General features: G+C 42.0%; 1 protein-coding gene across 3 annotated transcripts; it reads left to right on the top strand.

The window, feature by feature from the left end:
- Positions 1-9,176: 9,176 nt before the first annotated feature.
- On the top strand, positions 9,177-55,638 carry pde4a (phosphodiesterase 4A, cAMP-specific). 3 transcript variants are annotated; one of them, XM_023279636.3, is made up of 15 exons: positions 9,177-10,394; positions 35,725-35,910; positions 36,289-36,325; positions 36,509-36,579; positions 37,339-37,388; positions 40,135-40,247; positions 45,447-45,540; positions 45,652-45,815; positions 46,270-46,368; positions 46,465-46,629; positions 46,741-46,840; positions 47,637-47,791; positions 47,943-48,065; positions 51,141-51,323; positions 51,543-55,638. In XM_023279636.3, the coding sequence occupies exons 1-15, from the start codon at positions 10,099-10,101 to the stop codon at positions 52,044-52,046; spliced, it is 2,340 nt and encodes a 779-aa protein (XP_023135404.1). In that variant the 5' UTR covers positions 9,177-10,098; the 3' UTR covers positions 52,047-55,638. The 3 variants fall into 3 exon arrangements, with proteins under 3 accessions (XP_023135404.1, XP_023135405.1, XP_023135406.1); XM_023279637.3 differs by lacking the exon at positions 9,177-10,394 and adding an exon at positions 33,273-34,204; XM_023279638.3 differs by lacking the exons at positions 9,177-10,394; positions 35,725-35,910; positions 36,289-36,325; ... (1 more) ...; positions 37,339-37,388; positions 40,135-40,247 and adding an exon at positions 41,073-43,117.
- The last annotated feature ends 326 nt before the right edge of the window (positions 55,639-55,964 follow it).

The following is a 55,964-nucleotide window of genomic DNA, read 5'->3' as shown; positions in this document are numbered from 1 at the left end:
TACTTTATGCTTGGGTCTGTCACGGCGTATCACTTAAGACATAAATCAGTAGGAGAAACACTCCTGTTTTTTATCATCAGCCTGTAAAGGACAGTGGAAATGAGAACATTATGAAGAACTGATGGGGTTGTTTTTCACACCTGCTGGCATTATATTAATGCGTTCTCCCTGCCTCTGGGTTTATTTCTGTAATATTTATCTGTAATGTTTCTTGCACCCCAGAACTGTGTTTCTCATACCTGCAGCCAGTCTACCCAGAGTTCTCAGAGGGATCCGCTGAGGCTTGGTGGACGCTGTGTCAGACACATTTAGATTTCTGCCTTTCATATTTCCACCCACACAGTTACCCTGCACAGTTGCTGGTGAATGCTGCTGAAACCTGCGATTTTCCCAAATACATAGAGGAAGGAGGCACAAGCTCTGAAGGCAGATCACTGCAGCAACGTTCATCACAAATTACAAGCAGAAAAATAAAGGCAAAATTATTGTTTTTTTTGTGCCGTTATGTGTCCTGTGGGATTGAGAATGTAGCCGCGCTCTCACTTTATTGCCTGGTGTGCGTTGAATGGAAATTAGTGTGTTGAAATATTCACCGTATATACGCCGTATTCTACATGAAAAACACACTAAATTCACACGTGCTGTGATTTATTACGGCTTTATTTCGGTGTACGAGCTACAAAGTGTAACCAAATAGGGTCTGTCACAAGAGCTGTTTATAGCAGGATTAGTCATAGAAAACAGCCCACTCCCCCCTGTGACAAACAGTCTATAAAACAGCAGAAGATCTCAGCAGACCAGGGGAAAGCTACTAGTCTGCATTTCGTTTTAATTCACAAGAGGGGGGAAAGCTGTTTGGTCTGAAAGGTGCTCCTGCTCTTACATCCAAACAAGATTAGAATATAGTAAGGATTTGAATTCCAAGCCCGAACACGTAGCCTTATCCCCCCCTCGAAATAAGCTTGGGTGTTGTTACACTCTTCATTTTCATCTTTTCCACTCGATCCTCTGTGTGACTGTATATCACGGTGCCACTACAAAATTAGATAACCACTTCTGGTTATGGGAAATAAAAGCGATGTTCCCAGTGCAGTGTTATTGTCTAGAAGCACTGGAACGACACACTTGATTTTTTTTTTTTAAATGAACAGAAAAACAAAATGTTTTGCTCTTTTTCTCAGAAGCATTGCACATATAGTTTCATATTGTTTCTTGAGTATTTATTAAACATCTCCAGGAATAATTCAGACATTGCTCGCAGCAAATTAGATTCTACAGTCTTTCTGCCACACAAAAACTCATTTCTTCAAGAATTATCCCTCATCTTGCTTTCTTGTTGAATCATGAACCCTGTCTGACATTCTCATCATTAATGGCCCACACTTTCATCTGAAAAAGAAGCTTTCATTACCCTTATTTCTTCTGCTGCATTAGTCTCTTCCACTGCCACTACTGAATTACAAGATATTGTGTGGACACTGTATCTCTGACCGCTGCTGCCTCTATTTTTGATCAAAGAATTGAAGTGTACTTTTCCACTGAACTCCCTGTATGCTGCTTAAAAGCCTATGATGTAAAACTGGCGAACAAATATACAGATTCATTCAAAAACAGCATAATCAGAAATCTAAAACAAAGGACCATAACCTGCCAAATTAATTTCTTTTAATGCAGTGACTCACACCAGTGGAATGCATGCTGTTAATGTTTTCTAGTGCTATTAAAGGTTAATATGGGCCACTTATCAAATAAATATTTCAATATATCCATAATTTAATTAAGGAAAAAAATCTTAATTTGCAGTTTTCCTGGTAAATCATCAGTCATTTATTTCTCACAAGTGCATTTATGAAACACGCACAGGGCCATTCTGACACTTGATTCCCATCTCAATTTGCCATTACAGCTCAATAACGTCATTATCAGAAGTTCTTAGTAGCTATGAAATCTAGTTATCATGTCATTTGAAGTCTCGCTGATCGCCAGCTTGTCCCTGAAGTGAAACACTGCCTCACTTCCCCCGACGCAACACTGAATCTGTTGCTGCTCTGCTTTCAGCTAGATGGACATCTCAGGAATTGATTTGGAGAAAAACAAGACAATACTTAGATGAAGATGAGGTGAAAAGTGATGGCTCGTGCCACAGCTCGTCCCAGACTTGCTTATGAATGATTGTGATTTTGAAAGTTACTCAGTGTGTGGAGGATTTTTGCAGCTCTACTCCAGCGTTAGCTTTGAATCAGCGTGAGTCTTTACACACATGCACTCAGCGTGGACAGGAGGACAGTCCGCCTCCACCGCTGCACCTCCACAGAAAAAGAAAAAGACAATCTCAAGTTATTTCAGGAATCCTTTCAACACTTAATATAAACAACCTGATAGCCTGCTGGGATGCTGTTATATATGGCTGTCCCAACACCCTTATATTTCATCTCCTCTTCCTCTCTCTCTCGCACACGTCCGAGCAATTTATTTTTCATCATCCTACATATGTCTAAACACAAACCTGGAAGCCTCACATGCAGACACACACGTACACATTAGCTGCCAGACTATTGCTCACTGTCAGGAAAGAGGTGTGGATTAATATTTCATGGCCCTCCACTGGAAGAAAGTGGATCTATTTCCCAGCATTCCCTGATGTCCAATGTGTAGACTCCATGTGGGCCAGAGGCCAGACAGGCTGATGATGCTCTTTCTGCTGGACATGCAGAGTTCACTTCCTCGTGTAATTAACCGTAAATGAAACTTTGTCCTCAAGTTCAGTTCCTACATAGATATAGAGATATACATATGCATATTTCATCCTGTGCACTCTACTGCCCAACCAACCTTAAAATCAAAACAGAATGCACTTGTTTTCCTCAGCCTGCAAATCCACATCTTCCACATGTCCTGAATAAGTAGACTGCTTGGCATTTCAATTATTCCTCGCAATATGACTGTATAACATGGAGAGCAGTTTGGCGAGGTTGGTCATAATAAATCAGACGCTTACTAAATGAAGTGTGCAGCTGACCAAAGCAAACAGGTTTTTTTTCCACACCACAATGCAGCGCTCCAGTCTGCACTGTGGTCACTTCATCATCCACTTCATGCCACTTTCATTACTTTTTCAAAAAACATGCATAATTATATGGCACGGTTCCATTTAAATGCCATCAAGGGGAACTTTATTCCATTTAAATGCTGTTTTACATTCAAATATTAGAAGTTAGTGGGTGTTTCTGAAGCATCTGAAATTTCTTGCACAAGCAACGGGATCAAAATGTGTTTGCATCCAACAGAAAAATATCCCGCTGCTCACATTTCCAAGGTCTGCATGCTTTTTTATTTTTTACTATTTATTGGTTAGGGTTTTGTGCAGATGAAGGTCATGTGGCCAAAAGCCTGGGAAGTTAATAAAAGTCAAACGGCACTGCGTATGAACATTTTCCCTTTGTATTTGGTCAAGGTTTTCGAGATGAAATGAAAGCATTTTTTTTCGTCAGTATGCAGGCGTTTCAAAAAGGACTCCTGGAGTCTTTGTGCACTCATTTGCATTCTGATGAGGCCACTGAATCATATGTTTAATTGTTCTGAAATTGTTCTACAGAGAGAAATTCCTTACCGGGGAGTTCAATTCAACTGAAAATTAGTATTTTACATTTAAAGGCCGAGGTGTTTCCCAGAGGAACAATCTTCCAATCTGTGATTCTGATAATCAGCCCAGAGTTGCCTTTTTAGTGTCTTTCTGAACTTCTCTAGCGCCCTAAACAGCATTTCAATTATTGTTTTTTCAGCTTCAAATAGGAAAAGACTACGTTCACATTTTCTCTCTGCCAGCTTTTTTCTTTTTTTTTCTCCTTCCATTCATTGTAAGGACATGCTCTACAGATGACAATTTTCTCTCAAGGAAAAGGCATTGAATACACTTTAGAGCATCTGCCCTGACAGAGTTTAATCCTTTAAAGTTGAAATTCAATTGAAGATTTATTCTGTGTTGCAGCAGGGATGTAGAGCAGGAAACAAATACCATTAGCAGTAACAGCTAAAGTATAAGATGGACCTGCAGCATGTGTACTGCACCTGATGTGGAGCTAAACATAAATCATTTTGTCAGAATTGTTGCTTGTTTCAAGGGCAAAAGATTTTTCATTTTTAAGCTCAGTAGGTTGTAAATTATGAGGAAATGTGATGGTTGATATGTAAATCCTGAACAGACACCGGCTGAGTGATTCCGTGTTACACTCCTGATATTTCTATTAAAAAAACCCCACATTTTCTGACTGTATTCCACAAGCATGCCGTTGAGTCCGTAGATGTTCCTCAAAGCGATCAAGACATTACGAGGTCGTGTGTATTTGACCCACACATCATCCGACATACACATCAGTATGAAGCTTCTCCAAATAAATCTGCATAAAGCAGCGACAGACCTTCAACAAGCTGACATTATCAGCCTTCAATTTTTAACTCATTTTAAAAATGCAACAAGCAAAAAAAAAAAACCAAAAAAGGTTGAATTGTGCTTGTTTTATTCAGCTAAGAGAGCACTTCTAAAATTAGCCCTGTCCTGGCTTTTAAAGATACAGACAAAATGATTAATGCTTTTCTGTTTCAGTCTGAACTCCAGTGATTCTGTAGCCTCCGTCGCCAAGCTTCTGCAGCTTCGGTTTTAATGCAGCTACCACAATTTTTCCAAATTAGTTGGAGTTGCTTTGAGTTTTGTGGAAAGTATTACATGATTGAGCACAAGAATTGTTCCCAGGGCCAGGCTAAAGCAGATGGCCTCTGTGGTGCTTAACCTTTTATCCAGACTCAGTTCTGAATAAATCCAGGGACGATGATACATTTAAGAATCACTACAACTGACACACAATAGCTAAATGTGCTACTTTTCATACAATATCACCTAAACATCTGTGGGCTTTGCAGTGGCGTCCCTCAGCTCATCTTAAACAGCCTGATGTGCTAAATTATTGCAAATGACTCTGCTGTCTGCGTACTATATGTCCTTATTCTGTCTGTTTACCTGCAGCGTATTGGTTTGAAGTTTAATATCACAGCTCAGAGCAATATTTCTTCCCATCAAAGACATAAAAACTGAAAATGCAGCATGTTTTTTGTGCCTTCCTGCATGCACCAAAATATGAGTAAAATACTGATTTGATCTCGACTAAGGCAGGAAAGAAATGTGGACAAGAAGAAAACAACTCAGTGTCAGAGTGTCAGTCTATTTCTAAAGCCAGTAATTACAGTATAGATAGAAACCAGTCTAAAACCCAGCTAGCGGTGAGGCTGCGTGACGCATGAGAGAAAACAAAATTTGTTGATTTAGTGGTTTGGAACAAGTGTCTTTCTGTGTTTGTTCACTTGTTTCAGGAGAAAGTATGTGATTTATGATGGGTGGCGTTACAAAGGAGCAGATTTATTGTTAGAATATAGAGGATATTTTGATTTTTTTTTAGTAAAGAGTGATATTTTCTTTTAAGTATTATTAGGAATCTTTTGATATTCCTTCAATTTCTCTCTGCTCCTTTCTGTTTCAGTCTATTAGAGAGCTACCATCGCCTTTTGGGAGACATGAGGGGATGCTTTCAGGGGACACCAAGGACAAAGTGGACTTTTATGTAACTCTTAGTGGCGCCACTCCCCAAAACAGCTCTCCTCCTGCATGCCACACGTGGAGGCTGTCAGCAGAATAATAGCAAACCTCCACCGAGACTCTTCACAGCTCCTCACTGCTGCTTTGTCAAAGTTATTACAGTCCTCACAGATTTCTTTTCCTGTAATCATAGTTTGACACTTTTCTGATTTGGTATCACACTTTTTTTGATGCATTCCAATTACAGTAAATCAAATACTGTGCATTCCCAGAAATGTTTTTATTTTTAGCATCATTTTGGTGCCAACATGTTCTAGTTAATAGCCATCAGTGCCACCATTTATGTTATTCAGAGCATTCACACTGCTCTGGCAGGAGAAGAAGAGCAGCCGCAACTTTCAGAAGAAGTGTATTGTACATCCAAACATCCTTCCATCTATTTTTTAGCTTCTTATCTGTGTCAGCAACACCAGAGGCAGCAAGCGGAGCAGCCCAGATGTCCTGTTTCCCAGCAGCCTCCTCCAGCTGTTCTTCGGGAAGGCAATTCCAGGTCAGCTGAGGCTCTGTAATGAATCCAGACATCAGACTACTTCCTGGTGGCCTGCATCACAAATAGGAATTATCGGAGGGACGCTGCGATGTCTCGAGTATGAAGAACCACCTGAACATTTTCTTTAGTCAGGTGCTTCATCCTGTTAGAGAGGCATTACTTTTGATCTAAAAATGGGATGATGATTCAGGATAGAAATATGGTCTCAATTTAGCTTCAAAGCTCAAAGTTGTAATGAGGATAAAAGGTTGACACACGTGCAGACAGCAAACATGCTCCTTATTGTCACTGAGCTGTGTGAACCGCAGCTGGAGACTGATTGCAATTTGATTCAGGTGCTGGAGATCTATAATGTAGAACAGACTCGGAGCCTTTGAATGCAGTTCAGCGGTGGCTAAAAGCTGTCAAACTAACTTTCCAAGAGACAAGAAACAATATAGCAGACTGTGATTTTGGAATGTATGTACAGTATAACCTGCATGACTCAGTTAGAAGTTCACATTGGTTCATATTTCTTGCCTAACTCTGTTTGTGCTTATTTTCACGTGGTGTAAGATTCAATTTAGCAATCCTGAGACTTCAAAGGAAATCAATTACAGACTCAGATGAACCAAACGATTCACAGTCAACATCATGTCAAAGGTTAAATTGCTGCTGTGTGTATTTCAAGTTGCTACACTGCAAATAATGAGTGAAAGACTTACCTTAAGTCAAAAAGCATTCATCTAAACATGACACATTTTGTCAACCCATGTCTTAATTTGGCTGACTTTATTTTGTAAAATGATTGAACTATTGACATCGTTGTTAGAAAAATTTATAAACATTTGTTCAATTTATTAGACGTATACACCACTGTTCAAAAGTTTGGGGTCACTTAGAAATGTCCTTATTTTTGAAAGAAAAGCAGTTTTTAGTTAATGTGGTAAATGACTATTCTAGGTGGAAACGGCTGATTTTTAATAAAAAATCTACATAGCGGTACAAAAGCTCAATTCCAGCAACCATCACTCCTGTGTTCTAATGCTGCATTGTGTTAGCTAATGGTGTTGAAAGGCTATGTGACAATCGGTGTACGTTTGTCTGTGTTCAATATTACTCAAAAACGGACAAACAGATTTGGATGAAATGTTCAGGGAAGGTCAGAGGGGACACAAGGACCAAGTGATTAGATTTTGGCAGTGATGCGGCTTATAGTCTGGATCCATGGAGTTGTTAAAGATTTCTGTATCACTGTTAGATAGCGTCATGGCGTCACTGTAACCATGACAACAAATGAGCACTATGTCAGCTGCCTGCTGACAATCACATGATTGTGATCCTACTACAAATCCACCACTGTGGACTTATCGGAAATGATACGAGGAACATTTGATTAAATTGTGGGAGTGTTTCCGAGTCCCATCTATTCCTGCCATCTGCTACATATTTAGGTCACGCGATTCATATCCATACATAACGTACACATGCATAAAACACACCTGTGCTCAGCGCAAGGTTATTTTGTTTGTGGGTACCTCTATATTAAATGGCCACATTCTATGGTGCTGTGATTTCTGATCATCAATAACTAATAATAAAAAAAAAAAAAGCTGCATTTCTGACAATGCCATATGGGGGAATGAACAGCCTTGGTGGAGTACTGCGCTCTCTAAGTGCTTTTATTGTTGATGATTAGAAAACGCTTGTGCAGTTATGTTGTCATGAAATTGTATGGGTGACTAACATAACTAATGTGACTCACTGTATATGTTTTTGCCTTAATTTATTTTTTGAACTACAACGCAAATGAGCATCATTTAACATAAAGACGCAGCTGGTCCTGTTGGTCCCACATGTTAACCTGCTCCCTGATGCTTTGTTAAAAGTAAAATTGTTCAAGTTTCACAAACAACCTTCCTCATGGTTAACTCTGTTAACAAAGCAAACATGACTTATTTGACTGGAAAGACACAAAATAGCTCCCAAACAACACAAAGTCTGCCGGTAACAGAACAACTTGTATTTAAAAGTGCTGAAATTTATGAGTTGTTTTAATGCTACTTTAAAATTACAATTTGGAGTGAATTTTTTACATTACATTACATAAATACGAAACAATGGCTGCAGTGAAAGATGAGATGGCTGTTGGCAATGTAATTTACATAAATTACAGTAAATGTGCTATAAAATGGAAGAAGATGAATGTGTTTGTTTTATTTCTCATGCAATCATCTGCAACACTGAAAAAGCCAACTTATCAAGAACCATATCTCATTTTGCTTCATTAAAAATGCACTGCTTATGTGCACAACTGAGGGTAGCATTGATCCCACGCTGATGAAGGTCAGTAGATTGGCATGAATGTCACTAGTCACATGCTTTCATGCAAAGTGTTTTACAATACCATTAGCTGTGGTGGCCCTGATGGGAATAAGACCTTTTACCCAACAGTGTGAGTGGCCTCCATGTCTCCCAGAGCAACTGGATTTTCATTGTTTCCTTTTTACTTTTGTTGCTTGTCTAAAAATACTACATTTTGTGCAGGAGTGCTGTGAGGGGGACTGGAGGGTTTCAGTGTTGGGCTGAATGTGAGCATGTACATCTGAAGCTCGGATATGAAGTCAAAATGACAACTTTCAGCTATACATATACGTCAAATAAGGGCATTTTACATGTCTTGCCTGATGCTATAAGCCTCTTGTTTGCCCCAGCTGGCATCATTTGACCAATTTGTTGTGTTTGTTTTCTGTCAAAGAAATGTGCATTGAACAGGCATGGGGTAAAAACACAATGGATGAACGCGCACAAGAGGTTCAAATCCCCCCTACTGCTGACAAATCACTGAAGAAAACAACCACCCATCCACCATACAGAGAGAGAGACTGGACTGAGAGAGAGAGAGAGAGAGAGAGAGAGAGAGAGAGAGAGAGAGAGAGAGAGAGAGAGAGAGAGAGAGAGAGAGAGAGAGAGAGAGAGAGAGAGAGAGAGAGAGAGAGAGAGAGAGAGAGAGAGAGAGAGAGAGAGAGAGAGGGTTGTGGTGAAGCCAATGTTTGTCGTCGAACTCCAGCAAATATGAGGATGGGAAGATAATGGCCCACACTAACAGGATGACTGAACCACTGCAACTATCAGTTTATGTCCTTTTATGATGCATTCTGGATGAAAAAAAAACATAAAAACTGAAGCTGAGAGAACCTGGACAGCAAAGAACAAAGGATCTTTTCTCCTTTTTTTTGGACATCCTCTCTTCGCATCATCCTGATTTACTAAAGATGGGTTCCTGAGTCCAGTTTCACAAAAATGACTAGATCCAACATCTCCATGGAGGAATTACTGGAGACTCCTGAGCTGTGTGCGCGCACAGAGATGCCGTAGCTCCCTACATGAAGCGTGACAGATTGAGTACTTTTATGGAAATTGCTTGGAAATTTGAGCTCAGCTGAAAGACGCACGGACAGCAATAATACTCTATAGACACACAGAAGGAGAAAGGAGCCAGCGCCGGCGATCTGTGTGTCTCTGCAATAAGTGGCTGATAAAAAGCAATAAATTCTCTAAAATAAATACAGTCATCCGGCGGTGCGCCATGGGCGATGAGGCGTCAAACTTCAGGAGAAGCAGGAGGACCGGTGTCTCACCGCCAAGAGCCAGGACTGCTGAGGATCACGGCAGAACGCAGATTCTGGGATAAACTCCAGCTGATCCCGCCGACAACAATGAGATTAATGATTTTTGGATGACTTGTCAGGTTCCCACTGTGACAGTTTTTGATGTTATTCAGAAAACAAGATTCAGATCTGGGCTGTGCTGGACTTGGTCACTTTGATTTGTTTGCTCAGAGATCAAGTGGCAGAAAGAGGGACATGACACGTTTCTGTTTTGTGCTTGAAATAAACGAATACAGCCATATTATTTAATCAATAAGTTGAGAGAAAGAAAAAGGGATCTTTAATTATTTTTATTTTTATTTTTTTGCACTATGATGGAACCACCACCATGTTCGAAGAAGAGCCTGTCCCTGTCGCTCCCGGTTCCCCGGGAAGGACAGGCGACTCTGAAGCCTCCGCAGCATCTTTGGAGACAACCCCGGACCCCGATTAAAATCAAACATCGGGGCTACTCCGACACCGACCGGCATCACCACCGGCACATGGAGCGCTCCGACGCCGTGGATACGAGCGACCGACCGGGACTGAAAAAGTCTCGGATGTCCTGGCCATCCTCCTTCCACGGGACCACAAACACATCCATCGGAAATTGTGTCGGGAATAAACGGTAGGCGAAGGAGAAGGGTGTTCATTCCAAACGTCCCAATAATAGCCCCTGACAGCCCACAAGGCATATGCGTAAACGGGGGAGGGGTGGGGGCATTTTAATGAGTGCGTAATAACGCAGTGCGCCTGAAGGGTTAACTGATATGAAGCGCTTTCTTTCGGGAGGCGGGACGCGTGGGTTTTCGGTGCCGATGCGTTATGCGTCTTTGGATAGACTGTGTCAGATGGGCATGAGGCGCAAAAACCAGCCCGCCCACTCGAAACGCAGGAGCAGCATCTGTAAATAGCGGGAACATATTTAAGAGCGTCCACATGTTACATGTGGCGGCTGACGAGTAACGCGGCGGCTTTAATGGCACCAGAGGTCTGGTGGGTGCGTTCGTGCGTGCAAGACTGAGATACTGCCACTGTGCGCACTCCAGGCCTTTATCAGCCGCTTCTCAGAGGCTGGTGTGGGGCTCAGTGGGCGTAGGGACTGAAAGTACACTGCTCAAGTACCCCTGCTCTCCAAATCTAATGGTAGATTCTCCAGGCATCTGAGCCCCTGTTGTGGTGAATAGGTTCTTTTCTAGTTGTTTTTTTTTTTTTCAAGCCAAATAAGATGTGACAAAGTTATGCAGTGTCACCTAGAACTTGTGTCACACAGATGGTTTCAGACAGCACTTCATTAGCCCATATGGCTGCTCTCTGATCAGATATGACAGTAAAAAACGCACTGCATTAAAGGAGGGGACACTGACTGACACTGCAGGGGAACACAGCAGAACTGTATGCTACTCTAACTCCACAAGCTAACAACTCTACCAGCTCTTAAATCAAATTACATGATGCATCTTAATCAGGCAGATTAGATTTAAGGCATTTCATTAAGCCAGTCATGGAATGATACCATTTTGATACGATTACTTTGTCCTTACTCAACAAATGCTGCCATTTATCCTCTCAAGTAGACACAGTGAATGCAGCAAGGTACTACAACATCCAAGAACTGCGATCCTGTTCAACACTGTGGTTGGATGGTTGTGTGCGATTTATTTTTCTTTTCTCTGAGATACTGACTGTGAGAGAAAGTCGAGGCCTTCGGTGTTGGTTTTCAGTTTGCTCCCTCTTCCCTGCTGTCCTTTGTGTGACCTGAAATTCCCAGATGTTCTTGCGAGAGAAAGCCTTAGCTTACATGTTGGACTCTTTCTGACTCCGTTATTATCCCCCCTAAATCTCTCCCACACATTGATGAAGCCCAAATGTGCTCAAACCACAAGAGGAACACATTCAATAGTTAAATTAACAACACATCCCTGAGAGCGGGCCTTATGAGGGCTGCCTGGGTCCAGGGTGGTTTTTGTTGTTTTTTTTTTTTCTTTCACTCCTGTTATTATTTGTTTTCTTTCTTTCGTGTGTTTTTTTTTGAATGCCACAGACGGCCTTCCCGGCAGGCCCCTGGGAGAAGGGCCAACTCCAGCTGACTGGAGGAAAGGCTGATTTGTATTTTAGTCCCCAGGACACGCTCTGAGGCAGTCCAATCTTTAGTGCACTGGGACTGACTCTGCCTGCCCTTCTCCTTCTGTGGGCGGCAAACCATGAGAGGGCAGAGAGAGAGAGAGAGAGAGAGAGAGAGATAATTCGATTCCAACAAGCTCAGTTCTGAGGGCACACCAAGCTGGCTCCAACTGTGTGTATGTGTGTGTGTGTGTGTGTGTGTGTGTGTGTGTGTGTGTGTGTGTGTGTGTGTGTGTGTGTGTGTGTGTGTGTGTGTGTGTGTGTGTGAGTGTGTGTGTGTGTGTGTGTGTGTACCTTAGCATATCCATGAGGTGATGTGTGCGATCTGTGGGTGTTTGTGCTACACACTGGTCAGGAGGGAGGGTGCACGGAGGAATGGAGGCTGGTAGATAAATGTTGTGTGTCATGAGTAGTGGTGAAATGCAGCCTGCATTGCATGTGTGTGTGTGTGTGTGTGTGTGTGTGTGTGTGTGTGTAGGTATTTGTGTGTGGGTTGTGCACAGGTTAGTGTCTGACCTGTAGCCCATATGGTTTGCAATGTGCCTTGTTTTATCTCTTTTCATATCAATGGGAGGCCAGAGGGATTTCCATTGTGTTGATATTATTTTTATTCTTCTCACATATTACAGCGACTGTAAATTCTGCCTCCTTGCTTATTTCCGGATAATGGACGCTTCCAGCAGATACCTCATCTCTTCGCTGCATTTATCAGGCTCTATGAACATCTATGTTGATCCAGCGGCTCTGTGTTTTTAGCTCAAGGCTAACTCGAGTACGGCCAATGGAAAGGCTCCTCCATCCACATCTGCGCTCGCCGCTCTGAATGCTCTGGTTTTTAGCTTTGCACAAACATGCTTTTGCCATTATAATCACAAATGTACCCCAATCAAATTCAGTAAGTGAGGAACACCAAATGACTTTGTTGTTCGAGAGCGTAATTGCTCTTTGATTATTTGGACACTGATTGACCCGGTGGATGACCTTGGTGTCTCAACGAAGCAGACCATTCAGTCACAGGACAGTCGGTCATGACCTCATTGGAAGGTTTCGAAAGATCAATCTGCCTCAGAGCTGCTGGTGAAATTGTTCCAGATGAGGTTTAGAGGAAAAAGAAAAGCTTGTGCTGTGAAACTGTAACTGATACCTTTTGCTTTTGAAAAGGAAGCGCTCCCAACAGTCACCAGTCGAGGGATGGAGAATATACAGGAGGGATTCTGGGTGTTGTTTTGCATAAGTATTTGAAGAATCACTGTCTGCAGCTGTTTTCGCTTGTCTATTTTTGTGTCTATGTTGTATCCTACAAAATGGCAGTCTTAGTGGCAATCAGCTTCCCCCCATGAGTGTCAGTCCGCCTCCTCTTCACGTCCCCGATGTCTTTTGTTCGACCGTCTTGTCAGTCTTTTTGTCACAGGATGTTAATATGGGCGTATCAGTCATCAGGTCCCATGCCCAATACGCTCTGGGAAGTTCCAACACGAAAATGAATGACTGACACTGAAAGAGTAACATCTCTTCCCGCAATTCTGTTGCTATGGTTACTTGTTTTGTGCATTTGTAGAATAGATTTCATTTACCCAAAAAAGGCAAAGCCTGCAGGCACTTGATGGGCTTGACTGTATAATTTGTCAGTATGTAGCAGATCCCACTGGATGTGCATCATGACTTGTCTGCTCATGAGGTGAAAAAGGGAATATTAATGCACCCGAAGTCTTCAGATAGTTTAATCACAGCACAGGAGCCGCTTTCCTGTTCAGTTCTCTGCAACAATCTCAAACCGAAACCTCGCTCACCCACCACTTCATGCATTCTTTACACCTTCCCCCCCCCCCCCCCAAGCGAGGGATCCAGGGCTGATTTGTAAGCGGGAGCTGCTCTTTTGCCTGCCTGACTGGCCGGCTGCCATAATAATTTAGCTCATAATGAGCTACAGCTCCAATTAATTACCACAGCAGCTGTATTTCCTTGTAGATCATACATTTACGTTTCTAACACTCTGGAAACAAAAAGTTTCAGGCAGACAGCATTCAGGAATTTTCACAACAAATGAGTTTTAATAGTGTTAAGTAATAAACCTTTTATCTCACTGGTGTAGTGGAACCATCTGTTTAAGCTACAGATTGCGCTCTTCTGTGAATACATCATGCCTTCTCGCTACTCTCTGCGCTAATTAGTATCTAGAGGCAGTTCATGTACTGGAACGGTGCTCACAATCGGTTGGCTCAGGCAGATCCCAGAGACCTCAGGTAGAATCCCTCTGAGATCTTTTAACAATGACACCAAACAGGTGTCTGCTTGAAGGGAACATATACAGCCTTCATCCAAGGCAACTCTTTGTGTTTGTTCTGCATTCATCGCTTTGTCTGACTGCAGGCTCTCACAGATACTCAGGACACTGGCAACCACATTAACACACTCAGTTTGCTTCGTGAATCGACTGGAAACCTTGGCATCCTTGCATTTTAATTAATTTCACACTGAATCTTCTTAAAGCGGTGATACACTAGTCATTCGTTGTTTTGTGTGTGTGTGTGTGTGTGTGTGTGTGTGTGTTTTTGACAAGTGTGGTTGGGCAGAGATCCCAGCGAGAAGAAACAAAGTGAAACACGGCATCAAAAATCCAAGTTGCACAACAAGTCCACCTGTTACCCGCAATCATCTCCCAGCTAGTGTGCTTGCAACACTCAGGCCTTATTCCCTTCATGTCCATTAATTTGCTTTTATGGAACTTTTCTGCCACAGCTTATTACGCAACAGTTTCCTCTGCCTCTTTCAAGATGTCCATTGTGATTGTGATAAGCCTCATGCTGGCCATTTTTATCTCTTCTTATCTAATAACATTGTTTGAATCAGCCTTTTGTTCATTAAAATGAGAGTCTTTGATTGCTGTATTTCTCTCTTTTTGATCCTCTATCCTCTCACTGCTTCATTTCACCTCGGTGTAAATGGGGAGTATTGATTGCGTCTCTATTTCTGTTCTCTGCTTTGTCTCTCTATTGTGTGGCCCGTCTCGCTGCTTCCCTGTAGCTTCTACGATTTTGTCTGATAGTCTTGTTCTTGCTTACAGCGGCATTAAGCGCACTATCATAAATCTATCATTTCATCCCCCCCCCCCCCGTCTGCTGAGATCATCGGCGGCCATATCTGAATCTCAAACCTTCACATCCCAGTGGTGAAATAAGCTGCCCACCACTGGCTGTGTGCAATGCATCACCTCTTCATATATTCTTCTCCTTAAATATATTTCATACTGACGTAATCTTTCATTCTTCATGCTCTAGTTTCTTGAAAAATCACAGACTTCAGGGGCATAGCAGACACAACCACCTTCATCATATGGCTGAAAATCAGCTGCCATGAAAGGAGGAGTTCAAACAGATCTACGCATCAAAGACAAGTCTACTTGGAGGAAAACACAGCCAGTAATTATGATGTGAGATGAAAATACACACATCTCTCTATAAGACATCCTATGTGAATTTAGTGCCACCTTTTCCTTGGATTTTATCTTTTTTATGACACACACACACACAAAAAAAAACTTTACAGTGGTAGTAATTTATTCTTCGAGCCCATCGGCGCTAAGAGGAGCTAAAAGGAAAAACCTTTTTAGTGTAATCAAGTCGCCCACTTCATACCAAGAAAAAAGGCCTTCGTTTGGAGAGACTTGGGAGAATTTAAATGTCAAAATGTGCTGTGTGTTCAATTTCAAAATAAGTGGTAGTCTTTCACCTCTCTGCAAATAGCTCAGCTTGATGGAAAACTGCTATGTGACGCTCCTTCAACGTGAGTGGAGATATTGGGCCTGTGTTGCACCCCAGCAGGCAAGGCAGACCACCGGCACTCAGAAACAGCTGGAGGTCCCTGACTCTGCGATGCCACCCTCCTGATCTGTGCTTTCGGCTGTTGTGTTGGCACAAATCCGCCTGAATGACCGAGACTGACAGTCCCTCTGTCAGCTGTGTCGAAGCAGAACGAGCAAATAGTGTACACCTGTCGAGCAGAGCACCAAGTCAAGCTAATGCGATGTATGTCAGGGCCAAGAGAGCCCAGTTCAAATCAAGAACTCACAACAAATCAGAGCCGTAAAAGGATGAAGGCGTGCACCTGGAGGCTACACTTGGCACAGAGACACTTCAAGTACCAGCCAACGTTTCATCTGAGGTATCCCTTCTGTACACCTCCTGCATTCTTGCCCAAAATGACTGGCCGAGTGTCGGCTTTAGTGGATGATTATGAGAGAGTGGCAGCTCTGTTCAGAGTAGAGGGACAGATGGCATTAATAGTGGCTTACCATGTCATGCTTACTGTAAACTGTGGCCAAGTCCAAGCAAATATGACCAATGCTTTGTTCCTTTCCTATCAGTTTACAGCATAAATCATCCTTGTACACACCGCCTGTGTATCATTTTTATTGTTGGCAGATATAGGAAGTACCTGAGACCAATTCTTAACAATTCCTGGTCTAACTCAGCTCCACTGTTACTGTGTGAGCTTGATTGGAAAAATGCCGGAAACAGCAGCGTGTAATATTCGGTTGCTATAAAAACAATAGCAGCATGAGAGCTTGTTAAATGTGCCATTGAATATTTTATAGTGTGATCATTTAGAAAGCAGCAACACAAGTCAGCCAGCAAATACATCAAATAGTCCTTGAGCTGTCCTTGTATGTGGCGAGGAAAGGATTCTGATACCTTAAAGAGACAATACCATAAAAATGTGTCATTATAAGTAAAAATCCTGCAAAGTCTGTAATGGGAAAATGACTCCTGTTAGTGCAAATAGTCTCATAAATGATTTTATTGATGCTGTTGTAGCTGGTCGATGTGGACGTCATTTTTTACAATTTTGATATATTTGGTAGGTCTATCTATAGCATAGTATGTTACGAGAGCATCTCATCATATGATAAAATCTTAATTTGTAGCTTTACCTGCCAAACAAGTGTAGAGGAATAAAAAGCGACAATATTTCCCTCGGAAATATAGAGCTACTTAAAATGGGAAAACACAGCTACCTTGAAAGTGTTCTTAAGAGCAACGCTAGAAGAAATGTTACCACAGCATGTTGATGCTCAAGAACCATCAGACAGGCATCAAAAACAGACTTGTGTTTTAGCTTTATTAAAGAGCAATTATGAGAGGATTCTCAAAGAACATTCCTTCAGCTGATAGATAAATTTGTCCTATATTCTGAGATTTCTTAAATATTTTTCTTTTAATTTAAAGTTTTCCAAAATGTGCAACAGCACGAGGACCATATTGAAGTGCATTATTCCCTGTTAAAGTTATATTGCATTCCTAAAAACTCATCTCTGTGCGTCAAAATCAGATTTTTATAAAAGAATCCCTGTTTATCTTAAAATGGTTTCGCTATATCTCCACACTGTTGATACCTTCCACCTATAAATTCATGCCTCTCTCTCTGCTGCTCACTGCAGCTCAAGCACACCAGCTACAATTCTGCTAAACCGCTGTAAAACTACTCTGAACTAATCAACAGGAAGTTCCAGAAACTGATTTTGACAAAGAATAATGAGACAAAAAGTCTGACCTTGCGAGGATTGGTTCCTTGGGTATAAAACCCTTTAGTCCGTGCTTTTGTCACCATCATTGGTACACTGCTGTTTCAAGATGGAAATGCTAAGCCATGGCATTGATTATTGGCTTCCCTCATGAGGTGTCCTCTAGCATATAAAAAAACATCACATGGACACATTTACAAGGCAAAAAAATTCAATTTTGACTGGAAGGCTCTTTAAAATGTAACAGTGCAGCACATGATACATGCATCCACATTACATTTAATATATGTATCCACTTTATATTACTGCATGTGGCAATGCCAGCTGGGCCTTGTGCTTTGAGACACACTGCACATGTTGTTTCCTGTCTTGATAAAGTCATGTTTTATTGCTCCTAAAACAGAATGATTCTGGAACCCATAAAAATAAAACAGATGCAATAGGCTTGTGTGAGGAATATATATATATATATATATATATATATATATATATATATATATATATATATATATATATATATATATATATATATATATATATATATATACACATATATATATATATATATATATATATATATATATAAAAAAAAACATCGCAATCTGTGCAGGTGCAACAAGGTTTGTGGGAACACTTGAGAATTTTACATAATTCATGAAACGGCTTATGATTTATAGCTGACTGAAGGTGTGGAAGGCTGATGCACACCCAAGATTCTGCTGTTAGGAGGAGAAAAAAAAAGCCGCTGTTCCACCTCCTGACCTATGCTAGATCAAGTGTGAGCATAACCTGTCTTGTCAGAGCGTTTCTTGTAGGTCACGTTCATGTTCACACATTAAAAAGCTACGTTCAGGCTGTTGGAGGACAGAGAGGGGGAAAAACACATGGCTTTAGGATTCAGGGTGGTATTTTTATTGGATGCTACTTTTCAGTTTGAGTTCGAGACGTTCTCAAGATTGCATTTTCTGATTTCTTGAGCAAGGTCCACACAGTTTTTTTTTTTTTTTAGTAACTTCCTCTATTATACAGTATATCCTCACTGGACTGGATTTTCTAAAGATGCTGACAGAGGATGGGGGGTGTATTTTACCCCCAACAAAGGCAAAGTAATTAACACCAGTGAGAGTCCAAATTCTCTCTTCGTTTTTTTCCCAGCCCTCTCTCAGTCTCTCTCTCTCATTTCTGTTGTGTGTTTGTGTATGGAGGACTTATTGTGTGATTACTTGTGTGGATTGGGGTTTTATTGTGAGAGGTTTCCCTCTCTTCTCACTCCATGCAGCTTTTCTACCCCTGAGCTTCTCATTTTTGTTGTTGACCTTTTTTCAGACAGAACTTGAAAGTTTTCTGGTGCAATCCACAGCACTGACCGTGCCCGGTGAAAGTTTCGGTGTGTCCCTGAGCAAGGGTGCCCAATCCTCCCAAATGTTTGCATCAGCACAGTCTGAAACCATGGACAGGAAATTAGCTAAAATCAGCTGTATTCAACCAGTGAAATATCTTGACTGAATTGCGATAGCAGCAGAAGAAGAGGGCGCTTCTGTGCACAAAGATGCTGCCTGCTTTAACCCTCTGAACTCCGGGCAGTTGTTTTTTTTTTTTGGATCCAGTCACATTTTCATTCACTGTGGGCTCATTTGTTGCTACCACATAAAGTCCTGCACCTTTGTGGAAACAGCACAACTATGGCGAAAAATAGCAAGAACTCAACAATGTCTTTTATGCAGTAGGATTTAGTTAATGCCAGAAATCATAAAAAGAAAGCTGGATTTCTTTTTTCTGGAATCAGTTTTCCAGGTGCAACCAGATGTTATCAGTACTGGAAAAAAACTCTATTTGCAATAGATATTTTACTACTTACATTTTAAACTTGCTTACTTGTCTCCTCTTTGTTCTGTGTATACACACTCTGCACTTTAATCAAAAATTCTGAATTGTTGTCACCAGACTGTTCGCCACAGCTGAGTTGCAAATGAATTGTTGGATGCACTGATGAAAGCAAAATTTTATTTATTTATTTTAAAAACAAAATCTGCTTAGTGTGTATTGTTTTTGGTGGATTTTAAACACGTAGATAAAATTATAATAATGATTAAATATTCAGATTTTAAGCTCAGATTTGGTCACCCATGACTAGTTCAGTAGAAATATATATCTTGAAAAATGGTATAGTTTTGGCAGTTTTTAAAAAGATAACATGCTTTTTGGTGGGTTCTGGGGTTCAGATAACCCCTGAGTGTAGTCCTTTGCAATATATCATGTACTGTAAATAAATATGAAGAAACTCTCACTGCTCATCTTGGCAGTACCTGACTCTTTCTAGGTGCAGGATAATAAAAAATGAGCAAAAAGGCGGAGCTGAGGTAGGTGATGTAAATGCTTCTGAACTATGGAGCATCTTATGACAGCACCCAGCTGTCACTTAAAGCAGAAATACATTTGATTATTCCCAACTTTAAGCCTTTATACAATTTAAATGCGCAAGTTATATATTAAATCAACCACTGTACAGTCGTCAGAACTGTAGAATTTGTTTATAGAGACCAAACTGCTTGTTGCACCAGGCCGTAAACATGTTTATTTCTGCTGTTAAGCTGGGCATTTTAACATGGAGATCTACAGGGAAATGACTCGCTTTTAGAACCAGCCTCAGGTGGCCACTCAAGGAACTGCAGCTTTTAACACTTGGGCAATGGCTCCATTTTTCAGCCCTAGAGATTGCTGCTTGTATCAAACAGGTGGGACGAGAGAAGCCGACACCAGGGAAAAGGTGTGAAAATAAGGAGAGTGTAAATGTGGCAACAAGGAAGTGCCCAAGTGTCTAGAGAATAAAGGATGTTCTGTCTTCTCAGATCATTGGTAGCTGTGTATTTTGTGGCATCAGATTTGATGCAAGACCTATCTGCGATTGGTTGTGCCCCTTGCCACTCACGGGCACATTTGCACAAGCCAGTGATGTTGTGTATATGGATGCCAGCCTTCCTCTCTCCCAGGGTGCTATAAATAGGGGGAGAGGAGCCTCGGGCACTCAGTGTAATGAGATTAAACCAAACCAGCCTCAGCTCCCAGTATTTTATTGAGCTTTATTTCAGTTCCCATTCTGTATTTCAATATGTATAAGCAAGATATTGAATGTGGCGGCTTCTGCGTGCTCGACCAGAGCCCATGCAAGAGCATTTGGCTGTGCATCAGAATATATAGTGTGCATTTGGCGGAAACAGCAAGAGCGAGAGATAATGTGAAAGACTTGTGTATGTGTGTAATGTCCTCATTTTGCGCCCTGCAGGGCATGGCACATATCCTAAAGATGTGTTCATCATGATGGTAAAGTGTTTGTCACCATAACGTTCTACTGTCACGAAGCTTCAACCACTGACTTGAAGTCATCACGAACTCCCCACTTTGCTTTCTGACTTTCCCCCAGCAGTTTCCATATTGTGCATGTGAGGCATGTCGGCTGCCGCCAGTGGAAAAGTGATAGTTAACCGCAGTGCATCACTTTTGTAGAATCCTGATTTGTGAAAGGCAGACAGAAAGCCACACTGGCAGAGCTATTGTGGCTGAAAGTCTGTGTGCGAGCATGTGCTTTTGTGAATGCTTTTTTATGAGACGGAAAGTGTCTGGGGACATGCAGAGTGGGAGACATCCATTCTGTTTGGACATACTGCTGATTCTCACAGCCCATATTCCCCAACTCTGACGTTGTGGAACGGTCTGCTAGACTCTGACTGCTTTTTCTACCAAGCCGCTCAGGCCTCATTACCCGATCACAGCTTCTTCCACCATCATTTTGCCATCAGTTAGGGAGCACTTGGCTCCCCAGGTTCACTCGATTCTCTGCTACTGATAAATATATGTTACACATCTCCTGCTCTTGTTCCCATTAGCAGGGAATGTAGCACCTACGAACATCATGTGCCCCTCTAAAACTCATCATGAGGACACTTTCATCAGTAGCTAATGAAAGAGACAGGAAAAATGAAGGAAGAGAGTGAAAAAAAGACAAGAGCAATACTAAAGTCATTTATAACAGAGGTAAACTCAGTAGTGCGCAAAATTCATCCATCTTTTACAGTTTCTTTTACTTTTTATTTGGCATCGTCAGTGCAGCTATGGCCAGATTTAGATGACAGAGCTTATAGATGAAATATTATTGATTTTGTCCTTCAACAATATATTGCTAAATCTTACATAAGCACCCACAAGTCAGCACAAATCCCCGATCTGATGTGGAGAACACACACAAGATGTTTCTTTTATGCTCTTTAATATAGTATTACCACAAAGTCAAACCAGCCCAGAGAGCACTTCAACTTCAAGTCATGCACATCTAAGAGAATCAAGGTGGTGATAAACTGTACAGCCTCAAAATCAAAGTGCCTGATTAATAACTGTAACTGTTGTTATATTAATGTGTTAAATCAGGTTGTTCATAATGTTTCGTCAAAAGATTTTTCATCATTTTCAGAATGTAGTTGCACTTTTTTGCACTAAAACAAAGGGGGAAATTTGGAGTTGTTGTTATTCATAGGTTATTATGCTATTATTTTACTGGTCTGGCCCACTTGAGATCAAATTGGGGTGTATATGGCCCCTGAACTAAAATGACGTTGACAGCCCTGTTGTAAAGCATCACCTTAAACGCTAATGGACAGCACTTTTGGTCACTTCTTGCTGCTGCAGTGTGACAAGTGAGACAGATACTGAAAGGTTCAAGTTTCTGGCACAACGTGATGCGAGGAGAAAAAAATTGGAGGGTGCATCTGAAGTGGGGAAATCAACATTTTTGTGCTTAAAAAAAAAAACAGGAGAAAACGAGGGACAAGAGGGCAGTGAATGACATGAGAACAAAAATGGCAGACAGACTGAATCATCAGACGAGCATTCGCTGCCTCGCTGCAAGGCAACGGCCCTGAGGCACTTTCACAATAAATGAATCCTCACACATACGGCTGCCTTCTCCTCACTAATGATATCTGACTGCAGTCTGGGATAATCATTTTCTTATTGTTCTCTCACTAACATGATTTTCCCTATTATTAATATTACAGCACTATAATCGGAGTACAGTTTTTCTAATTGTCCTCTTTCGATTTATGATATCAGACATGTAATTTACGTTAATGTAAAACACTCAATTTGTGATTGAGAGATTATTAATCTTGTTAGGGAACAATCCTGAAAAATATACATTAGTTGAATACATTTATAGCGAGCATTGTCACAAAAAGATTAAATTAAAACTGTATTTTTAATTATTTGATTCATAGTATTTTGCTTTAAGGATTCACACTTAAGTTTTGACTGCAATATTTCAACACCAACAAGATGGATTGTTGTGAAGTTTTGCGAGGAGGGCCGTGGTCCCCTGAGGATGAATTCCCCAGGCTTTGGTGATCCCCTGATATTCTGTCTAGCACCACCATGCAGTTGCATTTCAGAGTGAAATATCTTGAATTTGGAACACAGAGGATGCAGTGGAATAATTTTGATCCCCCAATTTTTCATCTTTTTAGAACCAGTGAAGTCAGAATTCCAGCTTGTCCCAATACATTTGTGACTAAATACCTGCAAAAGTAATAACACTCTCATCTAGTCCCGGCTATGCTGTATATACAGTCCTCATTTCCCAGTGTTTGACATGTTTTCCACTCGGGATCAATCGATGTTGCTTTTCTTGATGCCGATGCTGATAATTGGTAATCAAGAAATGCTGATAACTGATATTTGAAACCGGTATACATTAATTGAGCTGTTTTAACATCATGTGACAGCAGAGAACCTGTCATTCATAACTAGGCTTCTTCGTTACTAAGGATGATTAGAGCTGAGTGTGTCAAATAGAAAAAAGAGCGATTAAATTAGAACGTTATTTCTCTGTTTATGTAGAATTAACTGAGATTAATCAGTTTGTCTCCTGCAATTACATCAGCTGTTCTTCTATATTTTCTTAATCTTTCACTGTTCTATCACTTTTATTGTCCACTGAAGGTCCAGATCGTAAAGGATTACTAATTATTATTTTACAGACTCTGTTTCAGGGATATCTATCGCCACTGTGAGAGTAGACAATTTCCTGGTTTGTTGTTGTTCAGTTTTTGCTGCCTGAGAGACATTTCTGAGACCACAGAGGGACTCAACAGACGGAGAAAGGTGAATGCAGCAGACCTGAGGTAGCACATTTAATTAATCAATAAACGGTCAATAAAAATACAGATAATCTAAAAAATGGCAAATATTGGACACGATGATAATCTGTCTATCCTTACTCTGCACTTAGGGTCTAGTAACATGGAAGCCGATGCCAATACCGATTCATCAAGCAGTCCTATCACTGTCACTAAGAACTGACGTACACCCGTCAGTCACAACATAAAAAACAGTGACAGGTAAGGTGAATATCACTGATCAGTCCTTTACAATGCTGGGGAATCTTTGGTACTGGCATTCATGTGGACTTTGACACATACCACTCACCTAAACATTGTTGTAAACCAAGCAACTTCATGAAACAGCTTGAGGAACACGACTAAGAGCCCACAGCACTGAGGTCCAGTGTCCCTGACCCATGGGTCAGAGCTGCATAGGCAGCACAAGGGAGACCTTCACAATAACAGGCGGGTGGTTTAAATATTGTTGTTGATCTGAGCCAAATATTTCCCCATATATCCCGAACTTTACTATAATTTTGGTGTCACAATTTAGGATTACTCAATCTCTAACACAAAATTTTATTGCAAGGCTTTTGATTATTTACGTTTCATATACACTACCGTTCAAAAGTTTGGGGTCACTTGGAAATGTCTTTATTTTTGAAAGAAAATCAGTTTTTTTTCAATGAAGATAACATTAACTTAATCAGAAATAAAGTCTAGACATTGTTAATGTGGTAAATGACTATTCTAGCTGGAAACGGCTGATTTTCAATGGAATATCTACATAGAGGTACAGAGGAACATTTCCAGGAAACCATCACTCCTGTGTTCTAATGCTACATTGCATTAGCTAATCATGTTGAAAGGCTAATTGATGATTAGAAAACCCTTGAGCAATTATGATTGCAAATGAATAAAAGTGTGAGTTTTCATCTAAAACAAGAAATCGCCTGGGTGACCCCAAACTTTTGAACAGTAGTGTGTGTTTAATTAAAAGACAGCATTCAATTTTCAGTGTTGATAGGCTGTTAATCGTGATGTGTAACCAATCAGTCAGTGCTGTGGGCGGGACATTGCTCAAGACCACACAGTAACTACAGAGAGAGAGAGGGGGCAGCATCACAGCCACAGCAGTCTGACTCACCACATGTGGATTGTGGGTAAAAGCCTGCCTGCTACCACACTGAAAAGTTTCGTTGAGGATTTGGATCATGCAGTAAAGCAAACATGCAAGTTTTTTTTTTGTTTAAAAAAAATAAATAAATAAATAAATCAAATTAGTCATTTTACCGACAGTTTTTGCCCTCTTTCAGGAAAATGTTACACCAAAAACTAAATTCACTGTTTTGAGGGGACATAGTTGCTGCGTTCTTCACTTAACTCCACCCAATGTGATTGGTTTAAGGAAACACAAACAATTCATTATAGCAGACTAATAAGGTAACGGTCTGAGAGCCAACATTTTCTAAATGAACTTACTTGATTGGAAATTGGTTAAAAAAAGATTCTATTTATCAGAAAAATGTTAAATATTGCATCTGATAATAATGGATTAACCTTTACTCTGCACTCTAATATAAGATGGTGAATGTAAAAGACAAAAATGCATAGTTGCAAGACATCAGCATGCTGCTGTTGTCATCATGAGCATTTCATCATTGTAAAATTCATGTTTATTTCAAGCGCCGCCTTATGGAGGCGATAGCACGACTGTAGACTCTTAATGTTGGTCTGTATATTCAAAATGGACAGTGAAAGGTGTCACACAATGAGAAAATTATCATCCTCCCCTGAAGCTCCCCTCAGGTCTACAAGGTGCAAAACCATCTTTCAGATCAATATTTTGTGGCCCACAACTTTTTGGTTGGCTCTTAATGCTCTCAGACTGTACGCAACCTTCCCAGCAACAAACTGCAGACAGACAAAGATAGCAACTGGCTTTTGAACACAGTGCAGCATTTAGCAGCTTAAGAGCCAAATAATTCCCTCAGGGGTTATTGGAGAACATAATAGAGCTGAAAGGAGAGCCAGTATCGGACATGCTAATGGCTAACACAGCATTAAAAGTGTAAATATGTCAGTGTTGTGTTCACAGCTTGTCTTCGCTGGCTCCAAGTAAACTCAGTTACTGTGGCGAAATTGAAAACACTTTGAAAAGACGTGGGGTGTGATGGAAAGGTGTGATTTCTCTTGACGGCATTTTAAGGAGAAAAAAAAAAGCAGTTGCTTATGGCAGTACCATGAGGAACAAACAAGCGGGAAGGAATTCATTGGGGTGCTCGCTTTTGTTCAGCCACGCCACAAAATGCATTAAAGGACAATCCGGAGCATCGAGCTAAATGGACCGTTTCACTGTGTGTTCAAATCAACCTTGCACGCCTTCTCACTCAGCTGCACCCTGCCCAAGCATTTGTTTTTTACACCACATTATATCAGTAATTATCTATCATTTCAGGGTAATACGCAGCCAACCATCTTTGTGCTGGGGAATATGTATGACGAATTGGATGCTAAGATTGCTTATTAGTCTGCAGTTCATTTTAAGATTTGATTCAACATGACAGATGAATTTGAAAATTAAGAGAAATGGTATGGAGATTTATTCTCCATAGATAGATAGACAGATAGACAAACTCTAACATTAGTAAAGAGTGGCAGACTGAGTGAAAAGACAGATGGAGGAAAAGATGGAGGAAAAGATAGTGAGATGGTGAGGAGGAACACAGCCACAGTGACACAAAGGTAGCTCTGGATGACTCACACTTCTGTTTTCTCTCTTTCTCTCTGTCTCTCTCTCTCTCTTCATCTCTCTCCAGTCTGGATTAAAATAAAAGAGGCCCAGCAGCCCCAGCCTGCAGAGAGGGAGTTACGCGCTCCATCTCGGAGATAGGGTGATGTGCTAAAAATACCGCTCCTTGTGTGGGTTTGTTGGGGAGGGAGGTGGTGGTGATGGTGGGGGTGGGGGTGGGGGGCAACAGCATGGGGAGGGAGGTTTATGGATTTGGTGGTATAGTAGAGACGCCAGCACTATCACTACTTTCCACAGTCCAGCGCTATCGCATATCCAGCTTCTTCTCCCATCATCTGTTCGCTCCACAATCTGCACTAATTGGGGTTTTTTTGTAAGAGCCACTTTCTAGGAATGCCGGTCAGTGCAATTAAAATCTAGTTCATTACGCCGAATTCAGCTAGCTACGGCTTTTATCTTGTTTGACCCCCCATTTATTCTTCCCACAACACCCCCCTCACCCCCTTTCCGCTCTCGTCTCCTCTCTGAGAAACTCCATTAAACATCAAAAGCAAATCAATGCCGTTCTATTGCTCTCGCCGCTGCGACCAGTTGCTCTTCCCGTCGAGGAGTTCTGCCTCTCAGCTCCTAATTTTCTGGATGTGAGTGGCAAGGAACTAAGATACTGAACACGTCCCTCCATCTGTCATCTCTCAGGATGCTTCTTCTGTGTCAGCTGATCCATCTGTTTAGCCAACAACAGCAGAGACCTGGAGAAATGCAGTGGAGTTTTCGTACCTGCAAGGTGCTTCCTCAGTGGAACAACGCTCGTTAAATGAACCGTTTCTTGGGGTTTCCGGCGCCCACTGCCCGGATATTGAGGACTTGGTAGTTGCAAAAAAAAAAAAAAAAAAGACTTTTGGGAGTCACGATTCTTAAATACTTACCTTTTACACTCAACGGCCTCCGGGATCGCAGCAGGGATTTACATATAAAAGGGAAGGGATCTCCATGGAGCATGAAGAGTGAAGAGAGGAGGGAGTTTCTGCTGGAGCTGAGTGTAAATAAATCGGTTGTAATTACTCATTTTGCATTGACAAGAAATGTGAAAGAATGATGAAGATACTCAGGGGCTTATGAATAAAGGACACAAAAAGAAAGAAAACTCACACAACTATTCCGTTACGCGATGATGGCCCTGCTGACAGCGAGCGCACTTTTCAAACTTCAAGCTTTAAGCGCATTTGAGGGTCTTTCGTGCGACCACTTCTGGCTTCTTGCATATAAAGTTCCCCCAATTCTAGATCACTCCAGCAGTAAAAATAATCCTGAACATACAGACAAGTGAAGCGTTGAATTTTATCCCCAAATTGTCAAATAACGTTGACGGTCCTTGTCGTTCATCTGACCTCAGTCCAACTGAGCATGTGTTTCACTTCCTGAAGACAGACTGACGGCAAAAAACGGCTGCAAAACAAGTAAGAAGTGAAGATGGCTATGGTACAGGCTGGTCACTGCAAGGATTCACAACCATTTATTTATTTCTGACTTGCTGAATTACTTTCTAAAGACTGAAATATGGGGATTGTTTGTGTTGTACAGTAGAAAGGCTCCAGTGTTAATTCGTTATCGATGTCAGCGTCTTGATATTAAAGAAGAGAGGCAGTATTTTGACCTCATAGTGACAGTTGCAAATCAAACTCAGTGTGTGCACTTAGTGAACTAAACAGAGCTGAAAGTCGAGCAGCCCATGAAGCAGGCGGTGACGGAACGAGTCAGTCTCCACCTGGGGAGAGACTCCTGTCAGTTTCCAGGAGTTCGGAGATCTGCTGACATGAAGTGACGGACGCCTCTGGTGGGTTTTACAGAACACAGAATGTAAGACGATCCTCAGGGCAGAAGAGCCCAAATTCTTCAGGTGAAAGCAAACACTGTGCTAAGAGCTACCTGTGTGAACCGTGGATTCCTGGTACAGTGCACTGATAGATTAAGAGGGCTGAGTGTGGCCGTCCTTTCTCTGTGTGGAGGGCCTGTTGCTGTGCAGAATAAAGGCTGATTATCCTGTGTAGTGTAGCCCATAAAATAAATCCCTTTCCTGTGGCTTTTGCCAGGTGTATGATTGCGGCCAATCCCTCCGGGTTCTTCCTGAAATGCATGTGTTTTGCACTTTCAGAGGCTGCGGCCGGCTCTGTGTTTCAGGCTGCCTGGAGCCGAGGTTGGTGATCCTGTGGGCAGGATAATCTGCTGTAATCTCCAGCTCTGTGATCTGACCACAGCACAGGAGGAGAGCTGGACGGGTGGGAGCGGCTATGGATGGAGGGGACAGCTGTGGGGAGAACAGGGGAGGGGCAGGGCTGAGGGAGCTCAGCCATTTATGCTTAAAAATTTTACACTGTCACACATTTACATGCAGTGTTAAACAAACAAGCAGAAAATTGACATAAAGCTCAAAATGGCAAGAGAGATGCAGTTATATTGAGGTTTCTTATGAGATTTACTTTCCAGTTTATTATCTGCAGTGATGGGCATCTGCTCATGAGTATAGTTGCTTCTGAACCTGATTCAGTCCAGTATTAGAAGAGACATGTGGATCTGACTGCAGCTCCAGTGACTTATAAAGTGAGTGTGGGGGTAGGGGCTGAAGTGGATTAGAATTTTCATCGGGGTAGGCATTGTTTTCATTCTTATCTGAGAAAATATCTGTGACTCATCGGAGTCATATGCATGAAAGGACTCATAACAAGTCTCCATAATGCAGCTGTTTACAAACTGGATAAGGGAAGGGGTTTCTGGAGAGTTTTAACTCGGATACAATGCAGGCTGGGAAGTATGCTAATGAGATGGCAATGCTTCTTAACTAACATCATTTGATGAGTTTAATGAGCACTCAGCAGCCAGGTCAGAAGAAGTCATGGTGCTTGAATACATGATTATAAGTTCCAAAATGGTTGTGACTGTAAGAACTGCAGATTTGATCTAATTACTGCATTGGTGATGGAGGATCAGTAGATGTTAGTAAATTCTGAGATTTTACAGTGTGGCTGCTGGCCAACCTGTCACTTTCTCGTTAGCGAGCTTCTCACAGCTCAGTCCAACTGTTTCTTTCTCCTCCTGTCTTCTGTCTTTTTCATCCTCCTCCATGTATGTCACTGCGTTATTCTCATCTCAGCTCTGTGAAGCTCCAGTGGCCAGATGCCCTCTCTCTGCCCATGTGCCGTGGCGGCAGCACTCTCCCCTCCGAGCTTCCTCTTCTTGTGCATCGTACTGTAAATGTCGGCATTAAAATGTAAGCGGGCATGAGCGTGCCTTGGCTTCTCTTGTGTTTGCCTGAGAATCACAAAGGGCAAGTCGAGGCAAGCAGAGATGGCAAGCCTTGCTCTGGACATGTCATTTGAGATGTGTCAGTTATGGGCATGCTGCCTGAAAAGCATGAGAGTGCTTCATAATAAACCCCCCACCCTCCTAATGCTCTCAATAGATCTGCAGATGATTCAAGCACAGCGGTAGAGTACAGCTGTGATAATATGGTCAGCCTATAAAAGTAGCACCCTTTCCCAATTTGCAAGTCCTCACTCCTCTTCCCTTCAACTGCCCTCACTGCCACCCCCACACTGGTAGCAATCAGCCAGGTGCTAAATGCCTGGGTGAGGCACAGCTCATGGGTGGGTGGGGGGTGTAGTGGAAGGACGAGGAGGATGAGGATGGGAGGGGGGAGCTGAAATTGCACGTGGAAATAAGCATCTGTGCTTGTTTGGCAGAGGAGGAAGCGGGGGCAGGAAATAACTGTCATTCTCCAACAAGGCTTAGAGTACGGTTTGTGCGGGCCGTGTGTGTGTGTGTGTGTGTGTGTGTGTGTGTGTGTGTGTGTGTGTGTGTGTGTGTGTGTGTGTGTGTGTGTGTGTGTGTGTGTGTGTGTGTGTGTGAGTGTGTCATGGGGGAAAGAGGAGAGGGCAATGGACTCGGGCAGGTTAATCATTAACTTACTGAACCGAGACGAATGAAGAAACAGGGTTGGGGCGAGGTCTGACTGAGAGTATATATATTTTTTAAAGCAGCTTAAATGAATACGGGTTGGCTCATCCGTTCAGAGGCCTGATTAACAGCGACGCACACAGAAAGGAGAGCTGACACCGACCAGACTATTTGGGGTGGTGGGTGGGGGGAAGAATGCTGATGTGGCAGCAGCCTGCCTGAGCCAGGGGCTTCCTCCTGATGACTGTTAATGAATAATCGATGGCAAGAGAGGGTCAATGCAGGAGGGATGTATGTAAATCTCCTCTACACTCTTGTATAGACTTATAGGTTTAATTAAACTAATCGCTGTATTGACTCAGGGCTCCAAAGCCCTTTGAAGCCTGCTGTATTAATGACATGAAATCAGGCTCCCTCTTTTGTTGCAGAAATGTGTGCAGAGAGGAGACTAAATGAAGTACCGCTGCAGCACAGTCCAATTTTCCCAGCTTACTCTGCACACAAGGACTGTGAGAAGATGTATGATCGTAATTTAATAACCAAACTAGTAATACCTGAGAATACTCAACGAAAATACAATTCAGCTCCATGTTACAGGGTTGCTGCACATACAATAAATGAGCTTTACATTTTCCAAGTCACTGGCTACGTCTCTCAGACTTGCCATCACATTGTTAACACATCCATTATCATAGGTCTCTTTGTCTCTGGTAGGCGTCACAGAGCCTCGGTCAGATGACAGAGTGATGCAGTTCAGGTAGCGTGGCTGCATGAGAGACTCTAATGTGCTCCACTCCATCCTAACAGAGACAGTTAACAAACTGTCCTCTGTAAGGAGTCACTCTGTTGGCACAAATCCTCTTCCCTTCTGCAACCTCTGATCATCATGTCATTGTCTGCAGCGATACACTCCAGGGACTCTGCTTTCACATAATGAAACCAAGAGAGCTGCCCACAGCCCAACTTATAATCACCCCATGTACAGTGTGTGTCTGTGTGCACGCAACAAGTTTGCCTTTTTTGTTTTTCTAATAGTGTTGAGTGAAAACAAAAGAGCTTCAGAGTTCATGCTCATCTGTGTAAATGTAACATGGGGGTGTGTTTTCACCAGCATGTGTCCACGTGTGTGTGTGTGTGCGTGTGTGTGTTAGTGTGTGTGTGTATCCATGGGTGTGGATGAGTCACTTTGAGAGGTCTCACCGGCTATTATCAAGCCGGGACTCGATATTTAATAGGAGGTAGAATAATTGTCTCTTCATCAGCTCTCCAGAGATTACAATAGTAACTGTCAAGTGAATTAGAATTCTTGACATTTTTCCCAGAGTCTGTCTTTGAAAGGCAGTGTTCAAACAGGCTGCACACAAGGCCTTTTCGAGAAAGACTTTCCAAGACGAGCTCTACCATCCATCCCTGACGCGTCATAAACAAACGGTAGTTACTCTCTACCAGGAAGAGAAGGGAGGGAAAAGACAGAGTCAGAATAAAGGGAGACTGTGGAAGGTAACAGGAGAGAAGGAAGCAGCTTGACAAGGCATCTTATCTCCACTGTGTTCTTCGCTGTGCTCGGGCTTTAAGCTGATTGCTGAAAGGTGGAACAATGAATTCAGGCAGCAGGTTCTGCTTGCCTTGTTTTTAGCAAGTTGCTGTTGCAGAAAAGGCTGAGGGAAAAACAGGTACTATTCCCAAGGCGTCATCATTTGTGCATATTGAAATTGCGACCCACATTCTGAATATCTTTTCTTATTGTTTCTGCTCACGACTGACATAAAAAAAACACACACAAATGCAGGTTGTCAGATGCCTGACGCACATACCAAATAAAGAAATGCTTGCACGATTTAAAATCTCCAATCTGTATTCCAAACACTGACAAAAAGTAGCCTTGATACCGAAAAACAAAAAGTGCTTGTGGACTGAGTTTTCCACTCGGACAAGCAGAAATTAAGAATTCAATTTAATGAAGAATAAACATGACATGATGATCTGATTTTATTATTCCATTTATTTCAGGAGTGCAAAAACTGAAATTTCTTTTGCACAAAAGCTGAAATAATGGACTGGAATTGCTATTGTTCTCAACTGTATTTTTAAACACAGCCTCTTAAGAAAAAAAAACTAAGTTAGTTATACTATCCAGTGCTGTTTCCTGTATTTTCACTGATAACCTTTAAATTCTATTTGGAATATAGACGATGTAGTTTGAAATAATAAAGCTTGATAGCGTAAATGAAGTTAGAAATATTCTCCTGGAGTATAAGTCATTGCTGCAGTGAAAGCGTAAACTTTGCAGCTGTTACTGAGAAATTCTTGTGTAACATTTTATTAAATTGCTCAAACCTCCTGTCCTTCTCTTTTCAAAGGAAATTGCCACACTTGCCACAGTGTTGTTTCCAAATGCCATTTTGGTAATTCCGGGGTTAATGAGGTAGTTACGAAGCTATTTATCAATGCCTCTTTTATGAAAGTAATAAACGACAGGAAGGTCCTCAGGAGCTATGCTGCCTGCAAACCTGACACCTGCAGTGGTTCAATAACTCCAGGGTAGTTTTTTTTTATCAACACTGCAGCAAAATTTCCGCATGTTAGAAAACAGATGTGATTCTTTGAGAAACAATGGAAGTGTAAAGGAAAAAAACAAACCGCTCGAGGCTTTCTACCATTTTTATCCAGTGTCATCACTGTATTAGTTGTGGTTGACCTAATGCACCTTGTTTGAATGCTGCTTCATGGTCTAATTGTTGCTCGTAGAGAATATTAAGGTGGCACCGCGTCTGCTCACATCTAAAGGCCAAAGAAAGTGCTGTTGGTGAACAAGGCTGTTGATGTCAAAATACAAAATGTTTTGGATGCAAACCTTGCACGCTCTTTAGTAGAACATGTAAACATTTACACAGGGGTATGAGTCAACTCATTTTCCCCTGACTTTATTTCTCCTCCCCTTCCTGGGCTGTTTGTATCTTCTCTTCAAATCCTCATTACACAGGCTTGGCGTGTTGCTGTATTCTAGTGCCTGTGGTCTGTTTCTCTCGCTGATCAGCCTTCCTGTTGCTGCAGAGGAACTGTGAGCAGTGAGATAAGGATAGTGAGAGCACATGCTTGCATTAGGGAGGCGGGGGGAGAAAAAAACTTTGTACATACAAGAGGGCAAAAGGCTGGCTAATTGGGAAATTAACAGAGATCATCATGGTTCTCGTGGCTGCTTTTGCAGCGAAGGTGTCGTGAAGGTTGCAAGAGCCACAGCAACCTGGAAGCTGGATGGGGACAGACATCTGGGCAGTTCCAACGGCAGCAGCGGAACTCAATCAGAGCTGATGTGGGGAAACATCAGAAGAACGTCTCCTCTGTGAGGAACAGACAGACCTCAAACAAACCCAGCACAAGCAAGGATTAAAGAGACCTGAATAAATCCAGGGAACAAACTGAGGCTGTGAGGAAGGAGAATTGGAGTTAAAGCATCCAGGGCCTGAGGATCACAGCAGAGGATATGCATGCTGATGAACTTTGACTCCTCCAGCACGTTGGAGGAGCAAGACTAAAGGGAGGATCAGGCCTTGTTAGCTCTGGATTGAGGACAGTTTGCAGCGCGTACAGGCAGGTGCTGTCTGCATGAGACGTGAACATGCACTAAAAAAGTGGATGAGGGGGACTGTGTGGGAGGGAGACAGCCATACAGAGCGAGACAGAGAGTTGTAAGTGGAGTCTGGGGGAGTTTTCTGGTCAGCTCCAGCTGGGCCAGATCTGGCAGCGATGAGTCAGAGGAAGCTGACACGACAGCTGAGGTTATGGGACACTCCCGAGGGTCCACCCCCTGCACCCTCTCTCACCTCACCTGTGTCTCCGGTCGATCAGTCTCGCGGACACGGGGGCTCGACTCTGTTTCGCCGTATGAAACTGAACCGCAGTATTCAGGAGCGCAGACGCTCATCTCACTGCATTTGCAGGTACAGTTGTGCACCAAGTCACTAATCTTTAATGTGTCCCAGTCGTGACTGAGCTGTCTTTGCTCCAATTTAAAAAAACAAAAAGTGACTTGTGATTATTCTGCGTGAATTCAGGTGAGGTTTGAGCACCAAAAACATTTGTGCAAATGTGACTGTAATGCAGCTCACTGAGGAGGATTTCAGAGTGAATTATTCCATGCACACACTGTAACAACCTTAGTCAAATGGATTAGATTTTGGGAAGCGCTGAATGCAGAATGCTGAAGTATCATAATTATGTTCAAAGTTGGCAGAAAAAAATAAATAAAAATGGGGATTAGCACTTGCAGCTTGCAGAGAGTTCCCCCCTGGCAGACGTTTTTGATGTGTTTTTCATTACTGAGGAAACTTGTTTAATGACAATTTGATCTGCAGCCATGTTCACAAAGCCTTCTGGGGAAAGGAGTGGCTCCCTAATTGGCCAATTTATAAGTAAACTCTAAAAATAGCAGAGTTCAAGCTTAATTTTAGAAATTAAACTGAAAGGCGTTCACAACTGTGTTGACTAAAAAAAAAAGTTTGAAAAGTTTGAGGAGAGATGCTGTGGAGATTAAAGTTATCCTGGATTAAAAATAGAAGCAGCAGCTGCACTGCGATGTGTTTACCTATCTGTCCCTGTCATCCCAACATATGAATACTGGGACAAATATAGATTGGTATTCTTATATATGGAAGTCCTGTTGCGGTTTTCGTGTGCAGAAAACCTAACAAATCAAGAATCTTCACGAATATTGATGGAATAACTGGTGTTTCCACTGTTACCACAACATTGTCCATCATTTTTTTTTTTGCTATATGATATTAAACACTAAAACCTGCCTTTACTTCTTTGCTGCACATCTCAGCATGTCACCAGCACCTGTAGATAAGTGGAATAGTGTGATACCATCTTATTGCACGGCCCTGCATGTGTGCATCGTGGTGTGTGTGTGCAAGTGATAAACAAAATGGTTAGCCAGTTCTAGGAAAGCTTCTACACAGTCCTACTAGAGGTCAAAAGTCCACAGGGAGCCTTTAATATGTATGAGTGTTCTTAATCGGCTGAGAGTCTCTTTTATCCTTTAGGTCTAAAACAGATCGCAACCCAAATCAAAAAATCTCCATCATTTTCAAACTGACAGCTTTGGCCCAGAGACAATCTGTGTGTTGATGTGTCTCATTCTGCTCACTTAAATGTGGCTCTCTCTAAAACATGACTTGTCAGTAAAGTGTAATTCTCGGAGGAACCCGGTGGCGGTCTGCCAATCCGACGGCACTGCGGAGTCACAGCTGCATGCGTTCTTGCTGTAACGTCTGTCACATCTCGCCTTCTTCAACTCACTTTCAACAAACTGGAAACACTACAGGAGGACGGGGGCCTGAGTTGGGGTATTTGGGGTTATCTGGCCGCTGATTTATTCTCACGGTGGGATAAGAATAGCTGCAAAGCAAGCACCTGCATTACATGTAACCGGTGTTTCGTCTCTCCTCTGACCCCTCAGCTTCGATTCAGAGAATGGTCCCTCACCAGGCCGCAGTCCCATGGATTCGCAGGCGAGTCCTGGGTTGGTGCTCCATCCTTCTTTTCCCCAGAGCCAACGCAGGGAGTCCTTCCTGTACCGCTCCGACTCAGACTACGACACATCCCCCAAAACCATGTCACGCAACTCCTCCATCAACAGTGAGGGGTAAGCATGAAGCCATCATCCTACATCCATCATGTGGCTGAACAAATGTTCAGCACACACACACAATAGTGACTGCATTTCATCCCAATCAGCACAGCCACTGTTATAACTGTAATTGTGCCAGCATTATGCTAATGAAATCATGTTGACTCCTCATACATTAACAGCTGATTTCTGTTTCTTGGCCTATCTTTCAGTGGGCTTGAAACATCCAAAACCTTCCCATCAGTGCATTCCAGATGTCTGTTTAGATCCACATAGGTCTTTGTAAACATCCAGCTTGCAGATTCAGCCTCTTCATGTAAACAGCAACACCGAGCACTGCAGCTGCACTCACATTTGTCTACAATCTCTCACTTTTTTATTTTGGTCCTGCAGGCACGCCGAAGACATGATCGTCACCCCTTTCGCTCAGGTATGTTTTTTTTCCTTGCGCAAACTTGTCTGACATGTTTAATTGCTGTAAATGACTAGAAAAGGGTGGCTAATTAGTGCAGTGAACTTGTCCTCCCTCCCTCCCTCCCTCCCTCCCTCTTCCTCCTCCTCCTCCTCCTCCTCCTCCTCCTCTCCCCTCCTACGCTGTCCATCCATCCCCCAGGTGTTGGCCAGCCTACGAACTGTAAGAAGCAACTTCACCATCCTCGCCAATGTCACAACACCCACTAACAAGTCAGTATCATGCTGTCAAACACCCCTTCCAACCCCCCCACTTACACTCGTCACGACTGCCTGCTTAGTTTGCAGTGTGTGTATATGCTAATGCCTCCGTCTCCTTGCTCCCATGTGGGAAAACACTTCAGCCATCATGATTAACCAGTTTGTGATTAGCAGACAATGCTCAAGGAAAATATGATCTGCATTATTTGGCATGTTTCCAGCTAGCTGTCTGAGGACTGAGTGCAGAGAGCTCCATGCCTCAGATGTGCGTCCCTGACTCTGTGCCCAGACGATGGAGACGGTCAATAACACTAAAATTATTCTCCTTTGCAATGCAGTAGACAGAAGGAGCCCGAGCTGGCAGGCTTTTAGCTCCACGTCAATATGATATATATAAAGCAGTGCACCACAGAATTATCAGCGGCTATAATTACGCAGTGTTGTGCCCTGAAAATGCCTCCTTCACTACTCAATTACAAAACCACAAAAGCTATTTGAAAAAAGGGCAGGCTTTGCTTTTGACTCTTTTGGAAATATTTAAATTTATATGTGCTTTAACAATGCACACATTGCAACATTATGATGCAGAAACACACCTCTCAATTTATTTCATTGCATAAATGAAAAATATAAACACAAATATTTGTATCCCCCTATGTGAATGTGCCAAGCCTCTTGTTGCCTCATACTGTAATGTTGAGTGTGTTGAAGCCCAGCAGGGGGCAGCAGTGTGTAGTTCTCCAGCTGATGCTATGATGTGTTTGTCCACAGGAGGTCACCAGTGACAAGCCAACCCACTGTTCCCCAAGCTACACTCTCTGGTATGTAGTCAGCTAATTAAAACTCTTAGTCCGAAGAGTTTCCTGTAAGGGCACACTAGGGCTCCCACACTGTGAAAATGCATAATCAGTAATGAAAATGACTGAGAGCATTCCCACAACATTTTGTGGCTATTATCGAGGAATTGTTTAATTAACTGCACTGGTCACATTTTATGAGGATTGAATGGATCTTAAATAATTAAATGTTATGATGTTTGGGAAAAATAAAGCAAGCACACACACACACACACACACACACACACACACACACACACACATATATGTGTGTGTGTGTGTGTGTGTGTGTGTGTGTGTGTGTGTGTGTGTGTGTGTGTGTGTGTGTGTGTGTGTGTGTGTGTGTGTGTGTAATGAACTCATTTATACATACAGTGCAAAACAATACACTTTTATTGCCCAAAAAGTGTTTCTTTTGCTAATGTCTCATTGTACTCTGAAATGAAAGCAAAGAACAAACAAATGACGTTTAAAAAAATATCTATTTATAAACCAAAATGTATTCTAAACTTTAGACTCATCAAAGTAGCCACCTTTGGCAGATATAACAGCTGAACACACTCGTGGCATTCTTTCCACAAAGGAAATCAAATATTCTTCAGAAATTTCTTCCCAACTCTGTTGCTGAAGTTCACATAAATGTGTGACACTTGTAGGTTGCTTTGCTTTCACTCTTCTGCCCTGTTCATCCCAAACCAGCTCCATGGGGTTTAAGTCTGGAGAATGTGCTGGACACTTCATGTTTTCAAGCTTACCATCTTGTTTTGTTCCCTAAGATAGTTCTGGCATAGCTTGGACTTATGTTTTGGGTTATTATCTTGCTGTAGGATGAACCCCTGACCAACTACAAACATACCAGAGGATACTGCATGGTGCTGCAGAATGCTGTGGTAGCTGTTTTGGTTCAGGGTTCCTCTCACTCTGTACAAGTCACTGACCCTAGATCCAACAAAACAGCCCCAGACCATCATGCTTCTTCCATGTTTGACAGTTGATGACACACACTGAGGAACCATCCTTTCACCTACTTGACAGCGTACAAAAATCCTGTGTGATGAACCAAAGATTTCAAATTTTGATTCATCAGTCCATAATACCTTCTTCCAGTCTTCAGTAGTCCATTGGTGTTGTTTCATAGCCCAGGCAAGCCTCTTTTTCTGATTCTGACATCTTAACAATGGTTTCCTTGCTACAACTCGACCTGTCAAACCTGCAACTCCAAGTCTTCTCTTCACAGTTGAAACTGAGACTTCTTGCTATGACCACTATTAAGCTGTGCTTGAAGCTGCCTATCATCAAGCTGTTGACTCTCAGAAACTTGTCTTCTGATTCTGTTGTGTTTTTGGGTCTTCCAGACCTCTTCCTGTCAGAGTTTCTACCAGTTTCTGAGCCTTTTGATGGTGAAGAAAACTGTACTCACTGACACCTTGACTTTCTTCGCAATTTCTCTGTAGGAAAGACCTACATTTTTAAGTGTTATGGTCTGTCTCTCTTCTATTGTTAATTGTCCTCACCATTTTTACCACAACACACTACTTTTTGCAGTATGGTACTGCTCAAATAATGCTCTGGAGGGTATGGTGCCACGGTGTGTTCCAAAACTACTTTTATGCAGACAGAGGGAGTTGTAAGTAATCAAGAAAAGTTGGGGCATCTGTAGGATTTGGTAGCACCAGCGTTCAAGGCTTGATCAACCTCTATTGCTGCAGAACAGCTTTAAGCTGTTAACCCAATTCTTGTTCCCCGAAAAAGGCCTTTTTGTATAATTCTGAAATATAAATTATTTTTCAGTTTTGAGCAACCTTACCTTTTTTAACCTCTGGCAGTTCACCACTTACCTTTGAACCATTTTAAACTATTCATTGGACTTGAACTACTTGAATTTCAATACAAAAAAGATGGGAAAATTGTGGTGTTCTAAAACTTTCAACTGATAGTATATTTGCTAGTCTTTGAAAGGCGAAAATAAACAAATTTACTCATTTGTGTTTGGATGCATTAAAAGACCCTTTAATTCCATAGTTAACTTTGAATTTAAACTTGTATGTGTTATTTAGCTGATTGCAATTTAAAATATATAAACATTTTAATGAGTAAGTAAATATTTCTGATGTGAAAACTATTTTGTGGCATCAGAAAGAAGGAATAACTTGACAGAGTAAAATTAATAAATAAAGGGAGCATTCTACATATTTGCAAGTCTTTAGAAAGCAAAAATAAACAAATCCACTAATTTGTGTTTGGATGCATTAAAAGATCTTTCTGTCAATTTTACAGTTAATATTTGAAATTAAGCTCATATGTTTGTGTTATCTGTTCGTAATTTAAAACATAAGAACATTTGACTAAGTAAATATTTCTGATGTGAAAACAATTGTGTTGCATTGGAAAAAAGAAAGAATTTAATTGCTGTGTTTATGCACATTTACACATGTAAATCCATTTTATTGTGCAGTTATCTTGTTTTGAATCAGTTGATCAAGATTAAATACTCCATTTACATGCATCATACTGATTGAAAACAATGTGAAAGTGTAATTTTAAATATAAATGCATACATTTTTGATCATAGGCAGCTCATGTGGTGGCTTTCAGTTCTTCATGTACACATTCCCATAACTTTCAGCAGTGTCAGATCCCTTTAAATGGGAGATTCATCACTGTTTTATGGCATATTTTGTGCTCTTCCTCTACTGCTGGTTTATATATTGCCTGTGTTTGTCCTTGCCAGAGGAGACATACCAGCAGATGGCTCGGGAGACTCTGGAGGAGCTGGACTGGTGTCTGGACCAGCTGGAGACTATTCAGACCCACCGCTCAGTCAGCGAGATGGCCTCCAACAAGGTGCACACCTGTCCACACACAAACATGTTCGCTTGAACTTCCACTGTCCATCCACCTCAGCTGTTAAGCCGGTATGGTGCCAGCATCTTGATGAGCAACAAATAAACTAGCTCACAGGGACATTTAATCACATAATGAGATCCGATTGTAATTGGGCTTTAGCTGTATCACACAGCGCACAAAATTAGGTTCCTGTTTAAGTGTCCGCTTTCCTGGAAATACAAACAATGGAGCTCCACTAGGGTGAATTGTTGAAGTGAACCAAAGGAGTATCTGCAGCAGTGTGTAAAACAATGGCTGTCACATATAACCTTCACACATATTCACATAATATTGTTCAGCAAAAGACTTGAAGTACAAAAAGCAGAACAAGTAAATATTGGAAAACAAATCTTTCCTGGGTTTATTTTCAATCCTGTGGTTGCAACTGCATCATTAAATAATTAATGTGGGTCATAATGTACCACATAGGTGGTCAACCATCCCGGTGGTTTGTTTTTATGGCATTTGTTAAACTAAACTGACATTACTGGTTGTTGTGGTTACGCATTTGTTGTTATAGCTGCAAGATGTGCAGCTAGCTTGTATTGGACTTTAGAAAACTTGAATTTGGCATGAATCCATCTTCATGCTTGTATATGGGCAGGCTTCTTGAGGATGCATGCATTTGTATTTTGTGGGGGCACGTGGGGAGAGAGAGAGAGAGAGAGAGAGAGAGAGAGAGAGAGGGAGAGAGGGAGAGAGGGAGGGATGTGACGGTCTGTGAGTGGGGAGGACATGGGAGGGAGGGGGAATGGGTCCTGATGCTGATGTCTCTGCTGTAACCTTGGTTGCTATCGAACAGCAGCAGGGTCTGCCCTTCCCTTTTAGTCATTGGCTTGCCACTCTGACCACAAGCCATGTGGTTTAGGCAACAGCCAATGAAACAGAGGCAATGCTCCTTTAATAGTGTTCCGCCTTAAAGAGACAGCATCTTGTACCTTGTTTGTTTTTTCCAGAAATTCTTCCCATGCTGCACTTCCCTATTTATAAACAGCAGGGTTGTTCATGTTTGTAATCAGCGATGCTTATGATGAAAGGACTGAGGGAGAAATAACGGGATGAAGGACATCATTTGTCTGTGTGTGCATACAATGAGCAGAGAGAAGCCTCCTGGGGCAAACAGAGTCTCTGAGAATATGTTGCTGCCTTTCAGCAGCCACAACTAAGCTACAGAAATCCTCCACACTGTGCCAACATGGAGGTGCACACATGAATATTCCCACTCAGTCTCTCACTCTTACTCACACCCTCGCTCACACACATATTTTCGACAGACGTACATGCTGTCTCGTTGCACATGCGCATTCCGTCTCTGAAAAGAGGCAAGCACACACACACACACACACACACACACACACACACACACACACACACAGACGCATGCACGCGCCTGCAGCCACACTGCCTGATTAGCTTGCGAGAGCTGTCTACAGCATCCAGGGAAATGGCGCAAGAGGCAGAGCATTGGAGGAGGAACGGCAGCCTAAAGCAGCAGGATTAGACCTCTGGCATTTTGGCCAGCTGAGGCATGGATTGACTTGGAGCAGAGCACCGGGCTACGGAGGTATCAGGAGGCAGCCTGACTGCCTGTGCACAGACTGTGTGTTGCTAGGATCGGTGTGAGACGGCATCAGACAGGCTGATGCACCGGTAGGACTGGACCGGGCCTCTGGATCTGTACCGTGGGGGAGGGGCAGTCGATGCAGGGAGAGGGAGCCTGTTTTTCCAGACCACAGCTCTGGTGTGATTCTTCAGCCTGACCGTCTGCTGCAGGCCTGCCTACATCCCTCTCTGTCTCTGTCTCCCTCACTCTCCTGCCTTGTTTTCCTCCTGCTCTCACCATCCGCTCTCCCCCTTCCCCCTTCCCCGATGTTCCTGCTGTCATTCGAGCTCCCTTTACCTCCATCATCCGACACTACAGTCATCCTTCTGTCCTGCCGTCACCGTCTCTCCATTCCTCTCACCTCAACCGTCTAAATTTTTTATTACTGTTTGTCAAGCAGCTCAGCTCTCGCGACATCATTTTTTCGTTTATATCGTTCTCACATTGCCACTCATCTCCTCCATCGGCTCCTCTCTGTGCCCTTCAGACGGTCCCTCACTTCCTCTCTGTTTCCCTCCATCTTCACTCGTTCGGCTCAGGTCCACCTCTACCCTGCAGTGACTGTAGATTTGGGTCAGTCTGCTCAGCAAATGGGATGAGATGTAGTCTCCACAGCAATTCGGATCCAGGGGGCTCCTGGTCTGCCCATCAGGAGGACCCTCATCTTCTGACCACTCTGAGGCTGGAGCCTGGCTCAGGACTGACTGGGTGGCCTGCTTGGGGGTACTGCATGTAGGCAAGGACAATCTACACCAGCAGCCCCTACCCTCACCCCCCTCCTTCCCCCCCCCCCCGTTCCTTCGCCCCTCTCGGGGCAGCCGTCACTCTGGAGTGTCCCGGCTTGACTGGCTGTGGCCTCTCCCCACACACCCTGACGACGCCCTCATGCCACTGGGGCACCCGCAGTGCCCCCACCCCGCTCTACTACCGCACCTCCTGCCTGTGCCATCGGCCCAAACCCCCAGTCACCCTCAACATGGGTGTGGTGGAGGCCATTGACCCGGCGCCGTCCCCATGCCCCTCGCCTGTACCAGGGGGCTACAGGCTGCCCCGCTCCTCCAGCTACAGCCCCTTGCAGGGGAGGGCAGGGGCAGAGCTGGACCTCGGTGCGACCGCTGGAGGAGTCCTGGAGGGGGGTGGGACGGCAGCGGAGCGCAGAACGCCCTTAGTCGACCTTTTCTGTGAAACCTGCTCCAGGCCCTGGCTCATTGGTTGGTGGGACCAGGTAGGGCTCACACAGCTTGGCCTGGCAGTGGCCATCTTGGATAGTTGCTGTGGACTCATCAAGTGTTACTGCTCCATCTGTGCATGCATGAACAACTCATCTATTTGTTTACTCCATATGTGTCTCAATTCAACAGTGGTTTTGACAGTCTGTGAATGTCATGTGTTTATAAGGGAAAATCTTAGCATCTGTTACATGAGGTTCATCACATACAGAGCAAGTGTGACAAAAGAAGGTTTTGTAGGTCTGACAGTGGCTTTGTGAAACTCTAAGGCAGAATATTTGAGTGTGTTCCTGTCCATAATTTATACATGAATTCACTCAGAAAGAACAGTAGATAAAGGAACCAAATTTATTAACTCTGCTCAGTGTTTTCATGTTGCAGCAGCACTGTAAACAAAGGGACAATAACAGTCTTGTTCATCATTCCTCTATACCTCTATATGTCTGTCCTTAGACAATACATTGATCTGTTCAAAATTCTAAGAATTAGCCTTGGGACTCTGTGAAATTGTCCAGTTGTCTTCACCACAGGTACGTTGCAGTGTCAGATAATGTCTGTTTCCATCCTCCACACCTGCGTCCCACATCCCACAGACTCTCTCTCTTCTGCTGCCCTGAGGCTGGCCTCAATACAGACTAAAGGAAGTCAAGCGTATTGTCAGTGAAGGACAAGCTTATTGTCTCAAGACTGAGGAGATGTTTCTTTTCCTTTTGTTTAATTGTGGCATTCAACATTGTGCACCCTTCAGAATTTCTGAAATTACAAAGAAGTTTTCTTTGAGACATCAGATGTGCAACTGATGTGGTATCCTGGCCCTGTGTTACCAAAACAAATACTTGCTTTTGCCTTTACTGCTTTGTTGAATTAGGATTCTTGGTTTTACTTGCCTGCAGGTTTTAGTTTAGAGAGCTCTGTCACCTTAGGCACATGTTTGCATTTGTATTTGTGTGTGATTCGTGATAATTTACAGTAAGAATAGATGCACCCCTCCTGGGCTCTTCATATTTGCAGGTGTGTGAGTGTGTGTCTGCGGTCATGTCCGTACAGTGTTTGCATGTTTGCTTCATTAGTCAGTGTCAGAGGAAGAGTGTTGTTTGTCCTGGCACTCGGACTGGCACTGTAGAAGTGTTGGTTGGCAGCTATGACTCAGCGTTACAGCATTAGGGAAGGAAAGAACGAGAGAGAAAGAGTGAGAGGAGGAGGTCTGGGCTGAGCCTGCTGCCTAAGTGTGCCACTGGGCTTAACTAGCTCTCCCAGATCCTGAAGACTGATTCTGCCTGATTTGCTGTTCGAGCACCTATTTGCTTGGTCTGTCATGTAATAGGTATCAGTTTGGATAGTATGGGATGGAAAGGGAGTGAGGAAAAGAGTGAGACATGGTGGTAACGCATGTAGTGTGTGGAACATGGGGAAGGCAAAGTAGAGCTTGTGAGAGAGAGAAGGAGGATTTTGGGACTTCAAGGCAATAATGGAGAGTGTTGTTTACCTCAAGAGGGAGGGAGGAGCAGATATAAGCAACAGAGAGATGTAGAGAGGGAGAGGGCAGAGGAGGGGAGGGTTAACCTTGGTAAAGGTCAGAGACACCTGCCTACTCCCTCAGATTGTCACCCAAGCAGCCACCGTTCTCACATCAAGCTGAAGGACTGACTGTGAGGAGGCAGTTGCCACGGCAACTGCTCTGGTTGCCATGGAGATTGTTATGTGTGAAAGATCAGTCAGTAGGACACAGACTGAGGGGTCTGTCCGAATCGCTTTCTGCCTTCACATGACTTGTCTGACAGGGAACTATTCAGCTTCCCGACATCATGTTCATCAACGGAAACAAAACATTACATAAAAGCAGAGAGAATGTTCAAGAACAGCGTTTTCTGTCTTCATGGATAATGTATTCACTTAATCACATTTGTGTCTGTGCTACACGGACCCATCGACTAGTAGTTTGAGACTGACAATGTAAATGTATAGAGAACAATGAACACACCATATTACTGCAGCATATCACTGGAAATCCAAGTGTAAGCACACCAAGTTGGGGTATTGAACAGTCTGTTCTCATCTGAGAAAAAGAGGAGGAATGATTCATAATTGATTTTCTCACCCTTTAGTAAATGAGGGTGATAATTTATTTTCTCATATTTGAATCATAGGGATGTTTTCTTGTTATGTGTCGGCGCAAATGGAATCTGAAGTGCAATGTTAATAATCCTGGACGTTTATCAATCTGTATGTCTGTTTATTTTTGGATGTGTCAGTAACGTTTTATGCTTCTACATTGTAACTACTATCCAAGTCACTCACTTCTGTCTCTGTCTGTCCTCCCCTCAGTTCAAGAGGATGTTGAACAGGGAGCTGTCCCATTTGTCAGAGATGAGTCGCTCAGGGAACCAAGTGTCAGAATACATCTCCACTACCTTTCTAGGTAAAGCAAACCTTCCATCTATTTGTTACTGATCTCTACAGCAAGTTCAGGTCAGGGACAACCCTCCGTAAATCTCCACCCCAGCTGACCTTTCACTTTTGATCCTTCCAGATAAGCAGAACGAGGTGGAGATCCCGTCCCCGACCTTGAGGGAGCGGGAGAAGCCCATGTGTCACATCAGCGGTGTGAAGAAGCTCACGCACAGTTCCAGCCTTTCCAACTCCACCATGCCTCGCTTCGGCGTGAAGACTGAACACGAGGATGCGTTAGCCAGGGTAAATAGACTGAAAAGTAACGCAAGAGTTCAGAGTTCATGCAAATATAAACCCACACAGTACATAACACTAATGAAAGATTCCAAAAAACAAACAATATGCTTTTTTTTTTTACTAGTCTTCTCAACACATTCTTTTTCTTTATGTAAATATGCATTTCTATATACATTCTGTAGAAATGCACCCTCAAACACTATCTAATGTGATGCCACACATCACTTTAAGGCATATTTTTGGGTCAGAGCAAAAATGATTAGAGGAGATGTTTTCCCATAGGCAGTTACTAGAGTACACCAACAGGCATGTAGCAGTGAGGGAGACTGCAGGTTTCTCGACTATCTAATGTAAAGAAACCACAGCTTTTGCATCATGCTCCATCAGGACTAGCAGTAAAATAGGGAGAATACTGCAGTTTTGTTCCAATGTGTGTTAACATTGTCTGCAACGCCTTCAGGAGCTGAACGACTTGAACAAGTGGGGCCTTAATATCTTTCGTGTGGCAGAGTTCTCAAACAATCGACCCCTCAGCTGCATAATGTTTGCCATCTTCCAGGTAAGAGAAGCAGGCCTTAGACTGTGGATTATGCAGTAGTCTGTAACATGTAGCACGAGTGTGACCGTGAACCACTGTGGACTGTCCCTGCTGCAGGAAAGAGATCTACTGAAGACCTTTCGGATCCCCGTGGACACATTCGTCACGTATGTGATGACCCTGGAGGACCACTACCATGCCAACGTGGCCTACCACAACAGCCTCCACGCTGCAGATGTCACTCAGTCTACTCATGTACTGCTATCAACACCAGCTCTAGATGTAAATACCTCTATTTGTCAACTAATGTCAAAGACACCAAATAGACGGTTAGTGTCACAAATACCAGGCACTCTATAAAGAAAGTTTCCCTCTTTTATTTCTCTCTGACAGGCTGTATTCACTGATCTAGAGATTCTAGCTGCGTTATTTGCTGCTGCCATCCATGACGTGGACCATCCGGGAGTTTCAAACCAATTCCTCATAAACACCAGTGAGTGAAAATGAAGCACAAAAGTTATAAAACATGAAACTCTGACAAGAAAAAATCAGCCTGAATATGCTTGATTTGAATGGTGTTTAGTTGTCAGAGGTAAATCTAAACAAAAAGGGCCATAAATGGAGCAGTTTAAAAACAAGTACGATGATAACAGTTCTCTGTAAGTGTCTGATGTTAGAGAGGGCATAAACTGGGTTGCTAAAATCCGCTAGGTGAGGATTAGGTGTGGCCACTTTTCTAGGTCAGCTGTTTTCATAGTACCTGCTAATTCATTTTTGTCTGATTGTAGGGAATTCTCCTTAATGTTCTTTTTAAACTCTTATTTTCAATATTAATCATGTAACTTACTAGTAATTTACTAGTAATTAGTGTTTCATATGATTTAAGTATTTAAGTAGTAGAACCTAAATTTCAGGAAAAAAAAAGCTAACCAACTCATCAAGGATTAAGTTATATTTAGTGATTGATATATTTGTTTAAGCTGTATATATGAAAGCATAAACGTTCAAAATATGGCTATGTGGCGTTTTCATATGTCATTAGACTTTTTAACAATTTCCGCTGTTTATAACTTAAATAAAATTCTGCTTCATCGCTGTTACTTTTAGGTCAGTCTGTAAATTTTGTCTTCTAAATAGAGATACCTATGTCTGAAGATTTATTTGCACGCTATGCATTTTGAAATGGTGCCATGACAGTCTAGAGCTAATTGTGATGGTGGGAAGTGCAGTGATGCAGCAGTTGCTGTGTTTGTTTTTGACTCATATTTGTCGTGTGGTGCTTCCCTCAGACTCAGAGTTAGCCCTGATGTATAACGATGAGTCCGTGTTGGAGAACCATCACCTGGCTGTGGGTTTCAAGCTGCTTCACGAGGACAACTGTGACATCTTCCAGAACCTCAGCAAGAGGCAAAGACAGAGCCTGAGGAAACTTGTCATTGATATGGTGAGTGTTTGCCAGAACACTTCGTCTGTATTACAAAGATAACCGCTTTCTTCACTGGTTTTCATCAGCTCCCCTTAATCTCCTACAGCCTTTGTATTCTCTGTCTTTCTGCTTTATCCTTCTAATGTATTCGTGTCGATTTCGTTGCCAGGTTTTGGCAACAGATATGTCTAAACACATGAGTTTGCTGGCAGACCTCAAGACTATGGTAGAAACCAAGAAAGTGACAAGTTCTGGAGTACTGCTGCTCGACCACTACACTGATCGGATACAGGTGGGCTGTCATTTTCAAATGATTTACAATCAATCAACAGTACTCTGTAACAAAATTCCCATAATTGTTGTAAAGAAGTTTCTGCATTTTACTGTAGAATGTGAAATTCACATTAAAATACTGTCAGCTATGGCTGCAGGTAATATACCGTTCAATAATAGGCTGTATTTATATGGTGTTGCTGCTGTAATCAACATTAACTGTAACTGTGGCTGCTTGTAAACAACATTTTCTTCTTTATCAATGTATAAACACGGCTGTGATGTGCAGACACATACTATAATAGTATAATTAATCCAGAATTTAAATTGAAAATTTCTGATCACATTTAAAAATGCATATACCACCAAAACACCTGTGACAATACAGGATAAGGCATTTTTATGGCTTGGGAACATTTAATCATAGCCAACAATGTATGATAAATTGTTGCTTATTAATTAATTGTTATTTTTGAAATCAAGGGAAAATATTGTATCTTAATGGAATTTAAAAAAAAAAAAAAAGTTTAAAAAATCTCATGGCATCAGTGTAAAGTTAACCACAATACTCTTAGTGGCAGAAGTCAGGGAATTTGTGTGCTGTTGTGCAAACATTTTTTGTTCATGCCATCAATTTTCACAGTAACATGATTTTAACAGTTTTTCTTCACTGTGGCTCCAAAAAAACCCCATAACATTTTACAGTGTTTAACCAAATTCTGGAAATGGCATACATTATTAGAGTGCAGCCATTTAGTAAATGTTCTCATCCAGAGCCAGACAAGAGGCAAATTTCAATGAAGCACTGAAAAAGTACATTCTGTTAATTCAGAGTGCTGCAAAAACAATAAGAAAAGCACTCAGAGTGCAGTACTCCGCTAAGGCTGCTCAGTCGTTGTATGATTTCCGATAGATAAGTCCGCAGCGGTGGATTTGTAGTAGGATTGCAATCATGTGATCGTCAGCAGGCAGCTGACGTAGTGTTCACTTATTGTCATAGTTACAGTGACGTCATGCCGCTATCTCACAATGATACAGAAATTTTTAACAAATCCGTGGATCCAGACTACAAGCCGCATCACTGCCAAAATCTAATCACTTGGTCTTTGTGTCATTTCTGACCTTCCCTGAAAATTTCATACAAATCCGTTTTTGAGTGATGTTGCGAACAGACAAACAGACAGACAAACGTAAGGCGATCATCGCCCTGTTCCATGGCGGAGTAAAAATGTTTGGGGAGCGCTTGAAAGGATGTAAACATAGGTTTGGTTACAGTTGGAGTAAAGGGATATATGATCAACATGGAACTGTGGTCATGAAAGTGAACTGGGTAAAACACTGTCTAAGGCAGGGGTGTCAAATGTACTGCCCAAGGGCCAAACCGGCCTGCCAGAGCATCCAATCCGGCCCACAGGATGCCTTTTCAAAGGGTAAAAATTACATCATAAAGTAAATTACTATACTGTTCAGTTCTAGATACCTGCGATTAAAGATTTTGTGCCTTTGTAGATGCACTGTGATCTGTAAGTTGTAATGTATAAATGATACAATGAGGCATAATACTGTTGAAATTTCACTTATTTTTCTTAAGAAATTTCAGTTTGTTCATAATGTTTTGTAAAAACGTAGTTCATTAAGTGTGAACATTTTCAGAATGTACTTTTTTGCACTAGAACAATGGGAAATATTTGGAGTTGTGGTTATTTATAGGTCATTATGCTGTGATTTTACTGGTCAGTCCACTTGAGATTAAATTGGGCTACGTGTGGCCCCTGAACTAAAATGAGTTTAACACCCCTGGTCTAAGATGTGTCTGCACTATAAAACTTGCATGTATAACTAGTCTGTATAATTCACATGCATCTCCGTAAAATGTAATGGCAGTACGTTGCATGTGTAGGCTCCACAATAACTACATTTTTTTTGTATTTGTGGCAACTTTCTCCTGCTGTTAATGTTTATTGATGGTTAAGAGACAGCGGATCTGCCAAAAAGATGAAGCTGGCTTTGCTTTTTGAGCCGGTTGAGCCACACGATGCACAAACCTTGGCAAGTCTATGATCCAGATTGGTAGTTGTCAAGCATCATACTAAAGGATGATGTATTTGTTACTTGTCAGTGAAGACACAGAGATCTTGTGTGACTCTTAAAGATTATGCAGAAATAAAGAGCTGCAGCACTGTCTGGTTCTAGTTTTCCAAGTGATGCACTATGAAATTTAAGCCAGACAGAGATGTAGTTTACCTCATTTAACCTGACGGCGTTACAGCTAAGTGTCACCTACCAAAGCAAGAATCTGAGCTGTTAAAAAAGAAGGTGATGGAAAGGAAGGAAGAGAGACATGAAAGTGTTTCCCCAGATGTCTCAGTGTATGCAAGACTGCCAAGGAGGAGGTGGTTACGAACAGTTTGTAAAGCAACAGGTCAGCTGTTTCTGAAACAAGTAGGAGTGCAATGTGAGTCTTGTGTGCCAGTTTGGATCCTGACTGACTGGAGTCCAAGAAGTTGTTCGATGATAATCCAAAAGTTTTGGAAAGGAATGAAAGAAAGGACACTAGTCTGGAGTTTTCAGTGGGTTAAGCGTTCTTCTCAAGCATCGGAAAAACTAGATGGTCCACATGAATAGATGTCACAAAACAACTGACATTATAAGAACGGGTTAGGGGGGATTCGGGGAATAGTGCAGGTGTGTTAAAAGATAAAGTTTTGAGCATGTTGTCATGGGAAGTAGACATACAGAAGTGATGCCAGAGAAAAATGCAGTGTTGGAGAGTGCTTTTGAAGATGACTAACCTTTTTGTTACAGCATCAAAATCAAGAAAATGTTTGTATTTTGCGGAAAAAGTAAAATAAAACAATTGAGACAGCAGAGGACTGGATTTTGGAGTTGTAGCAGCAGTGGTAGAAGAATAGAATAAGGAGGTAATCAGAAAGCTGGGTTGGCATTTTCTGCTTGAAGCTGTTTAAAGTGCAAAATGCCCAATAACCAAAGGGACAAAGCAGATTCAGTGCAAATGAACCTCATGCATATTTGAATTGAGGGTGGTTCATTTTTGCATGCATTGTGTGTGACGTGTGACTTTGTGTTTGTGCAGGTGTTAAGGAACATGGTGCACTGTGCTGACCTGAGCAATCCTACGAAACCTCTGGCCGTGTATCGACAATGGACGGAGAGAATCATGGAGGAGTTCTTCAGGCAGGGCGATAAGGAGAGAGAGCGAGGGATGGAGATCAGTCCCATGTGTGATAAACACACTGCGTCTGTGGAAAAAAGTCAGGTAAATGATCGGAAGGGGGAAACATTCATGTATGGATGTGAACACAACTGGATAACTGTTAATGCTGTAGGTGGGGTTTGAACTACAGTGCAGAGTGATTTATCAGCTCAGATCACAGCAGTCATCCTCCTACATTTTTAATGCTGATTTGCAGGGAGTGAAGTAACACCACTGGGCTCATGTCATGTCAGTGATGCTCCTTTTTCTTTCTGGATGTAGGTGGGCTTTATTGACTACATTGTCCACCCGCTGTGGGAGACATGGGGGGACCTTGTGCACCCTGATGCCCAGGACATCCTGGACACTCTGGAGGACAACAGGGACTGGTACCAGAGCACTATCCCACAAAGCCCCTCACCGCCTCCCGTGGGCCAGGACAAGGAGCTAAACGCCTGCATAGACAAGTTTCAGTTTGAGCTCACCCTCGAAGAGAGCTCTCAAAGAGAACAGGAAGACGAGGGTGGCAAGCCCACGCCAAACCATGTGGCACTGCAGGAATGCAGTCACGGGGATGAGGAGGGTAAAAAGAAGGAAGAGGAAGACACAATGGCAGAGGAGGAAAATGAGGACATAATAGAAGAGGAAGACGAGGTGGCGATGGAGGAAGAGGTGGAGGAGGAGCTGAAAGCTCCGTTGGGTGGGGAGCCTGAAAAGGACAGACTTTCTGACACAAGTCCTGTAGAAGATGAGGAAGATTCTTCTTCACAAGCTGAAGATACATGAGTTCTGCTCCTGTATCTCCCTCCTCACTTGCACACATTATCTTGTTCATCCTTTCAATGGCCAAACCAAGAACAAATAAGACTGCAATGACAATACAGACCTTTAAATATATTTTTCAAAAAGGGAATAAATTAAAATCGCTTAAAGAGAAGTTAATTACACAGCAACTGTAGATTTGGAGTGGTGACAAGTCCTTCGACTGATTTCACAATGAACTTTAGACTAAGAGGAATTTAGAAGAGCTTTTAATGATGGGCAACTGAAGACAGCGTAGCACTCTGGGACTGGAATGCACACACATAAACACACATGAAGTGACACAGAAAAAAAAGAAAGCAGGAGCGAGTCATGCAGAATACACCGATGCAATGCGTGTACCTGCATGCAGCAGTCATGCAGTACAATTGCAGTCCATATGTACCCTGTACTCTTTTGGAAAATGCACAGACACACACACACACAACACACACACGACTGTATGTTTGTATGTGTGCATTTACATGAGGGACATTGATCAGTAATGAATCTCTTTGGAAAAAGCCATCCCTTAATGGAGTATTAACTAGTGTTCAGTCAGTATTAGTAATTCATGTTTGTTAGAATCTCAATAGAAACTGTTCTCCTCAGAAAAGCTACACATTCGAATGACTTTTTTTCCATTTCTGTCGGAAAGAAAAATAAGAATATCCACAGAGTTGGAGGAGGAGAGAGGAAGATATCGAAGGAAAGGAAGATGCTGCGATGAAGGGACCATCAGGTCTCATTCCACTTTTCCCTTTACAAGGAGAGTGCTACTGGTGCAAGATGGCTCTGTGCCTTTCTGAAACACCAGCTTCCTGAATGGAGCTGTCGTGAAGCAATGCATTGTGGGACAGGAGTGTCTGATTTTGTTATCATTTTTGATTGTCTCTTGTTAAAGATCTCTCTTTACTGTTCATGGTATTGTGGTGTGTATCTCACACGTACAGTTTCTGTGGTGATATGTTTTTCAGCTGTAAGTCTTCCTCTGTTGCTCTTCTGGTAATATAATAACTCAGAACTCTAGACGCAGAGCAATCACTACCACCATCACAGCCACCAGTGGACTCTTTCAAGCTTATGTTTTTTCTCTTATTAGAATTTTTTTTTTTAACTTTCTGAGAATAAGCCATGTGATGCTTTGAAGCATACGTTTTGCCTATTTTATATTTAACAGTTGCTAAATATGTTGAAAGGATACAGAATTATTTCATCAGCAGAACAAATTCTCACTCGCCATCTCACACCCACTTACACTGTGTATTTATGTCTCCTCATACACAACAATTCTCGCCAAAGTAAAGGATGAGAAACTTCAGTGGGTGAAGTGATTCGAAGAAATACAGATGAGTAAGAAAATCAGGGAGGCAGAATGTCAGGGGAAAGAAGCGTGACTTGGCCAAAAGGAGGTCTGGCAGTCCCTAATCATCCTTGTTATGTTTGATGCTTTTTTGCCTTAATGTCAGATGCAGGATACATACCTGCCAGTATGTAGATTTATAAGATATATAATAGATATCCTAGTATATTTATATCACGTCTGTATGCTTATTTCTGTGAGTATCAGTGTGTCTATACACAATGTATCCAGCATTGCATTTGGAGGGGAAAGGGAAACATTGCTGCCAATTAGTTGTTCTGTCGTTGCTGTGCTCGGACCAACGTAAAGAATGTGTTGTTTTTTTAATCAGGACGGCTCTATGACTATCTTATAGCTATTTGGAGGCGTTCGGAGAAAATAAGAAACTGGAGTTAAGATTATGCAGGAGTTTAGAATAAATAAGGATGTCCTTTGTTCAAATCTGACCACATGCTGATTTATGGACATGATGGAGTTGGTGTGTGTGTGTGTGTGTGCGTGCGTGTTTGTTTGTTCTCATAACTGTGTGAGTGTGTGAGTAACAGTAAGAGATCGCGGGATGTTAAATATGTCATCATACGTGTCATTGTTCGCTCACTTTCATCACCACAACTTGTTGAACGGCGTTCAGGATTTGATCAGCACAGCTTAAATAGGTCACGGTTTGCTTAGATGTTTGTTTTTCACAGGGTAAATTAAAAAAATAACAAAAGAACACAGCTGTGGTTCTTTTGGAGGTAAGAGCAAGTTTCTGCAGGTCAGTAACTGAGCTTATCTGGAGACACCACTGCTTGGTGCAGCAGGAGCCTGTGTGTTTGACCTGCTCTGTCGCAGGATGGAGCAGAGCTGCGGGGCCACCACACAGGCTTTCCATCTGACGGAATGGGAATCCAGGATTACTATCGCACTTGCTTAAATACAAGATTCCCATATGCATTGGCCTTTTACTTTCCACATGTTGCTTTGTTTTTGTGGCTTCTCGTTCTGTCATAAGCTATAAAAACATTAATATTTAATTGCCATACAAACACGATACTGTAGCAATTGTTTCTAAATAAGGAAATTATTCAATTAATTGATTGCTGCCATTCTTTTTAAATGATGAAAAGAAAACCATGGGAAGTGTTTTCTTTGAACAGTTTGTGTACAGTTTATTTTTATATCATTCTGGTGGATGGTCTGGAAACTGAATCATGTGTTGATGATATAGCTATAAGCATTACCACTCTTGTACATAATGTAATATGGGATTGTAAATTATAAATTTATCCGAGTCATGACAATTGACGAATAACCACTTAAAGTTGTTAAGTGAACCACTGAAGCACTGCAGGCCACATTCTCAATGTTTATTTTCTGATTGGGTTTTTTCCACATGTGCAAACATTTTTATATTTTAAATTTTTCACATTTGTCATTAAAAATCAAATATATTCGTACCAGCACTTTATTTCATCAGGTTTTGATGCAGAGTGTGTTTCAGGTAGAGTACAGTCTGTGCTGGTGGCTTGGTCATTGGCAGTCACCTGTTGATTATATTCCACTGGGCCAAATCACAAACCCACATAACCCCTTTCTATAGGCATAATCAAACAAACTAGTCATTCTCTATTAATTGTCCATGTGAGATTTAACTTATTTGGCTGATAAAGTCAAATGTAAGCGGATGTGTTCACATAGGATGTGACACATCCAAAGGAGATAAATGTGTCCTTATCTAACTTGGCCATTTCTAGCACTATCACCACCTCTGTTTCTTAGTAATTTTTAATCACTATCTAGCCTGATAGCCTAAATGTCCGTCCCATGGTGGCCTACTTAGCTGGTTCCCATCGGAATTGCTGTCAGGTTATGTTGTCGCAGACTGACTCCCTCCGAGAATAATTCTCTGGGCTTTAATTCATGTGTTTGTTCACAAGTAAGAAAGATTATTCAAGGGAAAAAACATGAAATGATTGTAATATTTGTAAATGATCTTGCTGTAATGTGTAAAATGTGTCCAAGTTATTTTTTATTATATTATTTTTATGAAAGTTTTTTCCTCTTGACAGAGCTGAGGTGTCATTTTGTGAATAAATGCATTTAATAAGCAAACATCTATATATAAAACAATATTATAGTATATCAGTATATTTTTCTTTTATTTCACTGTTCGGTACTGTAAAGTGTGTTAAAAATACGAATAAAGCAAGATTTTTATATTAAATGCAATAATGCTGTCATGTTTGCTGTCAGCACTGTTTGGTGATTTGATAGAATCTGTTTTTGTTAATGCTGTTAAGTTGTTGGTTCAGGGTCTGGTCTTGTCATCTTATTCCTAACTGTAGCAAGACTTGCAAGACTGTATCATTGACTGACTATGATAAAAAGTGTCACTCGGGTTTACAGGCCCTAGTATAGGTTAGTACCCACATAGACATCATGTGTCTATGTATCTACACTGTAAATACCTTGAGGTTCAGTCAGGAACATAGAAATGCAACACAACAACTAAAAAAATACAAAACAAACAAAAAAAGCATCTCTGGGTAGTTCTACCT

This window comes from Amphiprion ocellaris, chromosome 19 (assembly GCF_022539595.1).
Source record: "Amphiprion ocellaris isolate individual 3 ecotype Okinawa chromosome 19, ASM2253959v1, whole genome shotgun sequence".
NCBI lineage: Eukaryota > Metazoa > Chordata > Actinopteri > Pomacentridae > Amphiprion > Amphiprion ocellaris.
The sequence above is the reverse complement of the archived record's forward strand: the minus strand, read 5'-3'. Positions and strand labels throughout refer to the sequence as shown.

Excerpts from the sequence above, each read along its gene's own strand:
- pde4a (XM_023279636.3), top strand. The coding sequence starts at position 10,099 with ATGATGGAACCACCACCATGTTCGAAGAAGAGCCTGTCCCTGTCGCTC. Across the intron at positions 47,792-47,942 it reads GGAAACTTGTCATTGATATG|GTTTTGGCAACAGATATGTC; the intron begins GTGAGTGTTTGC and ends TTTCGTTGCCAG. Across the intron at positions 48,066-51,140 it reads ACTACACTGATCGGATACAG|GTGTTAAGGAACATGGTGCA; the intron begins GTGGGCTGTCAT and ends GTGTTTGTGCAG.